Raw genomic sequence first — 72,089 nt, 5'->3', positions numbered from 1 at the left:
CTTGAACTTTATGATGGATTACATCAAGCTTGAAGATGGAGAAGCCTATCAGCTACAACAAATGGAAGATAAAGATGATGATTCTCTCGACTGCGACACATGAAAGAAGATGAAAATGAATCCTCTAGACTGCAACACTTGGGGGAAGATGGAAATGAATTCTCTCAGTTGTGGTACTGATAGAAATAAGACATGCACAACGGAAAAAGAATCGAAATTCTACCTTAATTGCCACAATTAAAAAGTAACCCTAAACTAATCAAATTAGGGTTTTAGGAAATATTACCTTTGAAGCTTTCAAAACCTTTGATACCTCCTTAGCAATTCAAACCAAGACGACCACTAATGCTCAACTACTATCCTTTAGACAAAGAATCGGGTTGTGGGACCCAATTTGATGTAGAAAGTAATGGAGATAAAAGGAAATTGGAAGGTAGAAGTTTTTTTTTTTTTGGTTGAGATCTTGAAGTATGATAAAAAAGGCAAAAGTTTTCAACCATTTGAAAACATCCCTATTTATAACCTAATTACATGCAAAAATGCATGTAATTAATTTGTCAAATCTCAACACCTACTGTTCCACTAACAATTAGTGGAACTTAGTGGGCTAGGTGTCTACATCTCATTTAGTCACATATTCCACTAAGAGTTAGTGGGATTATCCAACAAAATATTGGATTTTCCCACAAACTTAGTCCAAGGGTAAAATGGTCATTAGATATTTCAAGTCAAAAGTCAAACTTTGACTTTTCTAAGTCAAAAGTCAATATTTTGACTTTTTACTATTTTGTCCATCTTGACTAATTCCAACCTCCCGAGCATGAATCCGCATTCATTTTTTCAAAATTCAAGTCACATTTGAATATATGGCCAGTCAAAGTTTGAATTTTCAAAGTCAAAAGTCAACATTTTGACTTTTTACAATTTTTGACTAATTTCATCAATTTTGAGCTTCTTAGTATGAATCTGCATTCATACTTATAGTATGTAAAACATAAAGCTCTATTTCTAATTAGAAGATCGACGACTATATCACTATATTTGTCGGTTTCCTTTTCTTCTCCCAATTCGAACAATTCGACTTATTTCATCACACTGTTCTAAGTTTAATCCATATGAGCTAGCAGAGGAACCTAATGGACCTATAGATCATGGGCTCCAACGATTCAAGATTAACTAGCTAAACTCTTTTAAACCGAGTTAATCAACATTCGTTAACTAACGGGTCATTCCACTAAAGTCCCGTAGTTGCACTTCCCTCACTATAGATATATTTGTGTCCATTTGATAAAACCATAATCAGTAAGTTAATCCTTCACAGGTTGCTCGTAACCTTGGCTGGGTCAAAATACCGTTTTACCCCCAAGATTACATCTTGCTCCTTAAGTCCCACTAATCCACTATTGAACAATTGGTTTAAGGTTCAACCTATAAACTTAATCCCTCTCGGGCCAATGAGAGGGTGGGGCCCCTTGTTCAAGACTTGGATTCAGTGCTTAAGAGAACAACCTATCTACTAACCCTAAAGCGGGTAGGAGTGAATTCCATCTTGTACCCTATGTTCCCAGCTATCCACCCGATCTTACCCCTGAAATGGGAGGCTTATTGGGCCAACGCTGATGAGCTGCCCTCACCTATGCAGATCTAAGGATAATCTCGTGTGAACAGGAGTTCATAGTTAACTCAGGATTAAGACTAAGTTACCTAGGTCATCAATAATTGAGATAGTCAGTTTTAAACAGTAAACGGTGTTATAACGTAAAAAAGACTAATTCATGGTTCAGTCTTATGTAAACATTTTACATAGGATGCCCCCACTTTCATGTCTCTACATGAACGATTCAGGATCACCTCGTTTGTACTACAAAGTGGGCCGCATCCATAGTTTCTCTAAATAAGGCGCCCAACCTTTATTTCATATACTATAGACTATTTAGGCTATATATACTCGAACTTGATCCACGTTTATGTTTACACATAAAGTTCAAGTTTATTCAAAAAATAGCCTTGGAACTTGATTTATTGGATTTAGGATTATAATATTTAATTTCTTAATAACAACTTTATTGAAACAGAATATGATTACAAACTACGAGTTTTAGGACGAAAAATTTCAACAGGTACATGGTTGAAGAAGAAGAATCTTCTCGAGTGCAACACATAGAGGAAGATGAAAATAAATCCTCTTGGCTACAGCACATGGAAGATAAAGATGAATCCTCTCAGCTATGACACATAGAAGAAGATGAAGATGAATCATCTTGGTTGTGGCACCTGAAGAAGATGAAACTGATGACCCTCTCTGATGCGACACCTGAAAGAAGATGAAGATGAATGCTCTAGGTTGCGACACTTGGAAGAAGATGAAGATGAATCCTTTCAGGCAACACATGAGAGAATATTAAGATAAATCCTCTCGACTGCAGCACATGGGAGAAGATAAAGATGAATCCTCTTGGTTGCGACACATGAGGAAAGATGAAGGTAAATCCTCTCGGTTGCGGCACATGGTAGCAGATAAAGATGAATCTTCTCGGCTGCGACACATGGAGGAAGAGGAAGATGAATTCTTTCAATTGCGGCACATCAAAGATGAAGATGATGACCCTCTCGGTTGCGGCACATGGAAGATGAATATGAATCATTTCAGCTGTGGCACATGGAAGAAGGTGAAGATGAATCCTTCCGGCTGCAACACCTGAGAAAACACTACAAGAACTTTGGCCTTTAAACCGACATTATGGCCTTTAGTGTCGGTTGACAACCGCCATCTATGCTAGCGTTATTAAAGGTCCTTAATGTCATTTTTTCTTTGATGTCAGTTTAAAGAAGACATCAAAAGCCTCATTAATATCGGTTTAGAAACGACATTAATGTCATTTTTAAACCGACATTTTTATGGTGTTATTGAAGATCGTCTTTAGTGTCGGTTGGCCTTAAAACCAACATTAAAGAGGCAAAAAATGTAGGTTTAAAAACAACATTAAAGCCATGGTTTTTAGTCCATTTTTACAAATTTATTTTTGTTTAATTGTTGCACTATTGTCTATTTTCTATAAACTGACATTGGTTCGTGTAGATAAATATTTTTTTTCACGCCAACAAATCAATACAATTAAAATTCATTTAGAAACTATAATTTTTGTCTTTTACATGTGTATAGACAAAATAAAATCTTAATATTGTGTTAATGTACATATATATTTTACAAGAGTACATGAAACAAGATCTTGATACAAAACTTAAATAAGAAATTCTATACGTCTTCCCAGTCTTCAACCTTTAACGATCGTCTGACTGTCTACACAATCACTTAGCTTTCAATCTGATATGACTTCAATCATCCTACCAACAATACCAAAATAAACCATTTGATCTTTAGAATTCTAACAAGGCAGTTTTGAAAAAAAAAAAGTGGCATCCTAGCAACTTCAATGCACTAAATATTTCAATGGTTAGAGCTAACCTTCCCTATGTCACGATCATAAATCTTACACGTCTAATGCTGTAAATATCTCTCTATGACGTAATGCAGTTTCCTTCCTACATTATTAATAACACATACCTCCTTTTATACAGATTAGCAAAGATTCGCCTAGAAACACACATTCCCCTTGTCAAGTTAAAAGTTAGAAATCTTTGATCCCAAATGGATTACAGAAATTAGCATGCAGGACAACCAAATCATCAATGGAGATCCAGTGGTTGGATGTGAAAATACAAACCACAATAAACAATATTTCTTATAAGTTGTCAAGAAGACGACATCAAACAATTAATTATATTTCTTATAAGATCGAGTGAAGTTAGTTTAGAACATGTATTACATGGATACGGTAGAGAAAGTATCCATGTATTGGATGAAAAGAGAGCAAAACCTTGGAATTCAGCAAGTTTATCTCTATCGCCATTCAAAACTGGATTCTCGCATTTCAATTTCGTTTTTGGTCGGCACCCAAAGGGTGGTTTAGAACTTACATTAGTGGACCAAACAGGGAAATCAGACACGTTTAATAGTACTAAGTTACCATTTTAAACAGGGAAAGTAAACTCATTCAAGAGATTATCACTTGACATATGCTTAATATAATGAAAAAATTAATTTTCTAAACAACTTATATCCTACAAAACCAAGCCAAACACCAATAAACTAAATCAACCAACAAAAAAAAAATGCACATCATGAAACATGTTGATTGTGAATATACTACACCTCAACTAAAACAACAAAGGATGAAAACAACTTTAATAAACTCAACAAATCTAAGTTTGATTGGGGTATATTCTTTTCAATATACTACTCATTCAATACCTTATTCAAGTGACGGGAATACATGAAAGAATATCCTTATTCTCAGTTGCATCAATGTTTATTCACTAAAACTAAGAAAATCATATAAAGAAAGAAGTCATTCAAGGAACAAGTTTATTCAAAAACACTATAGGAATAAGCTAAGCAAAATCATAGAAAACTTAAAAGAAAAGAAAAAGAAAAAAGAATCAGAACAGATGAAAAGATGCTGCAAAGAATCAATACATTTTGAATCTAAATATGCATTCTTCAATTCAATATCCACTTTAGTTAACTAAAAGCCAAAAGCATGTACAAAGCCTTAAAACACAATCTGTCGTCAAATGGAAATGCTTGCTTGAGTGAGTTCTATCCCATGCAAAGAGTAATCTCAGACTCAAAAATCAAAAGAGGTAAATCATACACTACGCTGAAGATATTTATCCTGCGAATATGAAGACCAAACATTTACGTACTAACTATTGATGGTCGATAAAGTTGATGGCTAAATCTTCCCTGTATCTATTCTATCAACCAGTGGTTTAGCATAACCTGTACGTCCACAAGAAACCACATATAACAATAGAATAACATGAGAAATGTTGCAAAAGATACTAGAAATCAATGGCATACCTTCAAAACCAGTAGTAAATAAAACAAGTTCAACAAATGCAGCAGCCTGGATCAAGAACTCATGCAATTCAGAACGTTCAAACACATTGAAGAAATATAGGCACACATACATAACAACCGAGATACAACTTTGTACTAAAGACTATCGAGACATGGCACATCTAAAAAAACATATGAAATATATGTAAGCATATGAGAATAAATAATTGAAAAAGGAAGAAATTACATAAACTGAACTTATAAACGTAAAGTCAACTCGTTAAAATAAACTCAAGAAGTTAATGAAATTTATAGGCTAAAATGTATTGCCGACTAGAAAACAAAATAATAACTTATGAACCCAAATAAGTAACTTATAGAAAAGAATAAGAAAATATAACTAATGGATGAAAATTAAAAATAGATAGTTACGAAGAAGTAAGTCATATCATTCTTCATATTCAAAACCAAAAGATGAGAATTATAAATAATCACGTAAACACAAAAACTCAACTCAAGAAATAAACTTTCAACGATAATACTGATGAACTAAAACAAAGCTGGTAGAAACCATAATAATTACTAATCAGCCCAATAAATTAAGGTTGTTAAAAGGAATAGAAAAGACCAATAAGGAAATAATTATCATAACCTATATATACACTAAGTCTCCTTTCTCAAACTCATATGAGATAAACTTTGTTTGCACCTTGTAGATTAATGTTAATCCAAGCTTAGAGCTCTTCATTGATTTATGTAGTCAATGACTGGTTTTCCCTTTTGTTGTCTCGTATTTGTAAGCTCTATCATGCTTACAGTGTGTCTGGTGCTGTAGAAGCACTTGAAGAACTCCTTTTCCACTTATTTTCAAGTGTCAATGACTTCTGGCTTCATATGAGTATAGCACTTGAAAGCATTTTTCTTTAAGCTTTGGACAAACTGCCTGGCTAGTTGGTCTCCTCTTGATCATGTGTTCTCACATGTTTCAACAAAGTGAATAATGTGTTGCTTTGAATTGCACTTTCCATTGAAATATTAAAACTTTGGAAGTTGATACCCAACAGACATGCGCAGGTCATTGATTCTCTTGGTATATGGCTTGGCGTACATAAAAGAAGTTTGTGGTGGTCCTCCATACTGAGCTCTTATGGAGCTTGTGATCATAATTTGCAGTTGTTGGACTAACAGGGAGGTGAAAGAGATGAACTGTTGCGTTTGATTTTTCTACAACACAACTTTTCCTTTATCATCAGCTTTCACAGCAGAAGTTTTGCTTGACTCAACAATTTCACAAGCTTTCATTTGGTCTTTCAAGGAATCAATTTCATGTTCTCACAGCTCGGCTTTTATTAGAAACTTATTTTCCTTTCCATCTCCACCACAGCAGCCTCACAGTTACACAACCATCATGGCAAACATTACTTCAAGGTCTTATTCTTGCTCTAATAGATCAGAAGCAAGAGTAGAGTTGTCGAACAAAGGATTTTCTCTGATGATGATCCCACCTTTGGTGGATTCCACCAGTTGCTTAAGGATGCTCTGCGTGATGACAGAACCTTGATCCTGCTCTTGGATGATTTGAATGAATGCAAATGAGAGATCATGTGTCAGTATCGCTTGAAAAAGGAGATTTAGATGCAACTTTCTTTAATGCCAGTTTGTTTGTTGAGTTGAGTTTTGAGAGAGATATAATAGCTAGAGATGTCTCACAGGACGTACCAACTTGTTTGCATGAGATTTCAAGAGAAATTTAATTTGTGGAGTTGAAATTAAGTTGATGTTATATTTTTGTTGATTTGATGCGATGTGGTTCGATCTTTAGAGTTTGATCCTTTAATTCTCTCTCGATTGGATGCTTACGCTTGATTTGAGAAATCGGAGCATGTTCTTGAAAGTTGGAGTCTTTGAACAAATTTTGTATCTTTCTAGTAGCTTCAATCTTCGAGGGAAGTTGGAGTCTTGGAAGAAAGCTTGTATTTTCAAAGAAGCTTTCAATCTTCGGGGGCGATCGGTTTTAAGAGTTAAAAAGTCTTCTAACTCTTGAGAGAACACTCTCTAGACCTTCTGGAGTAAAAAAAATTCAGTCTTTACAAATAAGAACTCCTCTATTTATAGAGTGCTTTGGTGGACTTTATGGGTTTGAGTCTGGTTGGTCCATGGACCAGACCCATGAGCTCAACCACGTGATTTTGGGTAATATTTAGCTTTTGAGCTCAATTAAACTTATTTTTTGGCTCAATTGAGCTTAGCCCAATTAAATAAATTTAATTGAACCAAAATAGTTAACTTGATTCAACGGTTATGATGAAAACATGTGGCGTTATCAGAATTGGGTAATTTATGTTTTCAATTCTAATTTGTGACACATGTTAATTTTTTTAATTAGTCCCAAATTCAATTATTTGTACTTTTCATCATCAATTTAGTAAATGATGTGACAATTTGTGATTGGTCTAAAAATTTCATATTCAACAGTAAGGTCGGAGGTATGAATAACAGGGATAGCCAAATGTTTCTAATGAGGAGTAATCTGGTGTTGTTTTAAATAGAATTTTCAAACGACTTTTTCTATTAAGGATAGTAGATGACAATCTATTTATTAAGAAAATTGCACTAGAAAAAGCAACATCCCAAAACTTTAGAGGTAGTGAGGAGTGAGATAGAAGAGAAAGGTCGATTTCTACAATGTGTCTGTGTTTTCTCTCCACAACACCATTTTGTTCACATGTTTAGGAACATGTAAAGTGATGAGTTATGTCATTGGTTTGTAGAGATTTTATTTTGATATTAAACATGTTTTTTGCTTGTTTTTTGAATACTAGAAATGTTTTTAAGGCTTCAGACTTGGATTGGAGAAAATATATCCAAGTGTGGCGGAAAAGCATGTCAACAAAGGTGATATAATAGCAAAATCCATTTTGGAAATGGTGTTTTATGGTCCCCATAAATCAGACTCTACAAGTTCAAGAGGTGCAGAATAATTTGTTTTTTATTGAGGAAATGGTAGTTTGTGACTTTTCCCAAGAGCACATGAATAACAAGTTGTAGCTATTTTATTTGGATTTGGTAAGTAAATATTACATTTGTTTAATTCTTGGTTTACCACGGTACTAGATGGATGACCTAATCTATTGTGCCAAAGAGTTTGAGTGCTTGAATTGGGAGGAAAGTGGTTTGTGCAGGCTATTAGAGCACGTGGTTTTTCAAGTTAAGACTGATGAGAGGTGACTGATTTTGAATTGGGATGAGCTTTCACTAGTGAGAAATGATACATTCCTTCATTGCACAAAACGTGTCTAGATGAAACATCGTGTTCTGGACCCTATCAATAGAAAAGAGGAAACTCATTGTGATCTATTTTATTTTATTTTCTGTCTAAAATCGTTTTTCACTCTAAAATTTTGGCTAGGGCTACAAGAAACACGAATTTCGGCCATTACCAAACCACTTTTGATCTATTAAAGATGTAAAATCATTTCATTTGAAGCCCAACCCATTAGCACATTATGTTAATTTTCATTATAAAATCAACTAATGTGCAAAAAGGAAAAATGTGTGTGACGACAATACAGTAAAAAGAAAGAAAAAGGAAATCTTTGTGTGGTGCATATTTCAGCCTTTTGGGGATCGATTTGTGGTCTGATCAAGCTGAAATTTTGACAGTGTATTCTTAGCACAAGATTCTTCATTCTGGACAGTAGAGATTTTGTTTGGAGCTATCTACAGTCATATTCTAGTTGATAGTTTGCTACCACAAATTGTGAGATCTTTCTTTTTCTTTCATTGTTATTGTTGTTTGTTGTCGGGATTGTTATTCTCGAGATACTTGCCTCTAATTGTGACTGGGGAGAACTTTGTTGTACCCATTAATGATTATAGTGGAGATTTTGACTTCGATCCGTGATTTTTTATTCCTCACGTTGAGGGGGTTTTTTCACGTTAAATCTGTTGTGTTCATATACATTGATTATTATTGTTGTTGTTGAGTAGTATTCTATCAGGTTCACACAAGAGTGGGATAATTTATCCAAGTTAAAGGTTTTTATCCCAACAAAGTGGTATCAGAGCATTGGTTAATTAATTGGGATTTAATTAGAATTTTCTTGTGTTGAATATAGATACTAGTTCAGCTAAGATAGTTACTCTTAATGGGTCGAATTATCAAGTATGAAAAAGAAAAATGGAAGACATATTGTATGTAAATGACTTGCACCTTCCTGTTTTTTCTGATGAGAAGCCTGATGACAAAACTGATAAAGAATGAGAATTATGTCATAGGAAAGTGTGTGGGTTTATGAGGCTATGGGTAGAACATAACTGTCTAAACCATATTTGTGAAGAAACTCATGTGCGAACTATGTGGAATAAGCTTGAATCGCTATGTGCCCCTAAAACTGGTAATAATAAAATGTTTCTGATTAAACAGATGATGGAGTTAAAGTATCAAGATGTTAGATCACTTGAATACATTTCAAGGTAGTTTGAATCAGTTATCTAGAATGAATATCAAGTTTGAGGATGACATAAATGGTTTACGGGTGCTTTGTACATTGCTGGACTCGTGGAAAATATTTAGAACTTCCTTATCGAACTCCGCCCCAAATGGTGTACCAGTATGGACCTAGTAAAAAGTAGCGTGTTGAACGAGGAGATGAGAAGAAAGTCTCAAAGTTCTTCTTCACAGTCAGATGTTCTGGTTACTGGAAAGAGGGGGAGGAGTAAAAGTAAGGGTCCGAGAGGTAAAAACAGAAGCAAAAGCAGGAGTGACCAGTTTGCAAATGTTGAGTATCACTATTGCCATGAAAAAGGACATATAAAGAAGTATTGTCGATGCTGATGTTGTAAATCTTGCCACACAACAGAGCAGTTGGGTGATTGATAGTGGTGCATTAGTTCATGCTACTTCGAAGAGGGAATTTTTTGCATCCTATACTTCTGGTGATTTTGGCAGTGTTAGGATGGGTAATGACAAATCAGCAAATACAATTGGCATCATAGATGTACACTTGAAGAATGAAAATGGTTCTAGGCTGATTTTGAAAAACGTGAAACATATTCCTTATATTCGCATGAACTTGATTTCTACAGGTAAGCTTGATGACAAGGGTTTCTGCAATACCTTTGACAATGGCATATGGAAGCTTACTAAAGGTTCAATGGATATAGCAAAGGGACAAAAATTATCTTCACTGTACTACATGGATGCAAAAATCATAGATTCTGATATAAATACAATGAATGATGAAGCAAATGTTAAGCTTTGGCATAAGAGACTTAGTCATATAAGTGAGAAGGGTTTAAAGATTTTAACAAAAAAAAATCATCTTCCTGATCCAAAGAGTACACCTCTAAAACGGTGTTCTCATTGTCTGGCAGGAAAGCAGACAAGAGTTGCCTTTAAATCATCCCAGCATTCAAGGAAGCCAAATGTACTAGAGTTGGTATATTCTGATGTGTGTGGTCCCATGAAAACAAAGTCTCTTGGGGGTGCTTTATATTTTATGACATTTACTGATGATCATTCAAGGAAAATATGAGTTTACACCTTGAAGACTAAAGATCAAGTGTTGCAAGCATTTAAACAGTTTCATGCCTTTGTTGAGAAAGAAACTTGTGAAAATCTCAAGTGTGTTAGAACTGATAATGGAGGTGAGTATTATGGACCTTTTGATGAATATTGTAGAAATCATGGCATTCGACATTAAAAGACACCTCCTAAGACACCGCAGTTAAATGGGATAGCTGAAAAATTGAACAGAACATTGGTTGAGAGAGTGAGATGCTTATTATTTGAATCACAGTTGCCACAGTCATTCTAAGGCAAAAATTTAAATACAGTTGTACATGTTTTGAATTTCACACCATGTGTTCCATTGGGATCGAAAGTTCCAAACAGAATATGGTCAGGTAAGGATATATCTTACAGTCACCTATGTGTCTTTGGTTGTAAAGCTTTTGTTCATGTACCTAAAGATGACAGATCAAAGTTTGATGCAAAAACTAAAGCATGTGTGTTTCTTGGTTATGGCCAAGATGAGTTTGGTTATAAATTATATGAGCCAGTTAAGAAAAAACTTATAAGAAGTCGAGATGTTGTATTTGTTGAAGACCAAACAATAGCAGACATTGAGAAAATAGCTAAACATAGTGATAATCTAATTGATTTGAGTTCAACCTCTTTGACACAGTCTTCTACACAAATAGAAGATGAGGTTCAAAATAGACAGTTTTTTTTACACAAGTGAGAGTTCTGAGCAGGTTTGGACAGAGGATAGAGTTGAAGAACAGTTAGCTGAAACAGTTGTTCCTACAGATGTTTCACTCAGGAGATCTGTCAGAGATCGAAGTCCGTCAACAAGATATTCACCTAATGAATATTTGCTATTGATTGATGGGGGAGAACCTAAGAGTTATGAAGAGGCTATAGAGGATGAGCACAAAAATGAGTGGAACGATGCAATGAAAGATGAGATGGAGTCTTTACATGCAAACCACACTTTTGAGCTTGTTAAGTTGCCTAAAGGAAAATCTGCACTGAAAAATAAGTGGGTTTACAGAATGAAATATGAAGAACATACCTCAAAGACATGTTAAAAAGCAAGATTGGTTGTCAAAGGGTTCAGTCAGAAGAAAGGTATCGACTTTGATGAAATTTTTGCTCCAGTTGTCAAGATGTCCTCCATACGTGTTGTTCTGGGTTTGGCAGCCAGTCTTGTCTTAGAGGTTGAGCAGATGGACGTTAAGACTGCTTTTCTTCATGGGGATTTAGACAAAGAAATCTATATGAGAACAACCAGAGGATTTTGAGTAGAAAGGAAAAGAGCATCTGGTGTGTAAATTGAAGAAAAGTCTCTATGGGTTGAAACAGGCACCGAGAAAGTGGTACAAGAAGTTTGAGTCAATTATGGGGGAGCAAGGCTATAGAAAAACTACTTCTGATCACTATGTTTTTTTCCATAAATTTTTTGATGATGATTTTGTTATATTATTACTCTATGTTGATGATATTTTGATTGTTGGCAGGAATGTTTCGAGAATTGATAACTTGAAGAAACAATTGAGCAAATCCTTTGCCATGAAGGATTTGGGGCCAGCAAAGAAAGTTCTTGGAATTCAAATAGTTCGAGACAGAGCATCCAAGGAGTTATACATGTCACCAGAGCAATACATAGAAAGTACTTGAACGTTTCAAGATGAGTCAAGCAAAATCAGTTAGTTCTCCTTTACCCAGTCACTTCAAACTTATCAGTAAACAGAGCCCTTCTACATATAAAGAGAAGGAGGATATGAATAAGGTCCCATATGCTTCAGCAGTTGGAAGCCTAATGTAGTATGTCATGGTATGTACTAGACCTGATATTTCTCATGTTATTGGTGTTGTTAGTCGTTATATGTATAATCCAGGAAAACAACATTGGGAGGCAGTCAAGTGCATCATGAGATATTTGAGAGGTACTTCCAGTTTGAAGCTCACATTTGGGAATGGAAAGCCAATACTTGCAGGTATAATGATTCAGATATGGCAGGGGACTTAGACAGCAAAAGTCTACTTCTGGTTACTTGATGACATTTCCAGGTGGTGCAGTGTTTTGGCAGTCAAGGTTGCAGAAATGTGTTGCCCTTTCTACAACTGAAGCAGAGTATATTGCAGTAGTAGAAACATGTAAAGAGATGTTGTGGATGAAGCGCTTTGTACAAAAGCTTGGCTTCAAGCAACAACGATATGTGATATATTGTGACAATATATTGATAAGAATGCTTTCCTTTGTACAAAAGCTTGGTAAGAATGCTTCATTTCATTCCAGAACAAAGCATATTGATGTGAGATATCAATGGCTTAAAGATGCTTTAAATGATGAATTGTTTGAGCCTGAGAAGATACACACCACATAATGAATTTGATATGTTGACAAAGAATCTACCAAGATCGAAGCTTGAGTTTTGTCGTTCCACAGTGGGAATGACAAATTCATCCTCAAAATGAAATAAGGGGAGATTTGTTGGGCTTATTTCACTTGAAGCCCAGCCCATTAGCACATTATGTTAATTTTCATTATGAAATTAACTAACGTGCAAAAAGAAAAAATGTGTGTGATGGCAATACAGTGAAAAGAAAGAAAAAGTAAATCTTTGTGTGGTTCGTATTTCAGCTTTTTGGGGATCGATTCGTGGTCCGATCAAGCTAAAATTTTGACAGTGTATTATTGGCACGAGATTCTTCATCCTAGCCGGTGGAGATTTTGTTTGGAGCTATCTACAGTCAGATTCTAGTTGATAGTTGGCTACCACAAATTATGAGATTTTTCTTTTTCTTTCTTTTCACTATATTGCCGTCACACACATTTTTTCTTTTTGCACATTAGTTAACTTCATAATGAAAATTAACTTAATGTGCTAATGGGTTGGCTTCAAGTGAAATAAGTCCAACACTTGTTTAGGTTCAATTTCACCTTTGCAAATGAGTTGTAGGTTGGGTTCACCTAGAGAAGTGTTGAATTCATGAAAGAGGATACCCTAGTTAGTTGTGTAGGCTTGATTTGAAGATCATTTGTACTATATCTTTTCTAAAATTTCTTTTCTTTAAGTTATTTCATGATTTTCTTACTTAGTAATTTTAAAAAATTATCTATTTTCTACCTTATATTGTAACCTATGGAGTTGGATTTAATGAAATTTATTCATTTTCATATGTTCAGATATTAAGTTTTGTTCGGAAATCAATCAAGCATGTGGGTACGTTATAGGTAATATGGCATAAGCCTATGCAATTGCATCTTATTGTAGTCATGATTTATATTTCTTTTGTTGAATGACTACGTTTTTATTTCTTTTGTTGAATGACACTACCGTCAGATTAAACGATTTAATGAAATTTCTTTCTTCTATTTGGATTGAACATTTTAGATTTGTATACATTTTGTTTATGTCCATTATCAACAAAAACGAAGTGTAGATATTTTTTTCTTTTCTTTTTTTCTTTTTCTATTATTTTCTTGAGATTTATCATGAGAATGATATTTGATTATATTTATTTAAATTTTGATTATCATTCACACCAGGTTATTTGATTTTATTGGTTTAAAAATTGATTATTAGGTTGAGATTATTTGATTTTAGAAAAATTGTATAGGATAACATCGTGAGAATATGATATAACAATTATAACACATTGTTTTAAATTTTATAAATATGACAAAATTCTTATTTCTCCATCCTAAATTTGTTATTATTCGTAAACTACTTTTCAATAACTTATTTTTCTTCTTGTTTTCAATGCTCTACTCATTATTTATTTATTCTCTCAGTTTTTAAGATCTTAATTATTTGTTTATTCGTATACTAGAAAAATTGCAATATAAAATATAATTGCAATATGAAATATAATGGTACAATAATTACAATATGAAATATAATGGTTCTTGATCGGAGTAATTTAACTTCATTTATGATTTTTTTTACTTTCTCTCATGTGTATTTTGAGTTGAATCTGATTCTAAATTATTTTGTTTTATTTTTTTACATTAATTTTGTTTTTGTTTTACTTTGTCTTAGTTTTGTATATAATGTTGTGATATACTTATATTATATGTATTAGTTGGTTAATATATTTACTATGTGATTTTTGTTTTTCAAATTTTATGCAGTTTATTAGAGTATTATTAAGTATATGAATGATGTAATCCAGTGTATCATTATCAAGTATATCAACAATGTATTGTTAAAGTTTACCAGTAAAGTGAATCATTATCAAATATATGAACCAATTTTACAAGTGTATATCAATAGTATATCGAGTGTATAAGTAGGACTTCAAACATATGAAGTGCATTTAATTAATCAATTGTATAAGTGAAGAAAACTAAATGTATGTGCAGTGCATCGAGTGTATCAAACATATATTAGTAATGTTTCAGGTGTGTATCAAAAGGATCGAGTGTATCAACAAGTATCAGGTGCATCAAGTGTATCAATCAAATGTATTAGATGTATCAATAAGTATCAGGTGTATCAAGACGTATTATGTGTATCATATATTTATAAGGTGTATTAGACGTGTATTAGTAACGAGCGCATTTGTGACATTTTACCTCTTGATGTGTAGGCTATGCTTCGTTTTTGTCATTTTCGCAAATAATATAGTGTGTGCTATGAACTTGATTATTATAATTTATTTTACCATTTTTAGGTTTAAAAATTGATTTATCTCTCATATTTGATTTTAATAATCTTCCGTTCAATTAAAAAAAAAAAATTCAAATCAATTCAAAGTATGATTTGAGATTTAACTTTTCTGTCTAAATAGCTATTTTGAATCTTTCACTTTTCATCGGTAACTTTCTCATTCTTTTTATTTTATTAATGGGCTCTCTCTAACATTCTTGCTATCTTTTGCCTTTTCTTTCTTTCTTTCTTTCTTTTGTTTCTTAATTTTGTTTGCATGTATATTTTTTTTCTAATCGCAAGTTAGTTTGTCTTTCAAGATATATAGAAGTATCATTGACGACCAGATAACATTAAATACAAAATAATAACTAAATAGTGGTGTATGTAATCACCAACCCCATTTGAATAACCATTTCTTTTCATTTTTGTTATTTAGTTTATCTTCTACGTTCTTTACAGTTTGGAGAAGACAATCACAAAATTCTTACTATTTGTTTGAGGCTAAATAAGTTGTGAATTTTATCTAATTGTCCTCCAATTACTTCCTTATTTCGATGTGATAGTTAGTAGTTTGAGATTGTCATATTTGAATTTTTATAACAAATCAATTACTCCATGTTGATTCTCACATGACTTTTATCTATTTTATCTGATTAATATTTTATTGCAATCTAATTTTCATTAGATATCAAATCTTTTATAAACTACTTTATTTGGATTGTCACGTAATTGTTATCTAATTGTCATACAATTTTCATTCAATATTAAGAAATTTGTGATTATTAAATGATTGCTATCCTATAATATTATTATTATTTAATTGTCATGCGATTTTTATTAGATGTTTAGTACTTCAGGATCAATTATGAAGATTTTTCATCATTAAGTATTTTATGATTTCCATTTGATTGTCATGTGATTGTTATTTTATTGATATATAATTGAGATGTAATTGCTATGTGATTATTATCTTATTGACATATTGTCATTTGATTGCTATGTGGTTGTTTATTAGATATTTAATACTTTCTGATTTTTGTTTGATGTCATGTGATTCTTATCTGATGCATCTATTTTAATATTTGATCGAATTTACAAACAAAAATAAATGACATATCTTTTCGTCCATTATCATTTGTTGATGGAGAAAATGTTAAAAATAAGAAATAAAAAAGTGCACTGTCATACTCCGCTCTAGGTTATCCCCTATAACCTAGATCGTGGTGTGACAATTTGGAATCAAAGCATGTTTTGGAAACCTAAGAGTTATGAGCAATAACTTGAAAAATCAAGAGCCTATACATTAGAGATTCAAGAAGAGTTAGAATTGCATAAGTTGTATTGAAACATACCACATAGTGGCATACGACCCAGACGACCTATTAAGCAAACTCATGACACTTCTGCTAGTTTAGACGTTGGACTGAGGAAATTGAAGTTGAAGCCAATAGTGTTGAGAAGAACTTTGATGAGCAGATGATGCCTTGTTTGACTCAAGAAATTGTAGTCGATATAAGAATTATGCAAGATAATCCCACGAAGAACTTCAAAATTAAGTGTTCGAAGGTTTTGTTTGTGGTTGGAGAGAGTAGAGAAATGTTTGTGGCCATGAGTTGGCTAAATAAAAGAAAAACAAGAATTGTCACTCTCTTGTTGTAGAAAGGAGCAAAGAACTGGTAGCACTTTCTCAAGTTAGGTATGTGGTAGAATATGAAAAGTATTACAACTAGGAGTGTTCAAAAAATCTGGTAACCCGACAAAATCGGACTATCCAACCCAAACCGTAAGGGTTGGGTTAGATTAAATAATTAAAAAATAAAAATGGGTTAGGTTGTCGGGTTGGGGGATTAAGAACCAGGTGACCCAACCCAACTACGTAAATACATATATATAAACCCTAAATAACACCCTAATTTTTCTTTCCCACCTCCCGACTCACACTCAACCCCTTCCCCTTCAGACCTCGTGGGTTACACTCAACCCCTTCCCCTTCGCGTTCGCAATACGTCACATTCCGATGACTCACGTTCTGAATTTTACCCATGCAACCCGTTCCTCACTTTCCCTTCTTCTTTGACGGCTACGCAGGCTGAAATTAAAACCCCAGTCTCTCAAACTATCTCACTTTTTCTTTCTTCTAAACACTTTTCCACTATCTATCTCACAAACCCCATTCTTTTCTTTCTTTCTTCCTTCTTTGCCGCTCTGCATTCTATAGGTTAGTCCATCTTTTTCTCTCCTTTCACTTTTTCATGTTATTTATACATCGATTTTGCGTATGGTATCTCTTTTTTCCCTGAAATCACATACCTAGCTACAGATTTTGTTGGATTTGTTTCTTTTTTGGCAATGTGTGAGGTGAATCTTTTGTTCCATGTGTTTTTTTATTTTGTTTTACTACCTACTACCTACTATCTTTTTCTTCTTTTTTCAGTTTCTTTTAGTTTGATACCCTGAAGCTAATTGTTTTGGTTTCCTTCTACACTGCCTAAATCCTAACAAACTATAGAGAGATGAGAACAGTACCAACCCGCCAATCCAACCCGACTCAACCTTAAATTTTTGGATTGGGTTGGGTTAGGTGGATCCTTACATATTGAACCGATAGGGCTAATTTTTTGGCAACCTAGATAATTTGGATTGGTCCATATTTTACCTCCAACCCGATCCAAATGGATGATGTTGTTAAAATTATCTAATCTCCAATCATGTACACTCCTAATTACAATTGATTGTTCAAGTATACCATTTTAGTGGTCCAAGACGAGGTGAATAGATGAAAAAGTTTTAAGGGTAGTTTAAGAAAGGAGATTCATAAGCTATTACTGATAGCACTAAATGGACGATGTTGTTAAAATTATAAATACTGGTATACATGTTGCAAATAACTTGTTTGAGAAGAAGGCTAAGAAATGAGTCTCAAAGGGTGCTCGAATAGCTAATATTTCAAGCTTATCATTTGATACGCCTAATGGCTTGTTTAACCTTGGAGTTTAATGAGTCTATTGAAATAGAATTCTTGTCAATGTATCACACCACTATAGGTTTATATTGTAAAGGAGCAAGTGTTTAAGTAACAAGATAATGTTGAAATGAGTTATCAAAGGCAATGGATAAAATTTCTTGCATATATTATTTTCGTGGTAAGAGCGAGATAGTTTAAGAAAGGGTTGTATTGCAACCTTGGCTTATGTAATAAATACTCAAGCCAAGAGCTAAAACTTGAGCTTGTGTAGAGAAATGAAATCTAATTAATATTGCATTAATTTTCATACTTAAATTGAAATAAAGAACTAAATTGTGAAGAATTATGGAAATTGAGAGATTAAATTAATTGTTGATATAAAAATTAGGGATTTCAACAAAAGCTTATATTAAATTGAAGATTGAATCAAATCTAATTATATGGAAAATTAAAGAAAAGAATCTGTCAAAGAAAATATTAACCCTACCAAATGGTGACTTGATTCATGAAATTAGGGGAAATGTAAGGTTTATATAGAAAATATGAGAAATAACTACCAAGGAAATTCGAACTTGCAACCTCAAACTCGCACGCTTGAATTTGACGGAGATGATTTTTCAGAAAGTTGGTTTTTATACTTACGAGAGTGGGACTCCAAATATGGAGAAAAAATGATTCGAACTATGGACGTGGGGAGGCATGGGCGAGCAGGAGTTGACATGTGGCAAAGGAAGAGAGGAGGACGGAAGAAGAACACGTATTTGACATCGGACTTTAATTTTTGGGCCTGGTGATATTCAGAACCGACCTACGTGGAGGACACACATGCAAATCATTATTTGCGAAAATACCATTGAAGATAATGTTGAAAAAATAATTCAGGTCGTCCAAGTTTCAAACCAGTGATTTGAAGGTGGTTCCCTGCATGTGGATGCCCCTCATGTTTAATTTGTCTCTTACTCTTCATTTCAACCCTAATTTTGGTGATTTTCATGTCATTTGGTTCCTATCCAAGTCTACTTTCATTATTTGTATAAAAATATCAAAGTAACAAATATATGCATGCTAGGGATTAAAAATAAGCTACACACAAATGACTCAATATTTGCCCCAATACGCTTTATGGGATTTATTTTAAATAGTTTTTGGTTTGGTTATATTTATGTAAGTTTATCCTTAAATATATATATTAAATATAAATATTTACTCAACTTTTCTCTCTTCATTTAATTTTAATCCCCTACAATTATCTTTTTTTTTTCTTTTCTCCAATAAATAATAAAAGCAACCAATAATTATTCCATAAAACCACAACAGTGATTAAATGTTAAGTTTTATAAATATAATCAAATCAAATCGGCCCTGAAGCCAAACGTTTTCTTTTAAAAAGATTCATGTTTGCCCTTTCTTTTTATCTTCTTTCTTCTCTTCTTCTTCACCAATTTATCTTTTTTCTTTATATTGTCTTTCTTATCTTCTTCTACAATATTTTTTTTACATTTTTTTTCAAATCATAATTTGGGTTTTCAATCAATCATAAATCTTGTATTTTTTTCAAATTGTTATTTGGTTCAATATTGTGTGTCAACTATAAAGGATCTTGAAAACAAATCCTTGGGATTTTGGTACGATTGTGTTGCATAAAATCTTGAAAAAAAATCATTTAGCTTTAGGTAGCCCTATGAAAATTATCGTGTACCAAATAATCTTGAAAAAAATCATTTAGATTTGGGTAGCCAAATCTAAACAATCGTGTAACCAAATATAAATGATCATTCATGTACCACACATCTTGAAAAAAATCATTTAAATTTGTGTGTCAAATCTAAACGATTGTGTACCAAGAATCTTGAAAAAAAATCTTTTAGATTTGGATAAGCTAAATCTAAGCGATCGTGTATCAAATATATTACACCCATGAGTGGCCAATGATCACATTTTAACTGGAACATTTTTGGTATTTTTCATTGTATACCTATGTACTTTTTTTGTTTTTGAAATTGTTCGATACAGTATAAATATTTGTTTCATTTGTTATATTTTTTTACAAAAGAACCCTTGATTAAACCCATAGATTGTCACACCCCGCCCCAAAACCACTTCTTGCGATTTAGGGAAGGTGTACTGCCAATACACTCAATGTGTATCTCGCCATGAGATAGTATGCGCTAAACACATAGTGAGTGGAAAAATACTTTTACTATCACTTAACATACCTCAAATGTAACTTTGATAAACACAACATAACATAAAAGTAGCACACTTTTTCTTTATTGACTTAGCATCTTACAATCTATTTACAGTACATGCTCTCCTTACAACAAAGTTAAAACATAAAATTAAAATACTCTAACACCTCTCTTTAGCGGATTGGCTTAGCATCAGCAAGCTTAGCACTCGAGAAAGCACAATCTTGTACCTAGAAGTGTGAAAAATCATTTGAAAGTTGAAGTCAAAAGGACCTAGTGTGACAATTTTGTAAAATATGCTTTTGAAATATTTAATCTTTAAAATTTACCTCATAAATAATTTAACAAATAGAACACATAACATAGAATTTCTAAACCTTTCACTTTGATAAACTCCTTTTGTCATTAAATAACTCTTGTATCTTTAAATATCTCTTTTTCTTTCTAAAACAAATCTCTGTTAAATTTGTACTCTGAAACTCAATCACAATAGTAACTAGCTCGATCTACCGTGCCTGATCTAATAATCTCGGTTACGATAGTAGATCTCTGTTCATATTGTCCTACCTGAACTCGGTAGATGGATCGTTGGTAGAGATGTCCAAGAGGACATAAACAGAATATTTCCCCCTGCATATCTTCATAATACGTCGTTGGATGGTGGGTAAAGATGTCAAAGAGATGATTGTTTTTCAAGTTCCCCCACACACCTGCTCTTGCACCTCTGTAGGTTCAATCAAATTGTCAAAACGCAACGAAGTCAAACTTCTATACCCTATTAGTGTTGCATTCAACTTTGTTATATTATAGGAATGTAAAAAACTAATAATGGCATAACCAACACGCACCTTATGTAATAACCACCTTCTGGGTCATTGTTAACATCATAAAACAATCCACGAAAATAGACAAAGATAGAGCAAGGAGTTTCAAGGGGGATTAGGTGGGTTTTCATTTTCTGGGGAGGACAATATGGAGGAACAATGATAGACCCTCATTCAAGCAAACATGGTTCCTTTGTCCAAAAGTTTGAACCAAAGTTGCACGTTGGAGCAAGGGAAGAATTCCACGGCCAATAGTCTTCTCTTCCTACACAATACAACAAGCAAGATTCAAGAGCAAGGATCATTGCATTTTTCTCTTAGCCACGACAAAGGATGATAATTCACATACTTGAACAAAAATCTAATCTAAACACTATTAATTTCATGGCTCAAATATTGGATCACCACTAAATCAACAAGTTTAATTAGTTAAATAATATATATAACCATTTATACAAATTCTTAATGCACTTATTTGATGGATTTGAAAATGAGCACAAACCCAAAAATGAGCACAAATCCTGATAGTTTTAGCCCAATCTCTGTTCATTTGCAAATTTATCATTAATGCCGTTACAAAAACAATTCATATAAGAAACAAAATGATTAGAAAAAATCACGTAGCTTCTCTCTTTTATGCATGAGCATTGCTAAGTGTAGACGTAGAAAACCTAACAAAATATGCAACACATAATCTCTAAGAAACCTAGGGCTCACATAACTACACACTAAACTAAGTGAATGAGTTGATGACCATAATGAAACTCCAAGTATCGAGGCAAAGATGAGAAGCAAAAATACTAGATTAACATCGTAATTACATAATGATTAATGACTAAAGCCCGATTCACCATATTCAACCCCTAAAACTAACAACACTCTGTCCTAATCATTCTAAATACCAAAAAACAAACAAAATAAACCAATAAGATTGTAATAGCCAAGTAGCTTAACCCTAAACCAACAACTAAATATTTCAAATGTGAAACCGATCCACTAAACAAAATAAAAAAACAATATATCCATAAGAGAAAATTTAAACTCACTCTTGCGGTCAATCGTTTTGAAGGAAACCATATCTACCCAAAATTATTAATTCACCTTTCTGCCCTCACTGTAAAACAATTCAAAATGTGAAAAACAAAATAACTAGTCGATCAAATAATCAAAGAAGCAAAAGAACTCCAATCAACAAAAATCCTAAAGTTCGCGTAGTAAATTGAGAAAAGTCGTACAAGATGTAGAAAAGTTGTACAAGATAAACTTGTAAGAAGATCGAATAAGTATTCATCCACTAGCTTGATATTAATCCCTCGAACCTAAGTTATGTAACAAAATACATGAACAATAAATTCATCCTACATATTAAAAATTGTTAGTCACGTTGAATGGAACAAACCAAGATTTTAGAATCAAGCAAAGCTTTTCCCATAGCAATAGTTAGTACTCTTTCCTTGTACAAAACAAAAAGTTAATCTTCATGGACTGAAAAGAAGGTCCATATTATGTTTATCTTCCATACTTTGAATAATTATAGAAAGTGTGGAGTACTTATCAAATCTGCAATCCCCAGAAATCCAACCTCATTTTTCCCTTCAAATATGAGTACTTATCAAATCTGCAATCTCCAGAAACCCAACCTCATTTTTCCCTTCAAATATGTTCTTCAATTTTTGGTCGCAAACTATGACTTCCTTGTTGCTTGGTTTCTAAAAGAATAAATAATATAATTTAAAAGAAAAACAAATAAACAAAACAAACTGACACGACTCAGGGCTTCTGTAGTTCAAATCACTAATTTTACATCAAATATCATAACCAAGTTATGTTCTTTTATGAAACACAAGTTGTAATTAGCCAAAGAAAGAACAAGTTCAATGCAGTTCATGTAAGGGAACTCATGGAACTGAAGTAGATATCACCAATTTAAATTTTAGAAAATGTATATCTTATCCAAATAGAAGGTGTTTATCTTCATAAAAAATATGACTCGAATGGATGGATTCAATCTATGAAGCAATTGAAAATTTGAAAAACAAACATATGTTTTTCTAGAACTGTTCCAAGTCATTGAAAACAAGTGTACAAATAAGAAAATAATTAACTAGGAAACCGAGAATAGAAAAAGCTCTTGAAAAATCTTAAAAGCCTCAAACCCAACAACAAGGATATCAATTAATCTAATAACATTACTAACCACATGCCACATGCTCTTCAAAAAATTCAAAGTATGGGAGTATAAATGATGTTTCCAATTAGCAGTGAAGAAAGAAAATTAGAAAAACTATAGCTTTCCAAAATCGATATATCCTTACACACAATGTAATCTTAAGAAAACATATAGCAAAGTACTCTTGAAAAAAAATACAATTCAATTATAGGAATACATTAACCTTGGTTTCACACACAATAACAATATACTAATCTGTATCAATATCTTATACAATCAAGCAAAATGTTGGAGGCTTTGAAATCTTGATAAATAAACTAAAGTTAAACTTACTTAGGGTGAGCTGCAACAAACGGAGCACTTACGACGAGTTTGGTGAGCAAGGGAGTGGCGGCCTCCAACGACGTTCAGATGGTAGCAGATAGCAGTGGTGTTCGGCGATGTTCAGATGGTAGCAAGTAGCAGCGGCGTTAGAATGGTGGGTTGCGAGAAGAGGAAGAGAGAAATGGGGAGGGTAGCGGCGTCGTTTGGATGGTGGGTTGCGAGAAGTGGAAGAGGGAAATCAAAAGGGTAGCAGCGACGTTCAGATGGTAGGTTGTGAGAAGAGGAAGAGGGAAATCAGAAGGGTAGCGGTTGAGTTGCGTTCTGTGGGAAGAGGAAGAGGCAAATTGAGGGGAAGTGTTGTATGGGAGAGAGAAAGGTGGGAGGGAAATGTTGGAGGGAAAAAGTAAAAAAGAAAGGAGGAAGAATAAAAAATAAATTATGTTTTTAAAAAAAACCATAAAAAAATGAAATTATGTTTATTTAAAAAAAAACGTATGCTCATGTTATTTTCGTTGTCATAGGTATAAATTTTGCGTCGTCATAAATGCATATAAAAATTTAGGGTCTTTCGTCATGTAAATTACGTCGGCATAGATATGTCTAAAAAAAGTGGGATCTTTCGTCACATAAATTACGTTGATAAATGTTTAAAATATCTGTCCACACACAATACGTGACCATAAACTAAAATAAACGTTAGTAGAAATCCAACTAAAAAATTAAAAGAGGGAAATAAAAAGTATTTTTATTACCTCAAATCTCTCAATCATGCTCATAAAACTAGGTTAACTAGGTTCAAGAACTGATTACGATATCCAGGTAGGAGGTGTTCCATAAATCGTCAACTTAAGAACCTCATACCTTGATCATCTTATCTGACTTGTTGACAATATTGAACCAGGTGAGCCTCTTGTAACCAGTTTTACAAGATATCGACCTATTTCTATGAAAATTTTAGAAAGATATGTTAACCTAAGTCGACATGCATTTTATCTTCGTTATAGATTTTAAAAGTCCACTTGATTTTATAATTCTTATAAAACAAAAGACAAACCTATAAAATTCAAATAACAACATTATATAAAGAAATTAATTTATTTAACTTTTAATTAAACATATTGAACTAAATTAAATAAATTAATAACTAATAAATTCTAATAAATCATATTTAATAAAAATTAATTTAATTAATTTTCATATTAATTAAATAACATTCATACTATAACATTTATAACATACTTCAACAACATTTTAACCTATGGTGGAATTTTAAATTTGTATGACATTCAAAATGCACCACCAAATTTTACGTAAAAACACTCTAAAATGAATTGATTTTGGCCTCTAAATTAAGCCAAGTACTAAATTATTATATTGATAAATGGATGAAGTATGTTAGAACTCCCGAAAAACTCGAACCCGCATAAAAACCCTTAAAAAATGCACTGATCCGGCCCAAAAAGCTTTGAACGGGCCCAATAACCCAACAATTAGGCTTGAACCGGCCCAAAAACACACCAGACGCGCGTGGGTCAGAAGAACCGGGTCTGGCGGGCGGACGGACGTGGAGCGAACCAGTAAAAATGCGTGGGCCGCGAGAAATGGACCAGGTCAGACGCGGGCGGGCACGAGTTGGAGCGGGTGAGACGTGTGGCCGCGCAACATCGCACCACGTGGCAGCTCCTAGGCGCGCGCAAGGGACGGGTCGCCAGTCGGGTATCGGGTCAGGTCTACAGGTCTGAAGATCCTTATCAGGTCTGTTCTCTCCTCTTTTCTTAAAAAAAATATATTTTCTCCTAACGTTGATGAAATTACATCCTAATTTCAACTCTAATGACTCCATAAAAAGTACAGACCCTTATCAATAATAAATTAAGTCATAAACTCGGCCAATTACAATAATTAAAACAAAAAACACTTAATCTAGTGTCAAAATTGTAATATATCTATTTTAGTTCAACCATAATTTATCTAATAAATTTGAACCCACCACATGCAATTGGATAAAATTAAAGCATGCTCTGATACCAATATATAGAACTAAGATATGCATAGCGGAAAAAGAATCGAAATTCTACCCTAATTGTCTCTAATTAACATGGAACCCTAAACTAAACAATTTAGAGTTTAGGGAATATTACTTTTGATGCTTTTCAAAAAACCTCAATATCTCCTCACGTACAGAAACAAAAAAAACCACTAGAATTGACACACTAATCTTCTAACTTAGAATCTGGTTGACGGACCCAATTTGGTGAAGAAAATAAGGGAGATAAATGGAAAATGGAAGGTATAAGTTTTGTTGAGATTTTGGAGAGTAATAAAATAGTAATTTCTAAAATTACTTGAAAATGACAAAAGTTTTTTAATAAAAAGAAAGCAACTCTATTTATAACCTAATTACATGCACTTTTGCATGTAATTAATTTGTCACATCTCAACACCTAATATTCTAACAATTAGTAGAACTTAGAGGGTTAGGTGTCTACATCTCATATAGCCACATATCTCATTAAGTGTTGGAATTATACAACAAAATGTTGGATTTTCTCGTTAACTTAGTCTAAGAGTAAAATGATCATTTGATCTTTCAAGTCAAAAGTCAAACTTTGATTTTTCCAAGTCAAAAGTCAATATTTTGACTTTTTACCATTTTGTCCGTCTTGACTAATTCCGACCTCCCGAACATGAATCCATATTCATTTTTCCAAAATTTAAATCACATTTGAATATAAGGCCGATCAAAGTTTTACTTTTTAAAGTCAAAAGTCACAATTTGACTTCTTACAACTTTGACCATTTACATCATTTTCGAGCTTCTTAGTATGAATTTGTATTCATATTTGTAATATTTAAATATTATTTAAACATAAAGCTCTATTTCTAATCAGAAGATCAATGGCTATATCACATATAATTGTTGGTTTCTCTCTCTTCTCCCAATTCGAACAATTTGACTTATTTCATCACACTGTTCTAAGTTTATTCCATGTGAGCTAGCAGAGGAACCTAATGGACCTATAGATCATGGGCTCCATTGATTCAAGATTAACTACCTAAACTCTTTTAAACTGAGTTAATCAAAATTCATTAACTAATGGGTCATTCCACTAAAGTTCCGCAGTTGTAGTCCCCTTACTATACAAATATTCGTGTCCATTTGATAAAACCATAATCATTAAGTTAATCATTCACAGGTTGTTCGTAACCTTAGTTGGGTCAAAATATCGTTTTACCCACAAGAGTAGTCTTGCTCATTAAGTCTCACTTATCCACTATTGAACAATTGATTTAAGGTCCAACCTATAAACTTAATCCTTGTTGGGCCAATGAGAGGATGAGGCCTCTTGTTCAAGACTTGGATTCAGTGCTTAAGAGAACAACCTATCTACTAACCCTAAAACGGGTAACAGTGAATTCCGTCTTGCATTCTATGTCTCCAGCTATCCACCCGATCTTACCCTATGCAAATCTAAGGATAATCTTATGTGAACAGGAGTTCATAGTTAGCTCAGGATTAAGATTAAGTTACCTAGGTCATCAATAATTGAGATAGTCAGTTTAAACAGTAAACGATATTATAATTAAAAGTGACTATTTCATGGTTCAGTCTTTTGTAAACACCTTTCATAGGATGCCCCCACTTTCATGTCTCAACATGAACGATTTAGGATCTCCTCGTTTGTACTTACTACAAAGTGGGTCGCATCCATAGTTTCTCTAAATAAGGCGCCCAACCATTATTCATATACTATAGACTATTTATGCTATATAATCGAATTTGATCCACGTTTATTTCTCCACATAAAGCTTAAGTTTACTCAAAAATATCATTGGGACTTAGTTGATTGGATTTAAGATTATAAAATTCAATTTCTCAATAACGACTTTATTGAACATAATATGATTACAAAATACGAGTTTTAGGACAAAAAAATTCAACAGTTGTGTGATCTGGTGTGAGATGACCTTTGCTTGTTGTGTGATCAGACATTGTTGGAAGACGCATAATACGTGGTGGAATTGATGAGCATTGCTAATGCGTCGAGTTTACTCCTCAGAGTCGCAACTGGACAAAATAGTGTAGTAAACGATTGACCCGAAGAAAAAGGTACAAGTGTTTAAACCAAATGTGTAGAATGATTATATTAAATGACTATTCAACATACTTAAGACATGCAATACGAAGAATTGAAAAATGATGAAATTACTTTTGATATAACTAATTTTATCGTGTTCGATTATGCAGCCACTTGGCAGCTTGATTTGTTAATAGTAAGAGATAAAAGACCTTGTTCATTAGACATTTTTGTCTAACCATTCAACCTTTGTTTTATCCTTGAACTTGAATGATCGTCGTGTTTCGTTCACCAACGGTGCCAAGAACTTGAACTTGGGGTGACATGTTAACTTAGGACTTAAGAAGTTAACTACGTACACAATTAGTTCTGCAGGATAAGTCATTGGTCATTATCACTGTATGCGAAGTACTCACTATATACATTTTTATCGCATAACTACTAAATCCTTGTTGGGTACAAGTTTTTCTACTGTTTGCTCAATTATAACCGAAGAGATAGGCTTATCTGGGTGATCCAGAGTTGAACACAAGGAATTGCTACCAAAACTTAGTTCTAGAATTTACTCATCAATTAGGCGGTATAAAATAATTAATTAAATAAAGTATAAAAGAATTAGAACTATGATTAAAACTACTTATGTACGCCTAGATAATTTGTAAAGGAAAAATAAATGGACGCAAGATGGAGATGTGAACTAACTTGTATGCGAGGAAGAAGGTAAATGAATGTCTACACATTATTAGGCGATTAAGCAATGCGAGAGTTTCGATGTGATATAACTTGCTTAACCAACTCATGATTAAGGTGAGCTTCTCTCGAAGTCTTTAGATGCCACATTTGCTGACCTTTTAGGATGCAAAGGACTAAGCTTTATTAGGCGAGATATATCTAGAAGAATTCACATATAATACTTATAGAATTTTACGATTAATAACAACAACTTCTCAATGCCTAATGTTCACACTTGTTCACCTTTTGAGACACAAATGATGGAAGTTATCTCACAAAGTAGAGTTTGGAAGTTATTTCCATCTTCCAAGAATTGGGCATTAAGGCCAAGTAAGGAAGAAGTGAAGGGCTTGCTAGACGAGAAGGCTGCCAAGGCGTTTACTTTCTAAGTTTAAGAGCTGTATTATATTGTAAACCTTGTTGTAAAATGCTTCGCTTAAGTTTAATAAAAGTGTGTTTGTTTATATTATGTGTTAAGTGTTTTTATCTCTTAGGAGTTAATTAAGTTTCAAGTTAAGACAAAGGAAAGTCATTAGGCAATTAAGTAAAGCTTAAGAACCTTAAGATTGAGTGTTTTTGGCATTTAACGCTTTAAAGATACTTAGAGTCATACCGCGTCTCACATGGTAAGCAAGGACGTGTTATGAGCAAGGCGTGACACCAAGTGTTTAATTTATCAGCACGTCAAACCTCAATACCAAAAGACTAGTGGGCTGTTGTGTCCCTTGCCAAGCTCTAAGTGGAAATGAGAACACATAACCATAAACTTTCTATTTGGTCCACTTAGAATTCCAAGTGGGTGCGATGGGGTTTGAGTAGTTATAAACAGATTCACAAAGACAACATGTTTCATCATCGTTAAACAGTCCTTTCCACTACATAAAATGACTAAGTTGTATATAGACAAAATTGTAAGTTAGTACGGTACACTAGTATTTATTGTTTCGAACTGAAGATCCACAATTTACCTTCAAGTTTTGGCCAAAATTGCACGCCACATTACAAACGAAGCTGCATTTTAGTATCGTGTTTCACCTACAAATGGATGCCCAACATAAGAGGACCATTCAAACGTTAGAAGATATGCTAAGAGCTTACGCCTTATAATTCAGCGGGAGTTGGGACGAGTGGTTATCTATGATTGAATTCGCCTACAATAATAGGTACCATTCTATAACAGGAATGGCTCCTTGTAATGCATTGTACGTGAGGCATTGCAGAACGCCAGTCTGCTGGAAGGAAGTCGACAAAAGAAAGTTGTACAAACCAGCATCAGTCAAAGCAGCGATAAATAATGTCAAAGTAATTAAGGAAAAGTTTGAAGGTTGCTCGCAAAAGATAAAAGGGTTACATTTATAACCATCACAAGACACTGGAGTTCGAACTGGAAGACAAGGTCTTGCTACAATTATCGTCGTGGAAAGGAGTGATTAGATTCGAAAGAAAAGGAAAACTTAGACTGTTATACATTGAGCCATACGATGTTTTGGAACGCGTGGTATCAGTGGCCGATAAGTTAAGACTTACCAGAGAACTTTCTTGGATACACCCTTCTTTCCATGTATTGATGTGGAGGAAATATATGCTAGATCCCTTGCACGTTCTCCAAAAGCAACCCTTGGAAGTACAAGAAAACTTGATCTATGAAGAGGACTCCTATACATCCTAGATAGAAAGGAACAAGTATTAAGAACAAAGCTGATCCACATGGTTAAGATGTTGTGGAACAACCATGGAGTTGAGGAAGCCACTTGGAAAAACAAAAATCAGATGAAAGATAAGTAGCCCCAATTGTTTGCACTCTCTAGCTGAATTTAGAGGACGAAATTCTCGTAAGGAGGTAGTAGTTGTAAGGCCCCGACTACATGTAGCTAATGCCCTGAAATCCTTGTGATAAGAATGATACTCGAGGAGATTTCCTAATCACAAAAGTGTTAGCTATAGCCAAATAACATTAAGAACCCTGACGCTAGGAGGGAATGCATCAATCAGATGAGTAAAGTTCGTCTACTTCACCTAGGGACGATGATGTGTTGCAAAAGATAGTAGGTAGGTGGTTGATGGGACCCAAACACATAACCTGGGTTTAGAATAAGACGTGTCGAAGGCACGTGACATTTTCAGATTGAGCCACTTTTTGCTGCCATTTAGGAAAATGATTTTAGTATAGAGAGATTCACTTGGAAAGATCTGTAAATAAAGAGTCCGAGTCATCTAAAAATACTTCTTACCCTGATCTTATTAGGAAAGAGAATTTGAAGGTTCTGAAGGATTTGAGGCGAGGACAAATTCATTTCTATCAGGATTCCGAAACCAACAATGGGACCTTGGCCAGAGAATCAAAATTGGCTGACCATAACAGTGAGTGGTTTTCCAACAAAAAGTTTTTTAACTAAGAAAAGAGTTTCTAACTCTTATTTAATGCTTTACTATTGCTTTATGAGTTCATAAACAATGTGAAATTTTTGGTATGTTATTCCACCACCGTCGTAAGTAAGTTCACCGATGAAGAGAATGTGTGACAATATGCTCTTTGAATAATTATATGTTGGAATGGAGTGGCTTAACGTTCTAAATATTGTATCTACACATGTTGAATATTGAGATCTAATGTTATGTTTTAAGGTAAGCTAACCTTGTACCGTGGATGATGTGATGTCTTACCCTTGTTGTGTGATCTACGGTAAAATGCTCTATTCTTGCTGTGTGATCTGAAATAGAATGTCTTGTCCATGTTGTGTGACCTTGGACCAGATGCTCCATACTTGTTGTGTGATTTGGTATAAGATGTCTTTGCTTGTTATGTGATCTGACATTAAAAGACGCATAACACGTGGTAGAATTGATGAGCATTGCTAATGCATCGAGTTTACTCAACGTGGCTGCAACTGGGCAAAAGAGTGGTAAACGCTTGAGCTAAGGAAAAATGGTACAAGTATGTAAACAAAATGTGTAGAATGATTATCTTAAATGAATATCCAACATGCTTAAGTCATGCAATATGAAGAATTGCAAAATGATGAAGTTACTTTTGATATTACTGGTTTTATCGTGATCGATTATAAAGCTACTCGACAAATTGATTTGTTAATACTAAAAGATAAAAGACCCTACTCACTAGATGCTTTCGTCTAACCTTTCAAACTTTGTTTTATCCCCCCTAGGTGACAAAGGACATCCAACATTGAACTTGTTGTTGTACTCGTCTTCTATGCTTTGAAATCGCATCCTTTTTGTAGTGGCCACTGTCTTTTCGCATAACATGTAGGGGTAGCGAGCAAGTTGAGTACGTTGTATTTCATTTCTATTAAAGGGACTTTGGTACCCATAGTCACGTGTACTATTATATCTACATCAATGAAGTGTTCTCCTTTCACCAAAGTTTACCTTCTGCATATAAATGTTAAAGTAAGAATTATTCTGTCACACCGTACCCCACATACTTGCTTGCTTGTCTCATGATACATGGTGCAACTTGAGCATCCTTGACGCAGTTAAATACAAAAGACACTCATCTTATCATCCTCAACTTAGCTCAATCGCCAAAACACTTAACTTAACAAATATACTTTAGGCGATATAGAACTTAACGCGGATAAGAAAAACAAACTTTAACTTTTATTACCAACAAGGTGTTTAATACATGAATATACATATACAACACTTAACCAAGATAGAAACAATATACTTAAGTTTATAACTAGATGCCTAAAAGCTCTTCGCTTGGTAAGCCTAAACTTCCCTCTCTTATTGGTCTCAACGCCTAGCTCTAGAAGATACATTCTAAAGAATAAGTCTAAAATACTTACTGAGGTTAACCAAAAATATAAATCTTTTTTGCAATACTTTTTCATAAACAGAACAAGATAAGATATCAAATCATATAAATAAATCATTTAGCGCATAAACACCATTTCGCAAACCCATCTTTATGCATAAATGAATCATCTCAAATTAACAGTCATTTCGTTCGCCAAGGATCTTGAATCACTCTTTATACTAGGTCATATAGCTTCACGTTTAGACTACTAAGTTCTTCTGCATTCGAGAGTATACATATTCATCCTTGTTGCTCAAACCGCTAAGCTTTATACGCTATTTTCAACAAATTAGCCAGCTTTTTAACACTATGTAGCCTCGTACACCCCATGGTGACCTTGACTCTTTATGTGCACATAAAAGTTAGCATCATCTCAAGGAAACAACTAATGGTTTAAAACCATTTCATAGTATTGAAATCATAGTCATAAAATCAAACTGTAAACATCATAAATTATGCTTGAAAACATATAAGCTTTTCTTAGAAATTCCTTTTGAAACACTTTCTTATTTGAAATCATCTTTCAAAATAGTAAAGAGAAATCACAAGAAATATTTTAACATGGAAGCATTTAAGAAAATCACTCTCAAAACTTTTAAGAAAAAAAACACTCACAAACTTTACTAATAAATTCCTTCTTCTTCTCACGTAGCTAAATCGGCAGCACTTCAGCACCTTGATTTTCTCTTTAATATTTCCAAAACAAATGACTAAGGTCCTCTATTTATACTACTCCTTAAATCATCTTAGTCGTGCTTAAACTCTTCTCAGATCGCCAGCTCCTGCTTCTTAATGAAGCAAGTGTAAACTTAAGATGTGTCCTTAATTATACGTAGCTTGAACTCCACACGTGGCCCATTAATCACAATTAAGAAATTGAGAATTTTCCTTACTGCTTCTCGCTAAACTTTCATCTGTGAAGAACCCTACTTCCCTAACCTTTCTTGTGAACATCCTTACCTCGTGGTTATACTTACATTTTAAAAGTCCACTTTGCGAGCAACTTTAGACACCAACTTCTTATCACCCAACTCCTTTAAAAGTCACCTTGCAAAACCTTCTTCGCGAAGTAATCCACCTTTCCCCACATAGAATTCTTACTGTGAACTTACACTTAAACTTCAAGGCTTTATTGCAGACTTCTTAAGAAAACTTACAACCTTAAATTTCCTATTTTCCTTGTGAAATCCTTATCCGCAAAATACTTTATTCTTCTCTTGAAAACCACACAAAACGCCTAATCTAAACATTTAGTCAAATGTTTGCCAGTAAAATGTTTTCTCCTTAACTTAAATTATTGGTACGGGTCTTACATGTTCTGCTTATTAGACAGTTGGTACACCATCCCAAAAAGGTAAGAAACGTTCAGCGTCTAGGACGCACGACTTCCATTTGGTATAGGGCACGACATTTCGGGTGGGGCGTGACATGAACGATTTGCCAAAGATGCTAGAAAATTTTTATTTAGTAGATTGTAGAAATGTATATCATGTTTGTTGTTTGGGTAAGCAATGATGCCTTTTATTTCATACTTTGAATAATATCGTTGAACATGTTTTTGGTTTAGTGCACTATGACATATAGAAACCTTTTAGAACACTCAGGGGCTGTTTAGGCCCCAGTTTATCACTATTGGGTTAGAGTTAAATAACCCTAACCCTTGTTTGGGGCCCAATTTATGAAAACCCTAGTTTTAGGGTTTTCATAATCCTCTCAAATCCTTTTCATACTACTTTTCACTGTGCACCCTTAAACCGTGTAATCATCCTTCATCATTCCCTTCTCTGTCCAACCTCGTCTTTTCCCTTCCTTACCGTTTTCTCCTTCTCGTCTTCTTCCTCCCCTACCGTTTTCTCCTCCAAATCTTCCGTTTTCTCTTCCAATTTTCTCTTCCAATTTTCTCTTTCAAATCTCATTTTACTCACCCCATTTTTTCTTTGCAGCTGCGAGTATATATAGAGAGAGACAAAGGTAAAAATTGAATCCCACTCACTCTCTATCACATCCTCCATTTTCAGTTCTCTATTTTTTCTGTGTTCATTGTTTCTCCTTCTTTCTCACTCTAAATCTCCCGTTTTTTCCTTCTTTCATCACCCTCTCTCTAAATCTACCTTTTTTTCCTCTCATCCCTATTTGTTTCGCTCAACATTTTGATTGCATCCATGGAATTACGTAGGCAGAACGGTGATAAGGTGGTGGGAGTGTCCTTCGTGGAAGTAGATTTGTTATCCCTCGCTCCATTTTTTTCCTCTCTCCGTTTTAGATTGTCCAAAGTGGGATTTGGATTTGGGGTTAAATGAAAATTTTCTTGGAAAATTTGTTTGAAAATTAGAAGCCATTTTTTTAGAAAATAGAGAGTGAGAGAGATGGTAGATGTTGTGTGTTTGGAGGAGCTCTGTTTTAGGATGAGATTTTGTTGAGATTATGAAATTTTCAAATTCAAGATGTGTTCAGTTTTTTTTTTTTTTTTTTTTTTTGTATTTTTAATATAATGGATGAATGTGTAACTAATTTTCTTTATGGGTATGTAGGATATATAGGAGTAGGAAAGTAGCTTATAATTATAATTATGTTTGTTATTGATCTTTAAATTGAAAGAATGGTGAGAAATAGAAAGATTCAATTGCCATTTGAGAAATCCAAACCCAGTTTGCAGTTTTATGAACACTCTCCATTATATTTATCTCTTAGATTAATTAAATATATAAAAATTATTTTGTTAATTTAGTTGATTGAATAAACTTTGCCTACAAAAAATTAAATACATAAATAAGTTTGAAGAATTAACCATTAAAGTTGGGTTTGAAATAAATTAGAAAATTTAATTGATACGAGAGCTTGATTGTAAATGTATTTATTAAAATTACTTCCTAATTAGAGGTTCATTCTTAGAATTTTTTTTCCCAAATTGATGTTCTTTCAAATTCTAAGCTAAATGTTGAAAATAAAATAAAATATTGAATTTAGGATATGAATTTTTTAAAGAAAATATTCACAACACCATTCACATAAACCTTTTCCTCAAACACATCTTATCATAATACCATCATAATCCTACCCACATAACTCTTCTTCCAAACACATCTTATCATAATACTACATTCATAAACCTTTCCTCCAAACACAATTTATCATAACACTAGTTTTATCATAACCCTAACCTTTCCACAACTCAACCCTTCCCCCAAACGCACCCTCACTGTTGGGTTTTGTCCTAAAACTAATGATTTGTGAATGTTAAAAAATTCTATTATTCAATAAAGTAGTTATTGAAGTATTGTTGGAATAAGTGATTTGCTCATTATAAACTCATAATCCAATAAACAAGGTTCTTTGACTATAATATAAGTACTTGAACTTGATGTAGAGACACAAATGTAGATCAAGTTCGAGTTGATAGTCTAAACGGTCTATAGTGTAGAAATATGAAGGACACTATAAATGTGTCTCATTTTCTATTTAGTACCAACGATGTGATGTTAAATGCTTGATGTAGAGACATATGAGTGGGGGTGCCTATTTAAAAGACTTTACATAAGATAGAACAATGAAATAGTCATTTTTACACTATAACAATGTTGGCTTTTTAAAACTAACTACTTTGACTTTGATATCATAGGCAACTCGACCTTAATCGTTAGCAAACTAAGAACTCCTATTTACTCGAGATTATCCTTAGATCTGCATTAGTGAGGGCAACTCAATAGCATTTGTCTAATAGACCTTCCATTTCAAGGGTAAGAGTGAGTGGATAACTAGGGACGTATGGTAAAAGAAGAAATTCGCTCTTACTCGCTTTTAGGGTTAATAGAGAGGTTGTTCCATTAAGTGTTGACTTTAGGTTGTGAATAAAGGGACTTGCCCTCTCATTGGCCTAAAAGGGATTTGTGATCAATTATAAAATGATAAGAAGATTTGTGATCAATTACAAATCTAAATATCTGAAGACTTCAACTATAAAGGTGAGTATAGAAAACTCTATTTTTATTCTTTGTTTATGTTGTGTGATTTGTACTTTCTTCACCTACACATACTAGCTTTTCCTACTTTGCTACTTTAGTAGATGAAAAATTTAAATATACTTGGGTCTATTTGCTGAGAAATAAATATGATATTTTGTATGTTATTCCTCATTTCTTTAGACTTTTTTAAACTCAATTTAGAAAGGTGATTAATGATTTTTGATCTGACAATGTGCTTGAACTTAAGATTAAAGACTTCTTTGCTACTATGTGAACTATACATCAATTCTCTTGTGTCTATACTTCGCAATAAAACTCAATCATCGAACGAAAACATCAACATCTTCTTAATGTAGCAAGGACTTTAATGTTTTAGTCTAAATCTCTCATAACTATTTAAGGTGAATAGTTGTTATTTAATCCATATAGTATCAATGGTTGTACTCTAAAAAACAACCCCCATTTGATGTTTTGATTAGGAAGAATGCATATTACTCACATCTGGTGGTTTTTGGATGTCTTCCTTGTGCCTCAATACAAATAGATAAAAAAAAAATCTATTTCAGGACACGTCCTTGTATTTTTTGGGATACCTACTAGGAATTAAATGATACAAGTTGTATGTTGTAACCAAAAAAAGGCTCGTTCTTTCAAGAGATGTCATATTTTCTTTCAGCTCTAACAAAGAAGATGTTCATTCAGCTACACATGATTTCTTGGTCAATTTTTTACTCCTTGCTCTTTATTTGAAGCTTCTAATATTGTAATTGACTTTGGAAGTCCATGGGGACATAGATGATACAACTCCAAATAATGATCAAATCACATATTGGTAGTGTTGTTGAAGTTCTTTTTTAAGAAGTTAATGAAGAGGCTTACGAGATTGTTCAAGAAGCTAAGAGTCCTCAATTGTACTAAGAAGATTATTAAAACAACATTGCCCACCTTCATATTTGAAGCATTTCCATTATTGCAATCACTCCTTTATTCTTTGGAAAATATCTTTCTTACGATACATATTCTCCACATCACAGACACTACTTACTAGATGTTGCTCTTCTATCACCAAGTCGTCAAATATTAGAATCAGTGGGAGGTTATCGCTCAAAAAATTGCAATGGAAAGAAACAACACATGGACAATTGTATCCTTAGCTTATGAAACTTGCGTCCTAACAAAGGGGTTTCTTATAAATTAAAATTTGAAGTTAGAAGAATCATATTTAAGTAGGCATTTTGAGATAACATAAAGAAAGGGGCAGAAGGCAAAAGAATCAAACAACGCGATGTGAAGAATGGAAATATGGTACAAGAAGATAACTCGAGAAGGGAACACAACAAGGAACATTTAATTAGTTATTAGGTGATAGGCTAGGTGAGGAGGGGTATGATTAGTCAGCTAAATAGAAGTTAAGTTTAAGTTAAGCATGGTTTAAGAAGGATACTAAACTAACACATGTAACACAATGAGTAGGAGTTGTTGATATTAGAGGAAGTGTAATGCTAACTAATCTGATTTGAGGAGAGTATAAACAAGTTTGAAGAATGATTAATTCAAGTGTTTAGATAAGAGGAAGTTCTATCAGAGGAGTAAAAGGTGAAGTTTTTTCGTAGGACCAAATTAATAACTTGTAGAAATTCAAGTTATTTATGGCCGTTTAGGTAGAACAATGGAGCTAAAACACGAGATAAAATGTCAATACACGCAACTTTCATCGTAAATTTATAAAGATAAGAGAATATATCTTAATAAGTCTCCATGCCTATTTATCCATTCTTTCAGTGTGTTTATCGCAGGATAATGTTAAAAAGAAGAAATATAGTGAATCTCAAGAGGATCGCATGCGAAAAGCTTATGTGATAGGAATATTGCTTGGAGATTAACACCATCAGGCGAAAGGTCCCATTATCACGCGTTGTGATTCACTAGAAAACAAGAATGGTAGTTTGAGTTGATGTGACTTGACAACACTACAATTGACACTGCCATGTAGAAGAATAGTAGCTTCCCACCTAAAGTAGTCTATATAAAGCCTCCATCCCTACCATGTAAACTCGGTTGGTATGAATAAACCAAACTCTAGAGAGCCCTATGAAAGTCGGTGGAAAGGAATAACCTTTTCGCCCTCTAAAAATTTTTTCCACCTCTTCTCCAGTCCACCTTATAAGTGAGAGCTTAGAGAGAGAATCCATCATCTTCTTTCCCCTAACTTGTAAAAGAGCCAAGGAATACTAAGGCATAATACTACTTGACTCCCCTTTTTACTTTCCATTTGTGTACTTTCAATGTAATGCTTGACTTATATATTTCAATGCAAAAAGGCTCACATCCATCAATACATTGCATATTTATTCATCGTCAATCTTTCATTCCTTTATTGTTCATCTTGTTTCTGGGTTATAAGTAGTTTTGACTGTGTCATAAGTTCTTGATAAGGGAACTGTACTCATAAGGTTCATCACGTTTAATCTATGTGTCATCCCTATCGCTTGATTCTCTTGAAGAGAAGAAATCAGGTGTTGTTAGCCAACTACTGATAACTTCTAGAAATACAAGTTATGTGGCCTTTTACGTAGAACAAAAAAATCAAAATGCATGATAATGTGTTAAAACGGGTAGCTTCTATCACAAATTCATAAATGTAAGAGAATATAACTTGCATAAGTCTCAATGTCTGCTTTACTCTGTTTTCCAATGTTTATCTCAAGATTGTAGAGAAAAGAAGAAAGACAGTGAATCGCATAGGAGCACGTGCTACGAGGTAAGAAGCTTGTCTGGCGACTAAACATCTTTTGTGAGAAACCACATCAACACGCAATAAGGATTCACTAGAAGACAAGAATGGTAGTTGGAGTTGATGTGACTTGACAAAGGCTGAAATCGTCGCTGGCATGATCATAAAATAGAAGTTTTTTACCGAAAGGTAGTCTATATAAAGTCTCCTTCTACACCAAGTAACTTGTCTGGCTTGAATGGGTCAAAACATAGGGAGCTCCATTGGAGCCGACAGAAAGGACTAGCCTTTTCGCCTTCTATAAAAGTTCTTTTTCTTTCTCAATCAACAGTAAGTGAGAACTTAAAGATTATTAGAGAGAGACTCCATTGTCTTCTTCCACCTAACTTGTGATATCTTCCATCTTTTTACTTTCCATTTTTGTATTTCATTGTAACGTATTATTCTTTACATTTTACAATGGCCTACAACCTATATTATTTAATACATTGCATATTATTCCCTTTTAAATTTATCATTCTTTTATTGTTCATTTGTCAATGTGTTATATGTAGTTTAGGCTTATGATAAGTTCTTGATAAGAACTATAACTTATAAGGTTTATCACTTTAGTTGAGTTTTACTTCATCGCTTGGCCAGCGTCCATCGCCAACTACTCGAGAGAACAAGTGGCAAGAATATAGGTAGCGTGCACATTGACATGTTGGTTCATTCCTCTATCTTCATCAAGTAGCAAGGATATAGGAGTTTGGAGACAAATTCCACCTTGGCGATTAAACCTCCATCACAAGTATGGTAACTTGGCGTCGAGAGATTACCACTCTTAAAAATAAGGTAATATGAGTCTTATAAGGAACCACTTTTAGATAGATATCATTTGATGAAGCTTTATTGTTTGCATCCCAAGAGCTGAGCAAATGTGATGTTTAAGGAATTAAGAGGTGCTCGCCTTATTAAAAGCTAGTTAATTGATCCTTTTCCCATCATAGGTTGCCACATGGCTTAATTGCGTAACAAAGCGAAGACATTCCTTCACTTTTCATTAAGACAAGTTAGTTCATTCCTCATCTTCTCACCAGTCTTACCACTCTTTACAGAATCTCTAGTGTAGATATTAAGAGTAACTCTTAGACACTTTTACTTTACTAGATAGATATTTTCTACCACCTAGATAAATAAGTATGCTTTGTAACTAAGATTTAATATCAATTCCATGTGTTCAACACTAACTTTATCCATGAAACCTATCATTTCACTTATACTTGGACAAGTAATTAGGAAAACTATTACTCAATGAAGATTTAGTAACTACACGAGGATTGAAGACGTAGTGAGCATCTCGTATGCAGTGACCATGACTCACCACATAAAGAGGTTTGTGATATGAATTTAACTTACATAACTGAATCCCTCAAAACCTCATACATAAACAAACAAGCAACTACTCGAGAGAATAAGTACCAAAGAACAAGTTAAACGTGTGCATAATTGTGCTTGGTGACAAGCACAATTCTGGTATTTGGCCTCTACCATTTGTATCCCAAAAGGCAAACAAGTGTGATGTTTAGGCAACGAGAGGTTGGTCGCCTTAAATAGAGAAGTAATATGATTCTTATAACTAAGGAAATCTAGATAGCTATCGCATAGTTCATCTTTATCATTTGTATCCTAAAAGGTAAACAAGTGTAGTGTTAAGCGCCAAGAGGTTGCTCACCTTAATTGAAAGATGGTTATGTGATCTCTATTGCATCAAGAACCACTGCTAGGTTTAAATTCTAACAACACAGAGACATTCCTTCATATTTCTTTAATACAAGTAGTTCACTTTCCATAAGCACGTCATCCCATGCCACCTTTTACAAAATCTGTTGTGTAAATTGTAGGTTCAATATACATACATACATTCTTTATACTGTATAGATATTGCATACTGTCTAGAATATGAGAAGTGAACTTTATAACTACGTTTGATAGAAATTTTATGTGTTTGACCAAAGCTTACCCGGGTCGCTTCGCTTACACTTGGGCATGCGAGAGGAAAACTTGTACTACAGGAAAATCATTTGAAAGTTAGCAACGCATAGATAGGAAAAGCACCTCTTGTCGCATGACCCTACTCTAGTCGCTTACTAAGTCACTCACTGAGAGCCGAAAGTGACATATCCTCGATTGAACGTTGCATTTACGAACCGAACAACAACAAGAAGGAAGAAGAGCTAATCAATAAGAATGGGAGAAAGGGAAAAAAAGGCTTACTTGAGTGATCAATGTCTCTTCAAAAGAAACGCAAGCTTTTAAAAAATATTTTTACCACCAAAGTTATGTTATATTGTCATGTTGTTAGATATACTCATGTTGTAATCCCATATATACATATATAAAAAAAAAACATGACCAATTTGAAGTATGTCTATGTTTGTGAAGTTGTATTGTTGGGATACTTATACGAATATAAAATCACTAGCCTTATTCCTGATCAAAAGCTAGCTATTATGTGCACATACAAAATGTGTTTGGCACTTCATTGGGTGGATAAGTGCTTGCAAGTACAACATCAGATTGTTTGGAGCAATTGATGCCAAATCGTTTTTCTTCAAATAAAATACCTTGGATAGTTGCATTCAATGATCGCAAGAAACTGTGGTGTGGTAAGGCAACCCTAATAGATTCATAATCTGAACGTAACCTCATCAAACCATAATAAGTCGAAGATGATCTTTATTGATTTTGGCTTGTTCTAGTTGACTCCGGATAGGTTGAATAACTCCTAGATATTTATTAACAGATTGACCAACATCTTGATTAAGATTGACAACGGTACTTTGCAATTGATAGTAATGAGTTAAACTAATAGATTTAAAAAGTGTAGAAAAAAAATGCCATAACTTTTTAGCATCCTCAAAGGCATCAAATTGTGCATGAATAGTAGGAATAGATGTGTTACCAAGCCAGGTGATAATTTGGTGATTTGTACTATCTCATTCTTCTAGGCGTTCAATAAATTTACTATCATCTTCTTTGTTCAGTTGTGTTGGTTTAACGATATCTTCAGTAACAATGTGCCATAATTTGCTGTCAATTAAAAAACTATTCATTTGATTGGCCTAAGTAAGATAGTTGGTCCGATCAAGTAGTGTGCTAGTAGGTCGAATAACATGCTCTTTTTCCATTATGTTGGAACTACAAAGATATGATTGTTGTGAGTAACGCTGATATAATGGTCACAAACACAAAACTTAAGACAAATAAGATATGAGGAACACAAGGATCTAAGATGGAGAGTGGAGTGGCTAACACAGTTGTATAGGGACAGAGTAGAGTGGAATTAGATATCAGATATGAGTGTCGTCGTCATTGAAGCAAAACAAAACTGGCAATTGACGGATCTGAAATATGGGTGTCGTCGAATGGAAGGAGTTCGAGGCTAATCAGAAATAAGGAAATAATCATTGAATCTGATAGAAATTGAGCATCGTCGACTAGGTGGTAAGGGTAAGGGGAGACAACAATTTCTGGTACGGATAAGGGGCGAAGGTTTCAAACATAAGGAGTTTAGGGCGGCGACTAGGTCAACTTTCTAGATTCAATACCATGTGGGTGAAATATTGTATTGATAAAATATTATGTGTGTTGTATTTACATAAGAATAATTTGAAGATAAATAGACAACCTATATTATTTACATTAATACTCTCTTAAGGCCATTTTGGTTGTGTACAAAAAAGAATTCAAGTTTGAAAAACAATATATAGAAAATTTGGTTCAGTAAAAATACCTACATCCACGAGAAGGAGTTCAATAATTGAAGAGAAAAATACACACTCTAAAACTTTCCTTTTGATTTTTTTTAGTTGATCACTATGATAAATCTCGCTAAATTTTGTTGCACCAATGAAAGGAAAAAAATATTTTATTATTTTTAACTGTTCGATTTCAATCATCCGCAATCAAACCTATCTAAAAAAAATGTTAATTTTCATCCATATAACAAACCGACAAAATATTGACGACCTATGTAACAAAATGAAAAAGCCCATGAAACTAACATTTTTTTAATATATTTCAGGTTTCCCTTCCTTTTCATCGTTTTTCTTATGTTCCTCTTCTACAATTTTTTTCTTTCCATCGTCTTTTCCTCATCTTCTTCTGCAGTTTTTCTTTTATTTTTTTCAAACTTTTATATGGTTCAAGATCATGTACCAAATATTAAAAATATATATATATATATTTTAACTGTTAATGGTTATTTCAAATATATAAATGAATGTGAAAAAATCATTGACATATTGGATAGCAAAATCTAAACAATCGTGTACCAAAATAGTCAAATCTGTCGCGACGTGATCGCTACGCGGAGCGGCCGACCTCCCCGTTTATTTTATTTTAATAAATAGTTTTGGAGTCGCCACCAACCATATTAGGGTGTGATTGGTCACCAAAAAAAAAAAAAAAAATGGTCTGCGTACATTAGATTTAAGTTCGGGAGTCAAGTTGTGTGTAGGGAAGGTGTTAGCACCCTACAACACCCAAAAATGGTTACCCAATTTTATCTTTTAAATTAAATTATAGAGGTTCACAAAACAAAGTTTTTATTTAGGTTTTGTTTAAATGTCCCATGTTTATCAATTCATATCGAAGAAAGTAAAACCTAAGCATGAATTGATGATTATGGGTGGCATAGGAGCCATTAGAAAAATTAAGTTTATTTTTGTTTTAAAAGATTTTTATTCACCTTAAGAATATTAAGATACCAAAACTTGATATTTTAATCTCTATCATAGGTGTTTAATGAAAAATTTCATATATCTAGAATTAATAAATTCATAGAAAATACTACTCAGTCTCATTTAAAATATGAAATGTGTTAATTTAAAAAAAACAATCTATTAATTAAATTTCAAACGGAAAAATTTCATGTATTTATGGATTTTAAATTATAAAATCCATAAAAAAACAATACTTTTTCTCCAATTTACATTATTATATTTAAATTAAAAAAATAATAATAACAAAGGCAAAACATTATGAAATTTGAAAAATACTTAGAAGTAATATGCTGAGATAAAATAAATACATTGATAATATATGCAAAATGTAAAAGATATTAATGTAGGATGCAAGATAATGAATTAATGCAGGATGCAAAATAATTGATTAATGCATAATTAAACGAGGGTCAAATGGATATCAAATAATAATTAACATTTGAATGCCAAAGTAGGTTTGGCCCAATATGCAAATAAATAATATTGCAAATAAATAATCACACCAAAATGAATATCAAATAATTATAGCCACATATGCATACTGATTAATTAATACATCATGCAAATAATTAGAATGAGGGAGTGAAAATGTCACATACAAGTTGCTAATTAATTAATAGGCCAAATGAAAAATGGTTGTTGCCAAATATTAATTATATCATGCATAATTATTAACATGGATAATATATGGATAGCAGGAGTATGCCATATGGATACATGGATAAAGTAATTAACAAAGACTGTAAAATGGCCAATGAAGAATGAGTATTACCAAATACAAGATGTTAATTGATTAATTATGCATAATTATTAAAGTATGTTATATGGACATAAGTAATTAACGGTAAAATGGGTGCCAATAAAGAATGAGTATTACTAAATACAGAAGACTAATTGATTAATTATGCATAATTATTAAGGCATGTCATATGGATATAAGTAATTAACTGTAAAATGGGTGTCAATGAAGAATGAGTATCCAAATACAAATATATGATGCTAATTAATTAAAAAGAAATTAACACAGGATGGATGCCTAGTAATAAAAGAAAATTAACACAGAATGGATGCCTAGTAATAAAAGAAAATTAACACAGAATGGATGCCTAGTAATAAAAGAAAATTAACACAGAATTGATACCCAACAATTAAAAAGAAATTAACACAGAATGGATACCCAACAATTAAAAAGAAATTAACACAGAATGGATACCCAACAATTAAAAAGAAAATTAACACAGAATTGATACCCAACAATTAAAAAGAAATTAACACAGAATGGATACCCAATATTTAAAAAGAAATTAACACAGAATGCTCAGAAAGATACAAATAATAAAATTAACATGTTAAATGATGGTAAAATGATGAACACGATAGTTCATAATTAAAAGCAGTATATCAAACAAGAAAAAAAAAAATTAAACAAGAATAAGAATAAATAGAGGAAAAAGAAAAAAAACTTACCGGCAGGTCTGCCCTTCAATGCCAAAGGTTATTCCTTTTGATTTTCTTTCACTCTTCACCTCTTTCTAAATCCTCCAATAATAAAAAAAAATCCTCCCCCGTTTCTTTTTTTCCTCTTTCCTTTTTATAGGGCAAACTCCATTGTTTTTTTTTTAGATCACGAGATGGAGTGCAGACTACAGAGAAATAGGAAGAAAGTGGGAGAGTGGGAGAAAGTGATAGAGTGGGAGAAAGTGGGAGAAAGTGGGAGAGTGATGACGAAGAAAAAGGGATGGTTGAGAAAAAATAGGAAGGAAATCAAACCTTTTATTTTTATTTTTATTATTTATTTTTAAATGTATTTATTATTATTATTATTGTTTTTTTTAAAATATAAATTTAAGATTCAAATTCAAATTCAAATTCAAATTCAAATTCAAATTTAATTTCTTTTTCTTTTTCTTTTTTCTTTTATAATAAATAAATATAGGACAAAATACGGTATCTACAAAATCTAAACGAGAATCTTAAAAAAGTCGTTTAGATTTGGGTAGCCAAATTTAAACGATCAAATCTAAACGATCGTGTTCCAAATATAAACGATCGTGTATCAAATCTAAACGATAGTGTACCAAATCTAGATAATTACTTTCCAAATATAAACGATCATTTTTCAAATATAAATGATCGTTTTCCAAATATAAACGATCTTTTTTCAAACATAAATGACTGTTTCCAAATATAAACAATCGTTTTTCAAATATAAATGATCGTTTTTCAAATATAAACGATCATGTACCCAAAAATTTTTTAAAAAATCTTTCAGATTTGGCTAACCAAATTTAAACGAACAAATCTAGATCGTGTACCAAAAAAATAGAGAAGTTGCATTAGATGACAAAAACATTTAGAAAAATAAAACAGTCTATGTCACCTCTTTTTTGCATATTATGAATATAACAAATATGATAAATAATTTGTGATATCATACGACTATCGGACGACTGTCAGGGGATATTAGAGGGTTATCAACTTTTAAATTTACTACTTTTGCAATTTAGAAAATGTAGTAACATGAGCCCTATTATCATAATTTTTTTTGTTTTTCTTGCAAGCGCCCAAAAAATTATGAAAAAAACCGTTTAGATTTGACTACTCAATCATTTAGATTTGATTGTCAAAATTTAAACAATAGTGTATAAAAAATCTTGAAAAAAATTGTTCCAAATCTAAACGATCAAATTTAAATGAACATCTAGAAAAGAATAGTCAAATTTAAACGATTATATAGAAAAAAATAGTCAAATCTAAGCGATCATTTCCCAAATATATTACACGTGTTGGATGCCAATTAATCACGAGTATTTTTTGTATTTTTCATTGTAGACCTGTGAGTTTTTTCTATTTTTTAAATTGTTCTATATCGTGTTTATTTTTCCAAAAACATGGAAAAAAAACCTTATAACATCAAAATTTGTTTAGCATTTCACGTAATCACTTGTAAAACTATTGAAAGGAAATCTCAAACACTACTGACTATTTGATTATCAATGGTTGATATTAGCTTTCAAAAACCTTTTTCATAAGGTCATCTTGTGACATCGTGAGGGCAATACCATTGTGTGGAGCATCTGGAACCATAAAAAAACTATGAACATCGACCGATTGAAGCGTCTTTCTGGAACAACTTAACATAAAATAACATGTGTATATATATATATATATATATATGTTGATGAGGAGCCTAATTTGGCCTCCATTCTTTTGCAGGTTGATCAGACATTGGAGAGCCATTCTTGTCATGCACGAAGGTCCCCAACATAGAGCGATAGAGTGAAAATGACGATGTTGATGCCTCTTGGAAGTTACAAAGGTATACAAAAGTGTTGGATGGATATCCTATTTATGATGGTTTAAGATCTCTAAGTAGTAGCAAAAGATGTTGGAGGCTCAACCTACCCTTTAAGGTTTGGCCTATCTTTCTTCTCTTCCTATCACCATCCCAATGCTATTAGGGTTGAATCTGACTCATGAGAAGTAGTAATCTTGATTAACAATTGTTTGTATGACTTAATTGAGGCGAATAATGTAGTTGAAGATATTGTTGTTGTGTTGGCGAGGAGGTTAGCAAAATTTTTCTCTCCTCATGTTGAAAATCAAGTTGCTCTTACCATGTAGCCATTTTGGTTTTTTTTGCCTCTTTAATTCAATTCGAAATATTCAGTCAGACCATGAAACTCTTGTTTCTCTAGTTGATTTCTAGACATTGGTATCATTTAAAAAGATAAAATGAAAAAACAGTAAAAAAGAAAAGATCAGAAAAAAGAAAAGAAAAATGTCATCTAGATAACCGACTGATAACACATGGTGGACATTCTAGATCAATTGAGCCAAGAAAACAAACAAAACAAAATATGTTGGCTGAGTTTGAAGGTCCTTCACAATGTTCACATTGTCAGTGGCTGCCTACGGGTACACCCACCATGGCATTAATTATTTGGGTCCTGGGACCTGGCCCTTCTACTATTAACTTTTCTAGATCATATTTAAGTCCAAAATATCAATAATTGCATCTTCGAAGATCTATTTTTGGCCATCTATTTAATTGTCTACTCCTTATTTGTTACTTCACAAATCTGTCTTCTTCTTCTTCTTCTTCTTCTTTTTTTCAATGTGATGCATAAAAATGATTTGTATCTAGTAATAATTGTTCATTTCTATTTGTTTCGATGAATATAATACATAATTTATATATAGCTATGGATGATATTTGATCATCAATCCAATGACCCTTTTTTCTTTATCTTCTCATATATCTACTTCTATGCCAAAAGTCTTTCTAGACTGAAGATGGGATTTGGTATGAGAGAGATCGATGAGATTGATATTCCAATTTCTTCTATTCATTTGACCCAGACCCCCACCCCATATAATTATGTTGGATTAACAGATGAGGATAAAAAAGCTACTCTTTTCTTGTAACCAGGCATTATTTTTCTTTTTTCAATTAGTTCTTAGTTGTTTCATGGTTGTTTAATTACATCTTTTGTCTTTACAGTCTAAGGACACAATTTTTTTTTATCTCCGAAGGACTCTAAAAAGAACGGGTCTATATGAACACGTTAATATGTCCGCAATATTCTTTGCACCTTGCACTCCTTTCTTCTTTCCCGCAATATTCTTTGTGATCGCCATTCTATTCTCTTCTTTGCTCTTTTCGCAAATTCTTTGCATGGGTCTAGATGACAAAAATGACTCACTCATATTGCATTGAGCCTTAACAACCTGGAGGACTGTCCCTCAAATCCTTTGAGCCTTCGGACGGAGCAAAGTGCCCCATATTCAGCATAGGAGGCAGGTTAATATGGATTTCATCGTTGCGTTCCTCTCTAGTCTTGCGCTCTTTGCTTTGCACATCTGCGTCCTTCTTTTTGTTCTTCGCGCCTCCGGACGATCATAGAGAGAGGCTCAATGTAATATGAGTTGAGAAGCGCATGAAAAGGAGAGGTGCAAAGAATATATAGAAGGAGTGCAACTAATTAATGGAAAAAAATAGAGGACTGATTAATGGTCCGAAGGACTATCCATTAGAATCCAGAAAACGACAAAACGGATCTTTTAATTTATTTTTATGTGTATATTGTGGGTGGCCCTTAGGGGTACTTTTTTTTATAAAGATTATCCTTATCTTTGTTTATGTCTCGGATTAGAACAAATTACCATAGTTCGTCTCCGCCTGCGGATCGGACGACATTTTTCACAAATTTTTCGAATGGGAGGTCCTTATTTTCATATTTGTTATTCCTTACCTTAATTCTGAATCTACTTATTGAAAGAAAATAAGTTTCCTTATTTTCATATTTGTTATTCCTTACCTTAATTCCGAATCTACTTATTGAAAGAAAATAAGTTTCTTGAAATTTTCTATTTCGAATCGTATCTCCCTGTAAGTTCTTAAGATTCTATAATATTTTGTTTTGTCTAATAAGTATTGTCCAAATAAATTCGTTAAAACATCTACAAACCAAAGATAATTGTATTAGATACAAAATGTAAAACATTTTTCTATATTTAAAGGATATTTCTAAAAAAAAAACACCAAATTTGTAGCTGTAAACTTTTAAATGATTTACACTCATTTGCAAGGAGACAAACGTGCATTATTAGTAAATAAAAAGAAAAAAGAAGAAAAAGTATAGTAAGATGGCTTGTAAGGAGACAAAGGTGCATTGCTAGTAAATAGAAAGAAAAAGAGAAGAAGAAAAAGTATAGTAACATGGCGCTGTCCGTACACACAAATAAATCAAAGCCAAGGAGTGTTAACCAAAGGAATCACAACAGACTTAGTTTGAAGATACTTGTTAATCGCATGCATTCCGGAGTCTCTTCCAAACCCACTCTCCTTATACCCTCCAAATGGGCAGCTTGGATCGAAAGCAAAGTAACAATTTATCCAAATCGTACCAGCTCGGATGGACCTCGACACCGTGTTCGCTATGTCTAAGCTATTAGTCACTATCCCAGCTGCTAACCCATACTTGGTATTGTTTGCACTCCTGATTCCATCCTCAATTGTCCTGCCACACAAAACAAATCTCAAATTCTTAAGTTGATAGATATACCGTGAATTTAATGTTTAGTTGGTATAAAGATTTTGATTTTACTTGAATTTAATGACAGAGAGGACGGGTCCGAATATTTCGTCTTGAGCAATTAGTGAATCTTCCTGAAGAATTAATTAATTAACATAAAGTGTAGTCAGAAAATTAAAAATAATAAATGGTGTAGAAAAACAGAGGATTTTATGAACTAAAGGGCAGACCTTGACATTTGTAAAGATTGTGGGTTCAATGTAATAGCCCACATTTCCTATACGCTTGCCCCCAGTTACCAACGTTGCTCCCTCTCTTTTACCATGTTCTATGTATTTCAAAATCTTATCCATTTGCTTTTTATCCACCTGCATTATTGTGATTAGTTTCATTTGGGAATGTAATTCACTGTTTTATGTAACTCTTCCATTAAATCTTCTAGTATAATTAAATCTTCTAGTATAATTATTACCTGGGGTCCATATTTAACATTAGGGTCAAAAGGGTCCCCCACAGCCCAAGATTTTGCCTTTTCAGTTATCTTTTTCACAAATTCGTCGTAGATTCCTTCTTGAACTAAAACTCGAGAGCCAGCCACGCAAATTTCTCCCTATACAAGAATATAATGTTATAAAATTCTAGTAAATTATAGATATATTTGGAAGTGAATTTAATATACCTTGTTGTAAAAGATGGCGAGAAGAGCTAGATCAGCGGCTTTTTCGAGATCCGCATCATTAAAGATTAGAAGTGGCGATTTGCCTCCTAATTCTAAGGACACTTGCTTCAGATTACTGGCACTTGCTGCTTGCATTACTAGTCTTCCCACTTTGGTTGATCCTGTGAAGCTCAACTAAAAAGTGGTATACAACGTCAATTAATTATATAATGCAATTCATATCTCTCCTTTCCACCCATTTAGTTGGGAAAAAAATTACATTGATTAGCTGATATATATAATATAATGTAGTATAGAATTATTTTAAAATCAAACTCTATTTGTAATAGATACTTTATAGTGCTAATAAAAAACTGGGTGATCATGTAATTTGTTTAAAATATTATATAGTTAATTATTATCAAAATTAATAGTTACCTTGTCAACGTCCATGTGGTTGGCAATGCTTGAACCTGCTGTGGAACCATATCCAGTCACAACGTTGAGTACTCCATCTGGTATACCAGCCTAACAAAATATAATACGTCCAAAATAAATATTCAAATTTATTAGCCAAAAAAGACAAAAAAGAAAAGTAAAATACACTTTGAGAGAAACCATATAATTGGACTAGAAAAGTCCACGTATGCGCAAAACATGACAAAAGACTATTATTATAAAAAAGAAAAAATAATAACAAAACTCCAAAACTCCAAAAAAAAAAAAGATGTAGGACAAAAACGGACCAGTTTAGCGAGATGGGCGTAAAAGAGTGCGGAGAGGGGCGTTTGTTCGGCGGGCTTGACGATCATGGTGCAACCGGCGGCTAAAGCGGGGCTGACTTTGAGCCAGAACATGGTGGTGGGAAAATTCCAGGGTATGATGTGGCCCACCACTCCGATGGGTTCCAATAACGTGTAACCGTGAAGCGGTTTTGACATTTTCAATACCTCACCGTGGAATTTATCCGCTGCACCTGCGTAGTACCGTAGTGTATTTGCAGCTCCCGGTATATCCATGATCTTTCCTAACACAAACAATTTTCCAGCGTCAATCGTATCCAACGCTGCCACTTCCTCCTTGTGTTCATCTATCAATCCCGCTAGTTTCGTCATAATCCTCCCTCTCTCCTGCACGTATTTCCCAACAAATCCTAAACATTAAATATTCCTTTCTTTTAACTTTTATCACCCAGTTAAAAAGAAAAAAACAAAACGAAAAAGCCAACATAACATCATTCTCACAAAACGTCACATTTTTTCTAATTTAGATTAACCACAACTTAATTCACTTTTTTTTAGTACAACATGGCAACTTATTGAGCTAAATGTGCCAATTCAGCCGGTAAAGCAATTAATTAAGCTGAAATCTATATAATGATTAATAATTGCATATTTCAAACTTTCCACTCCACTTTTTATGAAAGAAAAAACTGTGAAAATCATTAGTTAATACCAGCTGTCATTGTCAGACAGTTCCACATTCATGGGGTTGAAATAATGTCAGACATGAATTAACAACCGATTAGATTACGCCGACTTATAAGTTATAAGTACCATTCCCACCGATAAAACCTCATTTCTTGCCGTCTCACAATTACGTGACGAAACTTTATGTACTCACTATTCTATTTTTTTAATTATCCATCAAAATTAAACTATACATGTTTATAAATACTTGCAGTAGAATTAGATAGTCTTAATTAAGATCGATTCATACGTTATTAAAAAAGGAAAAAGTCAAATCTAACTTTTCGTCTTTGTTTTTCCTTTTTCTTCTGGGTACAAACTCCTAGGCTTTTGAAGTGTGTAGTGAAAAGAAAGGAAAAAATATATAGCTATTAATTAGTAGTATTGAGAAAAAGGGAATAAACTGAATAAAAAGGATAAAAAATAGAAATACATACGGCGCCGGACATACGGGGCCAAGGGCCATGGTCAAAGGCTTGACGGGCGGCTTTCACGGCGAGATCAACATCTTCTTTGTCACCGGCGGCAACCGTGGCAATAACTTGCTCAGTTCTCGGATCTATGGTATCAAAAGTTTTTCCTGTTCAACAAAATAAAAAATAAATTTGTAAATTGCTTTCAGTTTAATTTTCTGAGAGAGAGAGAAACAAAACAGATAAATAAACTCAAAACCTGAAACGGAATCAACGAATTCTCCATTGATGAAGAGTTTAGTGAATTTGATTTGAGGTATATTGGGATGAGAATCAGAATTTTTTCCATTGGAGTGAGTATGATTATTATTTTGGTCCATGGTGGAGGGGAAGAAGTGATGAGAGGTTTTAAATATTGTGAACGGGAAAAAAGATGTTTTAGAGGAGAGGGTGAGTTTGCATTTTTTCTTTTTATAGAGAAAAAGGGTAAAGAGAAAAAGGGATTTTATAGAGAAAATTTTGCACCGCTAGCTGTGGAACATGTAGTCCAACGTCTATACGTTCCCCGTGTGGATTACTTTCATTTAAATAAATTTCAACGTCGACTAATTATTAATAATAATAATAATAATGAAAACAGAAGGAAAAAACAAAAAACAAAACACAAAACCTCTCTTTTTCATCAACGTAATTATTTTGGGTATGTTAATTCATCTTACGTGACTATTTTCAAAATGGGCTACAATTAGTAATTGCATATCTATTTTTTATTTTTTATTTAAATGTTAGAGATTCAAATAAATAATAAATATGTATAATACTTGAGTTATTTTCGTTTTTGTGTAATTGTAATACAAAGAGTAAATACCCAAGTCTTGGATGATTGAAAAACAGTTAAAATATATGGTACAACAATTAACCTTTTTCTTATTATCATTATATTTACTTAATTATAGAATTTTTTATTTATAATTATTGAATGTTTTATACTTGAAGAAATAAGGGGTTTTTGAAGAATATTAAACTGGTGAAATATTTAGAATGTGTCCAATAATTTTGAAAATAGAAAAATGTGACACATTCACAATGAAAAATATAAAAAATGTCTTAGTAAACACGCAAATAATATACTAGTCATGCACGTATCATAATATATTTGGTACACGATCGTTTAGATTTGACTAAAATGTTTAACTACATGATCGTTTAGACGATTTATCTTCAAGATTTTTTAGTATACGGTCGTTTAAACTTGGCTACATGATCGAATCCAAAATCTAAACGCTTTTTTTTTCAAGTTTTTAGTACAAGATCTCAAGATTCTTTGGTACACGATTGTGTACTAATATTTCAACAATTTTTTTTATATTTAATACACAGTTTGAAAAAAATATAAGATTTATGATTGATTGAAAAGAAAGATCACGATTTCAAAAAAATATAAAAGAAAAGTTGTGTAGAAAAGAAAAAATTAGGGAAGAAGAAGAGAAAAAATATGAAAAAGAAGAATGAGAAACCTAAAATATTTTTAAAAAGTGAACAACTTTATGAGTTCTTATATTTAGGATAGTTAACAAAGTTAAAATAAAAAAATAAAAACGTGAAACTTTAAAAGAATAAAAATGAGATGTTCATCTAATTCAAATGTCAATGGTTAAAAATGAGTCTATCTTTGACAGAATATTCTTCTTTATAGGTCGAACATTCAATCTTTTTATTTTTGTAGTTGTACAATTTTTTAAAAAAGAATATATGTTCTACTTAATTTTTTTATTTTAAAAAATTGTGTAAAATTAATGGAAGAGGTAGGATATGAATTGGTTAATTACATACGGCCATATACCAAAATAAAAAGTCGATGAAACCAATAATTTTTCAAAATATTTCAGGTTTGTCTTTGTCGTTCTTGAATTTCGTAGGTCCAATTTCTTCCTTCTTCCTTTCCATCTTCTTTACAGTGGCAGTCATTGATGGTGTTCTCCTTCTCCTCCTCTTCTTCTGTAATTTTTCTTTTATATTTTCTTGAAATCATATATGAGCATTATTCTACAATTGTTATTATTCTTTTTCATTATACTTCTATTATTATTATCTTTGTTTTCAATCAAATCATCAATCTTGTATTATTTTTTTTCAATGTGTCGTGGATAGAGATGAACTACATGCGATATATTGTGTATCGTGAATTACACAATTGTGTATCATAAACTACACAGTCGTGTATCATGATCTACACGATTGTTTACTAGGGCTTTCCAAATCTATCATTTATTATGAACTATTTAATCATGTATCATGAACTACACAATCATATATCATAAACTACACATGATCATGTATATCATGATTTACACGATAGTTTACTAGGGCTTTTCAAAACCATTCTTTATCATGAACTAACAATCTTCCATCATGAACTATGTGATCGTGTATCATGAACTACGTGAACGTTTACTAGAGCTTTTCAAAATAATCGTTTATCATAAAACTACACGATCGTTTGAAAGAAGCATGCATGTGTGGCCGATTAATCGCATGTTGACTGGGGTACTTTTGGTATTTAACATTGTGGGCTTGTGGTATATATATTTTGTTTTTCAAAATTTTTCTATACAGTATAAATATTTTATCAGTTTGTTATCTTTAAAAAAAAAATTATTTGAATTTGTTTGTTTAAAAACTCTAATATTATTCTTAAAGCAGCTAGATTGTACACGCCTTTGACATTCTATCTTGTATAGATCCTACTACATAAATAGGTTACTTGACATTGATGTAATTAATGTCAAGTAGCCGTATACCTAACATTTTTTGAAACATCAGTACTCGACTGTCAAGTATACTTGATCATTTGATAAAAAAATATCAAATTATGTATGTTGGACTCCTTTTACCTGTTAAGTTGGGTGGATTCTTGACTTAATTATTTATCATATTTGGTTACTTTTGATATTTTATTTTCATCAAACATATGGATACTTAACCTTTAACATGTTTTTAATTTTAAGTATACTTTTTATTAACATATTAAATAAATTAAATTTTCCATTTTCCATTTCACATTTTAATATGATAGATTCATCCACAACCTAAACTCTCCAATCAACAGTAATTTCATTCGTCAATGTTATGTTATATATATATGTAACAAAGAGTTGCACAAATATGGTCGTATTTCAAAATTTACAATAATATGTCTTCTAACAACCCCTACCCAATACGATAGTTCTAAAATTACAAAATCAGTCCATATGTAGTATACAAAAAAATCAACTAAACTTTAGTTTCTGAAGGTACTGAATTTGGGTTTAATTTTGTTCCTCCTCCATTTCCATTTATTGAATGCGAAGACTTTAGTTTCTGAAGGTATTGAATTTGAGTTTGGATTATCATATTAAGTTGGAATAGGTTGCAATCAAGCTTTTGATACAATCAAGTCGTTAAGCCTCATATCCATTCTAGGAGGCAACCATAGATTACTTGTCCCTTCCCTCTTTCTCTCTATAATTGTACATACAAAATGAATTGAATTTGTTAGAGTCTTGTTATAAGGATAAGAGTTCATTATTCAATAGCATTGGAAGGGTTAGATGGTATAATATTTAATTTACTTTAATTTTATTCAAATTCATGTGATGTTATTATATTAATTTCCAATTATTGGTGTATTAGCATCAAATGGGTGATTTAATATTATGTCTACACATTTTTAACTTCAAAATTAATTAAAATATTTACATAAATGTAACAAAATTAAAAAAATATTTATAGTTCGGGTAACAAAAAGAAAAAAAAAGCCTATGAAGCCAATGATATATTTTTATAATTTTTAAATTTGTCCTTAAATATTGCGGAAAATTCGTCACTTCTCCTTCTTCTTCCTTTGTAATTTTTGCTCTTCCAGATCTTTTTCCTTTTTTCTTCCATACTTTCTTTCTTTTATTTTTGAACGATTTATTTTTTGATTTAAATCTACTATTTCATCTTCATCATTTTCGACAAGATTCTTTGAAGATATTTATACATATTGTTATCACATCTCCAAATTTAGAATAATGTTTGTCCTCCAGCATTACTATATATCATTCTTGTCCCAAGCACGATTGCTCTTCAAAGATTCTCCTTCCCCTTTATGTTTCTACACTTTTCAAAATGCGAGCAAGTTTTATTCGTTATTCAGGGTTTACTCTCATTGCGGACTTCTTACTATGAAAATACCCTTGTTCATTCCCCACAGTAAATCATGAAATTATTTCTAAGTTCAGAATGCAACAAGCTTAATACTCAAAATATCTTTGTTCATTCTCCACAGTAAATCTTATTCTCAACTTTAGAAATGGCTAAAGCTTTAAACAAATTTTGAATCCTTTTGTCTAGCGAAAGATGGATGCTTCTTATTGTATTTACTTTTGTTTTGGCAGTGACTGGAAAATCACAGGTACTCTATGAGTCTGTTTCTCTCCTCAACTGTAATTCGTATTGTCTCTTATTACTCAACTCTCTGAATTTTACTTTTGAAGTTATGCTTCTTATTTTTGTGAGAAAAGGCAACGTAGGAGCATTGCTATTTTAGTTTAATAAAGGAATACAAAATTTTTAAAAATTTCACTTTGGCTTTGTTTTAACTTTTGTTAAAACGCCTTGTCTTTTAATGCCTTAATAAGATTTCTAAAAAGTTTTGAAAGTTTTAACGCGGATCTCATGTACCCCAAATTTAGAGGTTGCAAAGTCTTCACTGCTAAAAGATAATGATAAGATTATTTATAGAAAAAATTTACAAAAGAGGTTTGAGGTTAAAACTTGCTCGCTTAACAAACTAGAGAAATATTTTCTAAGCACGGTAAGGTTTCTTAGCAAGTTAAACGCCTTAATAACAAATGAAACTTTATTTCGCATAATTTACTTCATTGAAGTGTTATTGAATCGCAAAGAAAAATTAGAATACTACAAAGCGAGTGTAGAATAATATGGGGAATATTCTAGATCTTGTTAATTTCATATGTAAAATAAAGAATACAATGATACATATACACCTAATTGGATAACCTATAAGGAAAGGATCAAAATATACAAATTACAATAATGTATTCCTAGATTATTGCTAAATTACTTTAATTACGGTGATACCCTCCCTCAAACTCAAGTTGGTAGAGTAGAAACCACCTTGAGTTTGTGAAGTAACAGAGTGAAACGAGGAGAATGGAGAGCTTTGGTGAAGATATCTGCAGGTTGATCAATGGTAGAGATAGATTGAAGATGGAGAGTGTTGCTTTGAAGATGATGACGGACAAAATGACAATCGTTCTCTATGTGCTTTGTTCGTTCATGAAATACATCATTGTGTGCAATCTGAATGGCACTGCGGTTATCACAATGGAGAGTAGTAGATGATGTTTGTGGGGCTCCCATATCAGTAAGAAGCCAACGAAGCCATAATAATTCTGAAGTGGCATCAGCTAGAGCACGATATTCAGACTCAGTGCTAGACCGGGAAACAACAGATTGTTTCTTGCTACGCCAGGAGATAAGAGCATCACCTAAATAAAAACAATAGCCAGTGGTGGATCTTCTATCAGTAGGATCTCCTGCCCAATCAGCATCAGAGAATCCAGAGAGAACCAGAGAAGACTGTGAGGAGAAGTGGAGACCATGACCCAAAGTGCCTTTAATGTAGCGAAGAATCCGAAGGACAGCAGTGAAATGAATAGTACGAGGAGCGGCCATGAATTGACTGACTATGTGAACTGCGAACGCAATATCAGGGCGAGTTACAGTTAAGTAAATCAAGCTACCAACAAGTTGCCGGTACAAAGTAGGATCGTCAAGGGGAACACCATCATAAGGAGTAAGTCGAACATTTGGATCCAGAGGTGTTGAGGATGTTGTAGAATCAGTAATACCAGATCGACTGAGTAGGTCAGAAGCATATTTAGCTTGAGATAAGTAATAACCATCAGACACGGAGGTGATCTCAAGGCCAAGGAAATAACTGAGAGGTCCTAAATCCTTCATCTCAAAGTGCTTTCCCAGGTAGCATTGCAATTCAGATATAGCTTGAGGGTCATCGCCTGTAATAATCATGTCATCAACATATAAAAGAAGGAGTACAATACCATTAGGTGTCTGGCGGGTGAACAAGGCTGAATCATGAGGGCTGGAAGTGAACCCAAGTTGAGTAATAGTGGAGCTAAAAGTTGCAAACCAGGCTCGAGGAGCCTGTTTGAGACCATAGAGAGCTCGTCGAAGAAGACATACTTTCTGATGTGGCGGAGTAGTACCAGGTGGTGGTTTCATATAGACTTCTTCAGATAGAGTTCCATTGAGAAATGCATTTTTAACATCCATTTGTAAGAGGGGCCACTGTTTTGCAGCTGCAATGGCTAAAAGACTACGAACAGACGTCATTCGAGCTACTGGAGCAAACGTTTCTTCATAATCAATGCCATATTCTTGAGAATAACCTTTGGCTACAAGTCGTGCTTTGTATCGTTCTATAGAGCCATCAGAGTGCGTTTTGATTTTAAAGATCCATTTACAGCCAATAGGTTTCTTTCCAGGAGGTAAGTCCACATACTCCCAAGTATGAGTCTTTTCTAAGGCTTGAAGTTCTTCATTCATTGCTTGCTGCCATAATGGGTTAGTGCTGGCTTCCTTATACGAGGAAGGTTCAACTAAAGACATGATGGTGGAGAAACAATGGTAATCTTTAAGATGAGAGGGAATTTCTCTTACCCGTGTAGATCGTCGGATTGGTGTAGATTCAGGTTCCTCAAGAGGGGCAGATGGAAGATCCGGGAGTGCAGAAATATGGTCCGATTGAGTGGGCTCAGGTATAGGTAACATGCAAGGTGTAGTGTCAGGTGTTGAATCAAGTGAGGGAAAAAGGTCAATAGACGGATCGGTGAAGAATGGGTGAGAACTTGAAAGAGATTCATGGAATGAAGAAAGACTAGAAAACATACGATGTTCCCAAAAGGTGACATGACGAGATATACGTAATCGTTGAGAGATGGGGTCCCAACAACGAAATCCTTTATGTTCAGTACCATAACCCAAGAAGCAACATAGACGTGCACGTGGTTCAAGTTTGGTATGTTCATGAGGATGTAATAATACGAAACATGCACAACCAAAAATTTTTAGATTGGAGTAAGAAGGGGAAGTACCGTATAGTCTTTCAAAGGGAGAAACATTTTTAGTGACTTTTGAAGGAAGACGATTGATGACATAGACAGAGGTGAGGGCAGCCTCGCCCCAGAATTTTTCTGGACAAGCAGCAGATAGAAGCTGAGCGCGAACAGAGTCAAGAATGTGACGATGTTTGCGTTCAGCTCTTCCATTTTGCTGAGAGGTGTGAGGACAGGAGCGTTGAATCAGAGTGCCTTGCTGGGCAAGGAAGGAAAGAAGGTGAGAGTCCTTATATTCCATCGCATTATCAATTCGAAAGATTTTAATTTTGCTGGAGAATTGAGTGTGAATCATATTTGCAAAATCAACATATATTTGATATAAGGAAGAGCGATGTTTAAGAAAGTAAATCCAAGTAAAACGAGAATAGTCATCAATAAATAAGACAAAGTATCGATAACCATTAACGGTAGTACAAGGAGCAGGACCCCAAATGTCAGAATGAATAAGGTCAAAAGGCTTATTACATAGAGAGGTGGAATTAGGAAATGATAAAGCAGGTTGTTTTGCAAGTTTGCAATTTAAGCAATCAAAATGACTGAATTTTGAGACATTATTCAAATTACCAGTAGAAACTAAATTACGAAGTTTATCAGAGGATGCATGACCTAGACGAAGGTGCCACTGATATATAGTGGTATCAGTGACTGGTGCAGAGATAGGTGGAAACTCAGGAGATTGCTGAAGATATGTAAGCTCAAATAATCGTCCCACCTTCCGTCCCGTACCAATCACTTGCCCCGTTTGAGAATCCTGAACCTGACACCCATGAGAAGAAAAGATAACAGTTAGTCCGAGATCACAAAGTTGGCCAACAGAAGCTAGGTTGAATGTGAGTTTTGGAACATGATAGGTGTTTGACAGTTTTATGGTGGGTGTGTTAACAGTACCAACGTGAGAGATAGGCATATGATTACCATCAGCAGAGTGAATTGAGGGAAGAGATTGAACATGAGTAGGTGAGGATAATAATGAAATGTCAGCAGTCATATGATTGCAACAAGCTGAATCAAGGAGCCAAGATGTACCTGGAGTGACGGCAAGAGCAGTAGAGTTGGAAGAGATCACCTGTTTCAGTAAGTCATGAAGATCATTTAACTGAAAATTCTGAGGTGTGGTGATATCAGATGAGGTAGCAGCAGCAACAATAGGTGGAGAACTGTATTTAGTGGAGGACTTGGGTTTATATGAAGCACCAGGAGGGCGGGTGGGACAGTTGTCCAAGATATGACCTCGTTTGTGGCAATACCTGCACTCAATAGTAGGACAATTAGCGAACTTATGACCATGAAGTTTGCAATTTTTGCAGAAAATAGACTCATTAGCCGATCGTGAATGGGTGGTTGCAAGAGCGACATCAGAGGGCAGAGAGGAAACAATGCCAAGGCGGTTTTCCTCAAATAAGATTTCTTGTATGGCAGCATCAAGAGTCGGCAGAGGGTTACGATGTAACAATGCAGCACGGACTGATTCATACTCTGGGCGAAGACCCATAAGAACTTTGATGAGGCGAATATGCTCCGGTTTGATTTTTGCCTGATCTAATTGAGTCCAGATTGGTTGAAGAGTTGCAAGATACTCGTTCACAGATTGTCCTACCTCCTGATTTAGACTAACAAGTCGAGAGTGCAATTGGTAATAGTGAGCAAGTCCAATAGACTGAAAACGTGTGGACAGAAAATCCCAGAGTTCTTTTGCCGTATCAAATGCATCAAATTGTGTGTGAATTGCTGGAATAGAGGTGTTACCCAACCAAGTGATGATCTGATGGTTTTTGCTATCCCAATCCTCAAGACGTTCAATGTATTTGTCGGTTTCTGCAGTCGTTTCTTGAACAGTGACATCAGATGGGTCTGTATCAATATTTTCAGTGGTGTCCATCGTAGGAGTAGGTTTGACAGGTTTAGTGATATCTCCAGTAACGATGCGCCATAACTTTCGACCTATCAAAAAACTCCTCATTTGGTGGGCCCAAGTAATATAATTAGTTCCATCGAGAATGGTGCTAATGGGACGAGCAACTTCATGTTTCTCCATCTAAAGATAATTAGCTGCTGTAGGTTCACAGAGTATTTGCGGCTGGGATTTCACTGGAATTATGTTATTTCACGGCAGGGGGTTACCAACAGGTGAGTGTCTTCACGGCAGGAGGTCTTCAAGGCAGAAGGTTGCTGGAGTTCGTGGCGCGGCTGTTTCTTCACAGCAGGAGGTCGCCAGCAGAGGTCTTCAAGGCAGTAGGTTGCTGGTGACGACGGCGAGTTCGCAGTTCACAGAATGTCTTCACGGTTGTTTCTTCACAGCAGGAGGTTGCTGGAGTTCGCGGCGCGATTGTTTCTTCACGGCAGGAGGTCGCCAGCAGGTGAACGACTTCACGGTGAGATAATGTCTTCACGGCAGGGTTTTTCCGGCAGTAGGAGGTCGCCAGCAGGTGACGGCGGCAGGAGGTTGCGGCAAGGTGTCGTGAAGCGTCTTCACGGCAGGAGGCTGCGGCAAGGACCGAGGGGAGATCAGCGTCTGGCGTTCGTGGAAGCGTCTTCACGGCAGGGAGATTGACCGAGGGGAGATCTGGCGTTCGCGGAAGCGTCTTCACGGCAAGGAGCGGAAGCGTCTTACGGCAGGACTTCACGGCAAGGAGCGAAACCTTCTTCACGGCAGGACTTCACGGCAAGGACCGAGGGAAGATCTGGCGTCTGGCGTTCGTGGAAGAAGGTTGCGGCAGGAAGATTGACCGAGGGGAGATATGGCGTTCGTGGAAGCGTTTTCACGGCAGGGCTTCACGGCAGAGTTTTTCCGACGGCGGCGAGTACAGTAAGTCTAGGGTTTTGGCTCTGATACCATGTAGAATAATATGGGGAATATTCTAGATCTTGTTAATTTCATATGTAAAATAAAGAATACAATGATACATATACACCTAATTGGATAACCTATAAGGAAAGGATCAAAATATACAAATTACAATAATGTATTCCTAGATTATTGCTAAATTACTTTAATTACGGTGATAGCGAGGAGCCAAACTTGGGACAAGGAAGATTAAACGTAAAAGAATAATATTATAACTTGTGACTTACCTTGTAAAAGGCAAAAATAAAACTTACATAAAGCTTAATTAAAAAAAATAATGACACTTAGCATCCTTTTGAGATTACGGCAGCAAACAAGGTATGTGTGAAAATGATTTTGGGGGGTTTTCTCCTCCTTTCTACTGGGGTGTTCATAAAATATTTGAAAACTAATTCGATTTAACAAACCGAATCAAACTAAATCGAAACCGATTCCGTGCGGTTTGGTGCAGTTTTTGTTATGTTAAAACCGTTTCTTATGTGATTTGATTTTGTTTAACGTTTTAAACTGATTCTAAAACCGAACTGAATCGATTCAATTTCAAAAATTAAGTAAATTTAAAGAAATGTTCATAAAGATTTTGTTTCTAAAACTCGGTTAAATATGTTGACTCGAGATCCACTGAGATCTAAAATATAAAGAAAAATTTTATAGAACTCGGTGCTTTGGTGGCTCGAGATTTCCCGAGATTTAAAATAGAAAGGTAAGTTTTATCAAACTTGATGCTTTGATAGCCAGATATTCTCTGGAACTTAAAACATAAAGGCAAATTTTCTGGAACTCGATGTTTTGGTGGCCCGAGATTGTTCAAAATTTGAAATAGAGAGGCAAATTTTATCGAATTCACTACAAGAAAAACTCTCTACTACGACAGTTCTTTATATTACAAAATGGAGGGAAAAAACTGTCACAAAAGGTGAAAAAACACGTTTTTGGCGGGAAAATGCGAAATTTTTCGGATAATACTTTTTGCGACAATTATTTTATGTCATAGAAGATATATGAAATGATTTTTTTAATTTTAATAAATTAAATTTAAATTTAAATGAAAATTAAGGTTAATTAAGATTTTTCTCCAAATCAACATTTTTTTTCCAAATAAAAATTTTCCCCCAAATAAAAAACTCTCACTCACACGAAGAAGTCATCTCCAAATGCGAAGAAGGCCATCTCCGGACATTCGAAGGCCATCTCCGGACTACTCCCGATCCTGTCACCGCCACCACCGCTCGTGCCCAAATCCCCGTGATTGCATCTCCAACTTCCGCTTCGATGATACAATGTACTCCAAGTTGTTTTGCATTCACTTTGCTTGCAAAAATTGGAGATTCTTTCAGGTTTATAATATCTAATCTCTCTTTGTTTCTACGTGTTTAATTAGTAACAAAAATCTAAAAAAAGTTGGACTCGTCATCTTCTCCAAGAATCCAATTAAATCAAAGATCCAAAAAGCCACTAAAATCCAAATTCATTTCACATTTTAAGTACCCTCCAAAAATCTTGAACAATTTGTAGCGGCACAAATCGAGGACAACCCATTTCTACCACCATCCTCCACTTTCAATCCCTTCTCACACACAATCTTTAGAACAACACCATGCCTCTCACCGGCTTCATCGACTCCTCATCAACCCCCAAGATCGATGATATGGGTATCCCTTTCTCAACCTCACCGTCAATGGCTTCTTGAAGATCGGATCCGTATGTGTTTCTTGTTTTATATATTCTTGATTTTTTGTGTGTGTTTGTTATGACTAAATTTGAAACGAGTTATGTTTGTTTGGTTCTTTTTAGGTCGCTGCTACTCGAGCGGCTGCTAAGGATGCTTATCATGTTGTTAGAAAAGGTTTTGTTTTTCTCGCCTTTTTCTGTGAAATTGGTTTCAATTTCTTGCTTTCTTTATTGAGTTTATGGCGTTGCTTTTGATTATGTAGGAACAATTTCTATTCGCAAATTTGAAAATATCGTTAGTATCTCTTGCTTCAAACTCAAGTTGTGGAGTATGCTAGCTTATGGCTTTTGAATGCTGAAATTTTCAATTTGAGAATGTTTATAATTAGGAACGAGACTCTTAATTAGTAGATTATAGTGACCTCTATTTTTCTATTTGTTGGGGTAGTTTCTATTTTGAATTATCTAACACCTAAGTTTAGAGTTTTACATGAATAGACCAAGATTACATCCAAATTAGATAAATATCAATGTAATGAAAGTATGGTTAAGTAAGACTAATAGTTCTTATTTTTTTTTTATATTTAAGTACTTTTTTGCATACTCTGGTTGTGAATCACTCCAAAACTCAGCATCTAATTAAATTATTGATGGAACCAAAAAATCATGGTCGCAACTCCACAACTTTAGTCTTTTCTCTTTTAGTTGCTTATTATAGTTTTATTGTGGAGACCAAAATTTGATGTATTGAATAAATATAAAACGATTCTCATTTCTTATTCATGGTACTTCACCGTCTAGGAATGGAATAAGAAAAAGAGAATTTGAGTTTCTATTTCAAGGATATAATTATTTTCTTGTTTTTTTACTTTAAGATGTTTAGTTAATTTCAATTGATGGAGAAAGATAGAAGGTAAATTTCATTTCTTAGTGTAGGATTTAGACTAAACTCTTCCTTTACCTCTCCCTCTGGGCTGCTATGTGTCTCAAGCTAACCTTTCTATTTTGTGATCATACTAAGTAATGGCAAGTAAAGGAGATACTGGTTAATTAGCTAGTTGAGCTTATTTCAATAGTTACAATTAAGAAGTATGGTTGTTTTTGAAAAATTAGTCCTTTAACTGTATGAAACTATATTTTCTTTTTATGACTATATTTTCAGCTTTAATAGAAATAACTATTAAATTTTTATGAACACAACTTTACCCTTGGTCTTTATTGTCATATCTTTATTGCCTAGGCTTTTCACATCTGGCATAGCTACTTTCTATGAAGGTTTCTACAAAAACAAATGAATCAATATAATTAAGGGAACAATAGCAACTGGTTTTACCTCAGATTCAAATGGAAAAAGGTTTATAGTCGTTTGCATAATAAATGTGTGCTTTTGTTTTAGTTTGAGATTTGTGTTTCGCCACCATCGGTATTAAAAAATTTATTGTCCATTTAATAAGAACTATTTGTTTTATTGACTTCATCATCAGGTTTAGTCTGGTCATAGTAGAATAAAATTTGTGTTGTATATACCTCTTTGGTCATATATGAGCTTCATGAGAAGATTGTTCTTTGGTATTGAGGGGAGCCTAATACTTCATCATTAGTTGAGAAATAGTTCTCTAACTCTAACTTAACAAGAACCTAGAGATATGTATTTGTTGCTGGCAATAGGCAGTAGGCCTTTATTTATCCACTAGTACAAAAGTGGACTACGACGACAGTTATTTACTGTCGCGAACGGATTTCGCGACAGTTATTTTCAGTCATAGAAGCGGGAGTCATGGAAAGGCCTTCGACGACAGTTTTTGAAAACTGTCGCAATAGGTTGTTTTATGACATGAAATAAATGTCGTTAATCAACATTCAACGACATTCAATAACTGTCATAATTTATTTTATGACATTCAATAACTATCATCATTTCTTTATTAACGACAGTTAAATAATTGTAACGAATTCTATTATCGTGACATGTATTAATTGTCATGAATATGTTTTTCGCGACAGTTTTTTTTTTGTAAAAATGTCATTGTTTAGTTATTGACGACATTTTTTTCCAGTCAACGATTGTGCAATCGTGACAGTTTTTCGATAACATTAAATGTCATTGTTTTTCCATTGACGACATTTTTTTCCAGTCAAATATAATGCAATCGTGACAGTTTTTTTTTTAAAAAAATTGTCATTGTTTATCTTATGACGACATGTTATTCCTGTCACATATTAAGCAATCGTGACAATTTATTTTGTTAAATAACTGTCATCGTTCTCCAATTTACAACAACTATTAACTATCACATTTCTCAATTTCCTATAGTTTTATTTTGTTCTCCATGCAGCTCCACCATTACACGAACCATTAGAATGACAATAATGTAGCTGAGAATGACAAATTTGAAATTATACAAGTTTCACACCAATGTACAAGAAAATAGCCAACACTTTAATATATATACACTATAATACGATTTATAATATTTGTACATCTTAATACAAGTTTCAGTAATCCACATGTACGAAATACTAACCCTTAATCAAAAAATATCTTAAATAGCATTCGAATATATTTGACTGGACCAACCGAGAATGTTCGTTTCTGGAAATGATATTTGAAACAAAACTCATGAACTTGTCGACTCCAGTTGAACCTACAAAGAATCCATAACACATACGTACAGTCAATGAATAACTAAATCAACGTCTCAACAAAATACAGAACACAAACAAGAACTTCAACACTTGATTCCATGAAATGAAAAGAGAAGACCATGAGGACTATATTAGGCAAACACAACAAACAAAGACAGAACCAGCGATGGAGACGGCAGATCGGCGCGCGGGACGACTCCTGCAAGGTTGCTTCACGAACCGGAGATGGAGACGGCAGATCGCGGGCTATGGCGGGAAGGAAACGGAAGGGAAGGGAGAAGGAGACGGTGGAGTCGTCGCGGCGTACGGGAGGAAGGAGAAGAGGCGCGGCGGTTGCGGCTGGGGAGAAGGGGAAGGACGCACGGGGAGGAAGAAGGAAATAGGGAAAAGAAAGAAAAAGGAAAAAGAAAAGAAAAGGAAAAAAGAAAAATTTTTTAACCCTAACATTCTATGACAGTTAATAACTGTCGCGAAAAGTGTTTTCCGAAAAATTTCGTCTTTTCTCGCCAAAAACGCGAAATTTTATATTTCGTGACAGTTTTTTTTTCTTCCATTCATTTTTTGAGATATATAACTGTCATTGTAGGGTAGTTTTCTTATAGTGATCAAACTGTAGTTTAAGTCTTCTTTTTCTTTGTCACACTGTCAAGCATTTTACAACAAATGTATTAACTTTTTAACATTAAGGAGTTTTTGTGTTTGAACTTCCACCCAGCAATATAAAATATGAGGTTTGTCAATCAATGGTCCCAATTTAAACACCAAAACAAAATGTAAAAAACTAGTTAGTTGAACAATAGTTTATGGGTAAGTTTTATTTGACATGGATAGCAAAATTTCTTTTAGTTCTATTCAAAGGTTTAAGCCTATATCATTTCTATTTATAAGCAGTATATCATGTAAATTTTCTCCTAAATCTCTTTCTATATGACCCTTTGTATAGCATATCTCCATTGGAGCAATGTAATTATCTTATCTTTCTCTCTTCCACTTGCTAAGTATTTGGTTGATATATTTTCTTAGATTGTCACTGAGTTCATTAACCCAATATTGGTAAATATTCTTTCATATCTCTTTTTTGGTTAGTGATGTTAAACTTTACTCTTAAAATATCGGAGGTGTTGGAGCGGTGGAGAAGTGCAAATGCAGTATGCTTTGATGTTGATAGCACAGTTTGGGTTTAGTGACAATCATTGAGGTGACTTTGCTAGTTCTCAATCTCTAAAGTCAGTTGCCAATATTATACAAACTTCACATATATTGCTCATGTTTAATTGATCTAGGCAAAATATTACATCAAGATCTTGGTGGGTGACTTCATCAAGATTGGAAAAGTGGTCTACGACCACAGTTATTTTCTGTTGCAAATAAAATTCGTGACAGTTATTTACAGTCATAGAAGCGGGAGTCATGGAAAGTCATTCCATGACAGTTTTCTAAAACTATCGCAATAAGTTTTGATGTTGTGAGATTGTTCGGGATTTAAAATAGACAAACAAATTTTATCGAATTGGATGCTTTGGTGGCCTGAGATTCTTTGAGATTTAAATCGAACTGAAACCAAACCCCATATGCGGTTCGGTTTTTATTCAGTTTGACCAAACAGGTGTTTTTTTGGTTTCATATGAGATTTTTTTGCATTTTATACTGGGTTAGGATACATTGTAGGGTTTTCTAAGGTCAAGAAATAGGCGATGAAGGTTAATTTGCCTAAAAGAGTTATTGGCGGGAAATAAGGTTTGAATGAAATATTAATTAAATATGATTTAATTAATTATTAACTAAATGATTAATTGTTAATTAATTAGTAGATTTGATAATAGAATCTCATGATTCTCTCCTACTTCTTTCCATATTCCAAGAAGGAATGACAATTATAAATATCTAGAAGAAAACATTTTTTTTAACGAACTGATCAAGAAAAAATAGCCAAGACTTTTGCTCTCTGCAAAAAGAAAATAGTTTATCTCAAATATCTCTAAACTTTTTTTCATCCCAATTGGTTCTCACAAACCAATCTCATCCTAGAGGATAGGAAGGTCTGTGATGGGTGGTGTCCCAATTTGGTGGTTTATAGATTCAGAGACATCAACATATGTAAGTTCTCTGTATCTTTTAAATAAAAAGCATGCTTAGTTTTTATTTAAAATTTTGATTCTAAAATCTTGCCAATGTAATGGTATTTTGGGATTCCCAAAATTAAATTGAGTAATGGATCTTTAAAATCTTCTGCTGCCATAGGACTTTTATCCCGTCACTTACATGTATGAATAGTCTCGCATCCCAGACCCAAGTCAAGTAGTTTTTGTTTCGATTCGTAGAAAGAACTAGGGATAGTAGTACTACGCATTGAAAATGCACTTTTTTAACAGTTCTAATAACATGTCAAAGAACTTGTTACTCCAATCGTTGAGAACTTTCACATGTATCAACTTAACCAAAAAGTTTAAGGAGAAAAATTATAAACAACCAAGGTATAGCTCACTATGTTATTCATTCAATAAGTCTTGAAATATATTTGTTGTACACCACTATTAAACATCATGTCATTCTTCAAACCTAGCTTCCTTCGTTTCTTCTTTGTGTTCAATTGGAGCTTGTAAATTGTGAAGCATACCCAACATTTTATTTGCTTCAGGAAAAAGGTTACTGCTAGTTCCTTCATCAAAAGGGTTACTGCTAGTTTCTTCATCAAATCCTTAATTTCTATACCTCTATGCAAGTTCACTGGCTCCCCATGATACACCTAATCTGTATAGGAGGAGGCTATTCCAATAATTAATAGATGTCGCTCCACAACATCTAATAACTCCCAAATTGAGTTCATACATCTATTGCATGGACCCCTTATTCGTTTGTAAGCATCAACATGAAACTTTAAAACCTCTAAAAATTGGGACACTCCCTCTCTATACTCAACCGAAAGTTTATTTCTAAGTTTCATCCAACTTTTGTCCATCATTAAAGACCTAAAACATAAATAGATTTGATTGTTGAATGTTAGAAAAAACAAAGTTGAGAGGAAATCTAAAAATATATATTATCTGAGACATAAGTTGTTAGGGTTTCAAGGAAAGAAAGAAATTCTAAGACATAACAACCCTTAATTTGATGGATTCTTATTTTTGAATGGAAACAAGTTTGGATCTCTATTAATTTTGGTTACTCTTGGTGGTGATTACAACAAAAAATGCTTAACAATATTTAGCAAAACCCCTCACTTCTACCACAAAATATTTAGTCTTATATTATCTCTTTCTCTCCCGCCTCGAACTTACTCCATGACCAAACTACACCTCATAATAAGTACCCAATCTTGCAACTTTTTCTCTAAAGCTATGTTTAAAGTACTAAAGGACTACCATAACTGTAGGATAGCTAAAAAACAAATCAGCTGTAAGATACTTCAATCTTTAAAGCTAGCTAACATTTTCAACAAACAACACTACTAAAAAACTTAAAAACTATATATGTTTAAATTAATGACTACCATAACTGCATGATAAACAAATTCACTTTCAAACTCACAATAATTAAGTTGAATATACTTCCACAACAAAACAACATTTCACAACAAAAAGTTCATACAAAATTTATAAGAAGATTTTCAAATATGCTCCCTAGTAAGATTCTCTAAATCTACTTTCAAATTGAACTCGCCAAATTCATTTCCAAACTTTATACGTTTAACAATGCAACACTCAACAAATATATATATACAAAGGACAATAACAATAAGTCAACAATAAAAACAAAATTTACACAATCAACAACAAATTAAAGTCAACAACAAACACAAAAGAATCAACATTTTAAATCCACAACAAGATCCACAACAAAATGAACATAGTTCACACATTATTGATACAAAAGAATTATATACTTGTAGGTTGGTGGAGGCGCAAGTGAATAAAAAGATTGGCGGTGGCGAAAAATAGAATAATAGATCAAGAGGCCCTTAGGAATAATTGAAAAAAAACAATCACAAATTTTATAATATTTCTAATCCATAAACCAAAGGTATGATTCAATTTTCCATTCATTGTTTTTCCTTTTAGTTTTGGACAGGTTTCATTCAACATTTTAAATAGATTGTTTAGTTTGAGTTTAAACATACTAGATGAATTGTTTTTTTTCTAAGAAAAGATTATCATAAAAATAGATATGTTGAATCACTTGTCAAATTCGTAAGCATAAAACAAATACGCTAAACCACTTGCCAGATACATATCAAATAAGTATCTAAAAGTATCGATATCTGATATACATTCTTTATCTCACATGAAGTATTTGTGTTTCATACCATGTTAGTATGGGAACAAAAGAAGAAAATTGCATACTTCATTCATTATTATGTGTCATGTGCGAGGTTCATACAAATAAATATATTGGCATGAAAAGTGAGTATACTCCTCTGGTGTTAAAACTTTTCCTATTTGATCAAGCGTGCATATTTGTTTAATTGAATTTTTATTGGCTTGCCCATGTTAAGTTGTTTAAGATCGTCCAATTGCAATGGAAAGAGTTTGAGTAGGTGCTATTAATAATTGGAGGAACGCCTAGAATTTAAGTATGAACGCAGTTATAAAATTGAAATCTTGGGTTGTTTTTAATACTTCTTTTTAACTTTAAAACATGTCTTTAAATTTATATGACTACACGTGTTGCACATATTTCATGTTCGATGTTGGAAATGAAATGTAAGTAAATTTGAGATAGCAAACAAACTAGTCATATTTACATTTATAAAACAAATACTTTGAAATAAAAGAGTGAACATATTTTGTGCTTACATATTGTTCGTGTTTTCTAAATCAATAAATTTAAATTTAAATAATATTGTCTATTACAAATGGATCCAATGGATTCAAGAATGATGGTCATAGTAGAAAAAGGGATACTTGCAAAAATAGCAAAATAAATTATAACAATTAAGTTCATAGCACACACTTTTATTATTTGCGAAAATGGCAAAAACGAAGCCCAGCCCACACATCAAAAGGTAAAATGTCACAAATGTCCTCGTTACTAATATACGTCTAATACACCTTATACATGTCTGATACACCTAATGTATCCCTCAATACACTTGATACTTATTGATACACTCGATACATTTAATTGATACACTTGATGCACCTGATACTCTTTGATACACTCAATACATTTTGATACACATATGAATAATTACTAATATATGTTTGATACACTCGATATACTGCAGATACATTTAGTATTTTTCACTTATGCAATTGATTGATTAAATGCACTTGATATGCTTGAAGTCCTACGTATACAATTGATATACACTTATAAACTTGATTCATATACTTGATAATGATTCACTTTATTGATATGCTTTAACAATATATTGTGTTGATATACTTGATAATGATACACTGAGTTACATCATTCATATACTTAATAATACTCTAATGAATTGCATAAAATTTGAAAAAAACGAAAATCACGTAATAAGTATATTAACCAACTAATACATATAACATAAGTATGCCACAACACTGAT

General features: G+C 33.4%; 1 protein-coding gene and 2 long non-coding RNA genes across 4 annotated transcripts; 1 reads left to right on the top strand and 2 right to left on the bottom strand.

Moving 5' to 3' along the window:
* Window positions 1–20,589: 20,589 nt before the first annotated feature.
* On the bottom strand, window positions 20,590–23,963 carry LOC116403169. Of its 2 annotated transcripts, none has more exons than XR_004215773.1 (4): window positions 23,549–23,963; window positions 22,092–22,754; window positions 21,070–21,310; window positions 20,590–20,945 (listed from the first exon to the last, which is right to left on the bottom strand). It is a non-coding gene; the product is annotated as an uncharacterized LOC116403169 (long non-coding RNA). The 2 variants fall into 2 exon arrangements; XR_004215774.1 differs by having other exon boundaries at window positions 22,092–22,159; window positions 23,549–23,954.
* A 25,218-nt stretch (window positions 23,964–49,181) lies between these two features.
* LOC101219029 (aldehyde dehydrogenase family 2 member C4) lies at window positions 49,182–52,763 on the bottom strand. Its single transcript, XM_011658115.2, has 9 exons — window positions 52,470–52,763; window positions 52,235–52,377; window positions 51,075–51,458; window positions 50,767–50,856; window positions 50,350–50,523; window positions 50,143–50,280; window positions 49,901–50,038; window positions 49,743–49,804; window positions 49,182–49,655 (listed from the first exon to the last, which is right to left on the bottom strand). The coding sequence occupies exons 1-9, from the start codon at window positions 52,588–52,590 to the stop codon at window positions 49,382–49,384; spliced, it is 1,524 nt and encodes a 507-aa protein (XP_011656417.1). The 5' UTR covers window positions 52,591–52,763; the 3' UTR covers window positions 49,182–49,381.
* A 10,913-nt stretch (window positions 52,764–63,676) lies between these two features.
* Window positions 63,677–68,165, top strand: LOC116402951. Its single transcript, XR_004215670.1, has 4 exons — window positions 63,677–63,946; window positions 64,040–64,091; window positions 67,681–67,760; window positions 67,846–68,165. It is a non-coding gene; the product is annotated as an uncharacterized LOC116402951 (long non-coding RNA).
* Window positions 68,166–72,089: the final 3,924 nt, after the last annotated feature.

Source organism: Cucumis sativus, chromosome 1 (assembly GCF_000004075.3).
Source record: "Cucumis sativus cultivar 9930 chromosome 1, Cucumber_9930_V3, whole genome shotgun sequence".
Classification (NCBI taxonomy): domain Eukaryota; kingdom Viridiplantae; phylum Streptophyta; class Magnoliopsida; order Cucurbitales; family Cucurbitaceae; genus Cucumis; species Cucumis sativus.
The sequence above is the reverse complement of the archived record's forward strand: the minus strand, read 5'-3'. Positions and strand labels throughout refer to the sequence as shown.

Coding starts and splice junctions, on each gene's coding strand:
- LOC101219029 (XM_011658115.2), bottom strand. CDS start 52,590: ATGGACCAAAATAATAATCATACTCACTCCAATGGAAAAAATTCTGAT. Junction 52,378..52,469: donor ATTCGTTGATTCCGTTTCAG/GTTTTGAGTTTA, acceptor TTTGTTGAACAG/GAAAAACTTTTGATACCATA. Junction 50,524..50,766: donor ACCACATGGACGTTGACAAG/GTAACTATTAAT, acceptor ACCACTTTTTAG/TTGAGCTTCACAGGATCAAC.